Source organism: Lactuca saligna, chromosome 9 (genome assembly GCF_052625555.1).
Source record: "Lactuca saligna cultivar CGN05327 chromosome 9, ASM5262555v1, whole genome shotgun sequence".
NCBI lineage: Eukaryota > Viridiplantae > Streptophyta > Magnoliopsida > Asterales > Asteraceae > Lactuca > Lactuca saligna.
In genome coordinates, this window is record NC_136425.1 from 146621339 (window position 1) to 146693427 (window position 72089).

The 72089-nt window shown below is 37.9% G+C and overlaps 1 protein-coding gene across 1 annotated transcript; it reads left to right on the forward strand.

Annotated features, from left to right (window-relative positions):
- Positions 1–41816: 41816 nt before the first annotated feature.
- Positions 41817–50552, forward strand: LOC145014258 (ABC transporter C family member 3-like). The gene is made up of 10 exons (XM_078972636.1): positions 41817–44293; positions 47130–47216; positions 47301–47939; positions 48059–48223; positions 48317–48611; positions 48694–48908; positions 48980–49285; positions 49885–49948; positions 50044–50283; positions 50387–50552. The coding sequence occupies exons 1-10, from the start codon at positions 41921–41923 to the stop codon at positions 50509–50511; spliced, it is 4509 nt and encodes a 1502-aa protein (XP_078828762.1). The 5' UTR covers positions 41817–41920; the 3' UTR covers positions 50512–50552.
- Positions 50553–72089: the final 21537 nt, after the last annotated feature.

Sequence of the window (72089 nt, forward strand, 5' to 3'; positions counted from 1 at the left end):
GACATGGATTATAATCATTCTCTCTGTCCATTAGTTGTTTCCCGATTTCCGATTTATGACGACTGACTAATTGAACAAATCAAATCAGTCCTGGCCCGGCCGAGCACTTCCATTTGTCATCATCAAATCATCGAGGGGCCCACAGATATCGCTTTTATCCCGAAGGTAAAAGGAATGGATAAACTTCGACTCATATGGCTTGTTCTACTACTTGTTGAATCATACACAAAGACACGTTTTATAGCACCGAGTTACCAAATGCAGTTTCGTGCAATCAATGTACAACCAACTCATAGTAACAACTCATATCTCTAGGTTTGAAGAATATAAGATATTATCGTCTCATGATCACTCGTGATAAAATCCATGAAGTGATTCCAATGAGCGCGGGTTGAATCCAATACTCAGAACTTATGAGCACTCATGAGTGTTGTAGCCATTTGTCCAACAACTTAGACCTCTACAAGCCAACTCATGACAGTCTTAATTCATATCTACTTCCAACATATGACCAACTGTGGATGGTTTGAATAACTTAGTCATTCCGGAAGAATAACCTAGTTTATTCGGGAAGTCAAAACATGCAAAGTGAAACACAATAATAATTGAATCCAATATGGTCTCAGAACTTATGAATATAAATAAAACACCTTTTATTTATCACCATATGATTACACATTATTTATTGTATATTGTTTCAGCTATCAACATTATTCTTGAATTTAAAACAATAGTTGTCCCATGCTCCAAGCATGTACACTATGTTTTCTAAACAATAGTCATGCCATACACCAAGTATGCATACTATGTTTGTCTATGATCTTTACTTTGTGAAGTAGATCAATTGAACATAATCTTCAATGATTCTCTTTTCACACTCCCAAATCCTTACTGCAAATGCAAGAATTCCAAATTCATGTCATTTACTGAAATCTGTTAGATTCTAAACTTATATGCATCGATCCTCTTGTAATGATTATGCACAAAGTCAAAAAGACTTAACAACAATCATTACAGAGCATTCCAAAGGAGATCAAGTCCTTGGAACCATCCTTCTTGCATTAAGTTTCCTTGATCTTACACAGATTGAAAATTCTAACTTTGAAACATTTCCAGATTCCATTTCGACTATCATTTCTGAACAAGAGTTGCCTCCTTACAGATTATGTCAATATGGTCCTTCCAGAATTATCACTACACTTCCAACTGTCCTTGAGCAACCAATCTTTGTTAAACCTTAGATTGTCCTCGACAATTGTTTAATCCTTTTAGTCATATCCAGTTCTAAACCTTTTTCCTTCTTAATGCCCCAGACATTGGGAAATTTTTAGAAAGGATGAATATAGCACATGTAATCGATCCTATATCCGAAGCATATGGGACACGATTCATGATGTCTTACATAAAGACTAAACCAGTCTTTTGCTATAACATTTCCATTTCAATTTGCCAAGTTCTCATAATTCAGATTATGAAAAGGGATGCCGTAATCATAATCAAATTTAAGAACGCAAATAATGGACCCATATACAGAATTTCCTTATGTTGAGCCATTCCAACATGAAATTCATATATATCCTTGACTAAATGATTAAAACCTCACGATCTAAGCTTATAGATTTGAGATGAAGTATAATTTCCTCTCCCTTAATTATAGCAAAACAACTTTTTCCCAATTGAAACCTTTTGTTTTCTATAATTAACATTGCTAGCTTGCAATACTTATTGTAATTATCATGCTCCCACTAACATGATGATTATTAGCATAACACTTATGCTCCCACTAGCTTTGACATATACTCAGAAAGCTCGACTTCTAGAAATCAATACTTTATTGACTTTGTTACCAAAGTTCAGATTTCTGATACTAGATTGTTTTGATAAGACTTTATCAAAAACATACACCTTCCCTTAGATAGCTCATGGGTGTGTCAAAACAATTTTAAGAACTATGAAAAGGGATGCCGTAATCATAGTCTTGATCGTTTTGACCTTTGCCATTTCTCACAAGTCCAAGTTAGTGTGCCGGTAAACCACACACGCTCCACTAACGACTTTGAGAATGCAAAATATCACATTTGCTATCTAGCTAAATTCTACTTAGTGAAAGTGTTTCCTCACCATCATTTTCATGAATCGGAGAGAAACTTTATGACACTTAGATTTAATGGTGTATATGTTCTTATCCATGTGAATTGTCAAAACCATAGTCACAAGACAAGGTTAATGACAAATCCAAACTCATATGGACTGAACTCAATCTTAATTTCTTGCCACCTGGTAGCTCAAGGGCCTACCATTGCTTCCAAGTTGTTGTGCAACACATTGAGAACTCTAAGAACTCATATGCAAAGCCAACTTTAACTGGAATGGGCATACAATATGTCAACACGATAGGTTATAAACCTCAAGTCGTGTGCTAGTGAAGAACTTCAGGTTTCATTCTTGATTAGTTCTTGAGACTTTCAAGACCTTTAAGACTCCCACTGTCCTCTTGACCTATAAGACTCCCTTGTCAAACATCCAAGAGATAGTGTGGATTCTAATCAAGAAAAACACTTCACACAATTAGCCTAAGTTGGTCTTTGTTTTATCCAAAACATCACAACTTACCAATTTCAAATGTACAAGAGTAGAAAACTTTTACTCTTACAGTTGTCAAGTGTTTTAAACCTTCTTTAAGACATGTCACTCAAATTACAATCTTGGAGTATGACTCTAAGACTTGTATTGAAACGAAGTATGACTCATCTTCTTGATTTAACCATTTCAACAATTTCAAGATCCCTTCTTCTTAGTCATAAGAATGCACTAAGACTTCCTTAGAGAACAAATTTTTGATATGGTTTCTTAATCATTAAGATGATCACAAAGCTGATACTAAAGTACTCTCCCATCTTTTCAGATTTGAGAAACTTTTATCCTTCTGCCTAATTTGATTCTTCTTATCCGCTCTGCTATGCATTGAAACCTTTTCCAATGTCTCAGAGTTACACTTAAGCTTGTAAGTATAATCATATTTACTGAGCTTTAGTAAACTATGACGAATAGCCTTACACCTTTTGTGGTGGACTTAATCAGTGCACATGACTATGTACTCGATCCCTTAGTCCATTACTTGACTCACACATCCATGTGAATAAGTAATTAGTCTTAATTTTTCCAATACTTGAAAGTTCTCATTCATCATGCTATACAACTCGCATGATTCCAAGTTTCGGTCCAATTGAGACTTGGGTGATGAGAATCTTTCCTTGTTTGGTAAATTTAGACATTACCACAAATGAAAGAATCAATTTCATATTTCCACTCTTGTTATTAATGGAATCATATAAGCAACAATTTTTCCTCAAATGCCATTGTAAGGATATTTTAAAATAAATAAAATCAAAATTTTTTCTTTTATTTTAAAACTATGCGGAAAATCTTATCCTTACAATCCATATGAAAACTTGTTGTTATCTATTCCTAAGCAATATCTCATAACTCCTAAGAAGTAGCTCAAGAATCCGATCTTCAAACTACGCGATAGAAATCCATCTATGCGATCAGATTCAGCATATTCTTTCTTTAAGTTCCTTTACTTTTTCTTTGATTCTAAAAACATTACCATGTGACCCAGTCACATCATGCATCAAGAATCTCAGAATAGAAACTTAACAGAGTTAGAGTAGTGGACTTTACCTGAATTAGAGTCAATCTAATTGACTTTAACACCCTTAGGTAAATTTGGTAGCTTCGCAAATAATGACCCTTTCTTTGGCAATATAAACATATGGACCCTTTGATAATGGTACACGGGACTATCACAGACTTAGTTTTTCTCTTTACCATTTGTTCAACCGAGTTGACTATGGCCGATCCCTTTCCATTGGGAAGAGAATGCTTTTCCTGTATTTCCTGTGTCACATTGTCAATGTCCATCAAGTTTCAGGAAGTTGATCTTAACAATAGATAAGATCATTAAGGGTCTTGTCATAGTCTATTTCATAGGTGTCCCAAAGGAACTCACTATGTGACTTAGAAAGTGATTGAACCACCAACTTTCTCAAGACTTTGACACCCAACTCTCCCGGCTTGTCAATATGTGACTACATCTCCAAGATGTGACCACACCTAGACCTTGCCTTTCCATTAGGGCTCGAGTGACTTTAAACTTTTCAAGAACTTGTGGGTTAGGGAGAATAATTGGAGGAGGAGAAAGAAGTATGATATCCATGGGACATCATCTTCATTAGGAATGCTTGTTTCAAGAGATTTGGGAAGATCATAGATGTCTGAACCAGACATCTTTTGGGAGATATTCAAGATAGTTGATCTTTGAGTCCTTAATATGACACCCAATATGAAAATATTAAGGCTAGGACCCAACAAACTATTTTATAACTTAGAAGAGGTATGCCGTAATCCAAGCTATAAAACAATTTGAAGGTAGGTGAATGACGATTCACCAATTTCCACCAAGATAAACGAAATGTATTATTAGGTTTTAATTGGTTTTGAAACTCCTAGATCTTTTGAGATTCATTGAACTGTTCAATGGCATGTTTCAATCTCGAGTGTGCCCTTCAGATTTTGTGACTGGGATGCTGAGGATCACAAAACAAGGTGTGAAGTAACCATGCAAATTACTGGGTACCCTTAAGTGTTTATCCCTCAATCGATGTGCCGGTTAACCACACACGCTCCATCGATACTATGATAAACATTAAGTTACCCTTTGCCTACCTTGTTAAATACGAGTTAGTGTGCCGGTTAACCACACACGCTCCACTAACCGACTTAAACAAAGTGCAAAGTGTAATTTCATGGATTAGCACCTTATTCACATTTTCCTAAGTAACTAAGATTGGGAATTATTAAGAGTTTAGTTACTTAGTATTTATCATTAATACTTTTAATGAAGGGAGAATTATAGTCATGTCAAACCCGTTCGGCTAACGACCCTCTACCAGTCAAGCAAGCAGTGGGTGAGAGTGGACACCCATTAAGTTGCCATTTTATAGGCAACAACCTTATACCCACCTTATAGACCGGCTTCGTGAATGAGGCGTACTAGCGGTAAGACCGACTTTACTCTTATACATAAATATTATTAACTTATAATATTGTGAAGTATAAGGGTTGAATTTTAACTTTTAAAATTCTAAGGGCTAACTTGGAATTAAAGTATTCATAAGAGAAAACTTTATAAATTCCAAAACTTGAGGGCAAGTTTTGAAACTATTCAAAACTAATTAATTCCATAACTTATGTATTTAAAGTAGTTTTAATCCAAAAACTCTTCAAGTTCCATAACTTGTGGACAAATTATGGAAGACTTTAAACTAATAAAGAATTAACTTTTTCTTTATTTTATAACTTATGGAATTAATTAAGGTTACATTTTATTTATTTATTTATTAATGAAGTGACTCTTGAACCTCCATAACTTAAGGACAAGACTCTTCATCTTTTTTGTAACCTTTGCCAACATTATGAGTTTTATGAGTCTTTAATGTGACTCTTCATGTAACTTAAGGATAAGTTACACAAACACATTTTATACTCAACTCTTAGATTAATTTGGATTGAAAACAACTTTTTCACTCAACTTTTCTATTAATCTAAGCAACTCATAAGAACAAGATAATTCAAATCAAACTTTTTCATGTAATTAGTCTAACCTTTAAACTAATACAAAACATGAATCTATTGACAATTATCTTTGAAAATGGATTAGCATGAACATTACCACATTAAAAAACAAGTTTATAAGTTCAAAACAACTTAGGGTAATGTTCCTAGTCCATTTCTAGCCAAAAACCTCGAAGATATGCTGTCTGGGGTCCAACTCGTCGAGTGCATGAACACAACTCGGCGAGTTGGATGCATTTTGCCTTAGACTCGTCGAGTCCCTTCATGGACTCGGTGAGTCAGCTGGGCTGACAGCATCAAAACTCGATTTTTCAGCTTCTATTGCAGGTATAACAAGAAAACAAACCTGGCTTTGATACCACTGTTGTGTTATGAGCATTCTAACACTCCTAAGTGTACATGCAACCCTAAATACCTTGGATCTATGTTTTCTCTATTATACATGCAAATATGAACATCCAAGGTATTATCCTAATCTAGCATACAAAATAATGGATATAACAAGATAGAATACATACCTCTTTGATAGTGCTTGTCTTCATGAAGCTTGAGTGCCTAGTGCCCCAAGTGTGACACCTCAAATGGTTCACACAACACCATAAGCACTTGGAATAACTTAGAGAGAAATTAGAACACTTCATGAAATCGTCTAGCCCTCATACACACACATAGTGTTAGTCATAGTCACGATTTCTTGAGCCATGGGTTTCTTTTATATGGTGGCTATTAGGGTTACACCATGTAACTCATGACTTTACCCATTCCTTATGCTCCATGGATTTTAACCTCCATGGAGTATCCATGGGTCACCCCATGGACTTAGTCCAACATAAGGAATCTTGGATCACAAGCCCACATATATAAGAATGAATGATTTACACAATCAACCCATATATTTAATTAGTCTTCTTTTGATCACTTAATTAATTCTAGATTAATTCTTGATCAATACTAATTAAATAATCTCATTATTCTTATTATTAATATACTAGAACTTATAATATATTAATAACCGTAAGTGTCTTATTTCTCTCATTATAGTCTATCCAAGTGCATGATGCCATGCAACCCAAATGGACCATGCCGGGTCGGGTCAAGTCTTACCAATTATAGTTATGGACTTAGACATTAATCCAACAGTTATGGATTGGATCTCAGAAATGGAGTTGGCCTTCATGACTTGTGGCTACAGAGGCAAGTTGCAGACTATCTATGCAGTGCGTAAGTCCCGAGGTGGAGTCGTTCGATGGTGGAACACTCTAGGAAATACTTTAAGCCCTAATGAGCCACTGCAGTTGTCATGGGCAGAGTTCGTGGCACAATTCAAGCGCAAGTTCTGCTCGGCTCAAAATCTGTTGGAATTGGAGAATAAGTTTTTAGCATTGACGAAAGGCAGCATGTCAGTTGATGAATACACTAATAACTTTACAGATAAGATGGAGTTTGCTTTACGCATCGTTCCAAATGAGCTGACAAAGGTGGACCGGTATGCGAAGGGACTCCCATGGGAGTACGAGGTGCTGGTATGTCAGGCACCTACTCTAGAGGCAGCTATCTGGGCTGCCAAGTCTGTTGAGAACATGATTAAGGGGAGAACCACCAACAAGGTTGAGGTTAGTTAGAAGAGGAAGTTTGAGGGAGCATCTGGTTCCCGTAAGAAAAGCAAATTTTTGAAATCTGATTCGAAAAAGTTTGGTGGAGGAAAAGGAGGCGAAGCGAAATGGTGTGATAAGTGTAAGAAAAAGCACTTTGGGAAATGTAGTGAGGATGTAAGCTGCTACAAGTGCAGAAAAATTGGGCGTTTTGCCAATGAGTGTCCGAACAACAAAAGGATGTGTTTTGGTTGTAATGAAGAGGGGCACATTTTGAAGGACTGTCCGAAGAAGAAGGAGGCAGCAAAGCCCAACATTCCACCGAAGCCGAAGGCGAGATCCTTCCAGATGACACTTGAGGTTGCGAAAGACGAAGCTGATGTCACTTCAGGTACCTTTCTTGTTAACGAACTACCTGCTCAAATTTTGTTTGATTCTGGAGCCAACTACTCCTTTATTTCGCACGAGTTTGGTAGAAAACTAGCTTTGCCTGTTGATAGACTAGATAATGCTTTATTAGTCGAAGTTGCTAGTGGCAAGTTTGTACCTGTTAGCCATCGTATGAAAAACATCTTAATCGACCTAAATGGGAATAAATTTCACGAGGAATTATTGCCTATCGAACTTAATGGTTTCGACATCGTTTTGGGAATGGATTGGCTTAGCGCTAATGATGCCGAATTTTATGCAAGAAGAAGATAGTTAAAGTAAACCCGCCTGGGAAAGATTCGTTTATGGTGTATGCAGACAAATGCAGAGTAAATTCTGGAATCATTTCTCTAATGAAAGCCAAAAAGTGTTTGACCAAGGGATGTACATCATATTTAGCATTCGTAGTTGATGCTAATAAGGAAAAGAAGGTGATGCAGAGTATTCCGGTGGTGTGTGATTATCCAGAAGTATTTCCCGAAGATCTTCCTGGATTACCGCCTGATCGACAAGTGGAATTCCGTATTGACTTGTTACCAGGAACCACGCCAATTGCAAAAGCACCTTACCGATTAGCACCGACGGAGATGAAGGAGCTGATGACGCAACTTCAGGAGTTATTGGACAAAGGTTTCATTAGACCTAGTTCATCACCCTGGGTAGCTCCGGTGTTATTCGTGAAGAAGAAAGACGGAAGTATGAGAATGTGCATCGATTACAGAGAGTTGAACAAGGCAACAATAAAGAATAGATACCCGTTGCCAAGGATTGATGACCTGTTTGATCAATTGCAAGGTTCGAGATATTTCCCGAAAATCGATTTAAGGTCAGGATATCATCAGCTAAAACTGAGAGAGTAGGATATCGAGAAGACTGCATTCAGAACACGATATGGATACTATGAGTTCTTGGTTATGTTGTTTGGACTAACCAATGCTCCAGCAGCATTCATGGATTTAATGAATAGGGTTTATAATCCGTTCCTTGATAAATCCGTGATAGTGTTCATAGATAACATTCTGATTTACTCGAAAAGCCAAGAGGAGCATGGCAGACACTTGAGAGAAGTGTTAGAAGTTTTGAAGGAGAAACTGTATGCAAAGTTCTCCAAATGTGATTTTTGGATTCAAGAAGTCCCATTCTTGGGTCATGTGGTCAACCAAGAAGGGATAATGGTTGATCCAGCAAAGATTGAAGGTGTAATGAATTGGGAACAACCGAAAAGTCCCACGGAGATTCGAAGCTTTTTAGGATTAGACGGATACTACCGAAGGTTTATCCAGGGCTTTTCTTCGCTTGCTACTCCATTAACAGCTTTGACCCACAAAGGAGCTACTTATGCTTGGAGTGATAAGCATAAAGAAGCATTCTAGAAACTAAAGAAGAAGCTATGCGAGGCACCGATACTTTCTTTACCTGGTGGAGTTGAAGACTTCGCTGTCTATAGTGATGCATCTGGGGTTGGATTGGGTTGTGTTTTGACCCAAAGAGAAAAAGTGATAGCATATGCGTCTCGACAACTGAAGGAGCATGAAAAGAATTACCCGACTCATGATTTGGAGTTGGTAGCGGTAGTTTTCGCTCTGAAAATATGGAGGCATCACCTCTATGGCACAAAGTGCAAACTTTTCACTGATCATAAGAGTCTCCAATATCACTTTAATAAAAAAGAATTAAATATGAGGCAATGACGCTGGCTAGAGTTACTCAATCAAAAATTTGGAGCGTGAAGTGCAATTAGATCCATTTTTGGGGGGGTTCAAATTACTATTATCAATTAGAAGAATTTATGGTTGGCTTAATTGGAGGACTACGACTGTGAGATACTTTACCATCCCGGTAAAGGTAATGTTGTCGCTGATGCTCTCAGTCGGAAAGTCAATCTTGAAAGAAGGAGGCCAAGAGCGTTGAGAATAGAAGTTGTCTCGACTATTGTTGAGAGTATAAAGAAAGCTCAAGAGGAAACTTCTGAGAAAAATGACCGAAAGGAGGAACGTTTGGGCAAAACGTTGGTGTTTGGTACAAACGGTCATGGACTGAAGGTGTTCCAAGATCGTATTTGGGTACCTAAATCAGGAGGAATAAGAGATCTTTTGATGGAAGAAGCTCACAAAACCATGTACTTAATTCATCATGGCAACACTAAAATGTATAGAGACATAAAACCCAACTACTGGTGGCCGACGATGAAGCTTGATGTTGCAAAGTACGTGGCCGAGTGTGTGACTTGTGCGAGATTCAAGACACAACATTAGAAACCATATGGGAGTTTAGAACCTTTACCTGTGCCTATGGGTAAATGGGAAGACATTGCGATGGATTTTGTCACTAAACTACCCAGATTAAAGAATGGTCACGACATGATTTGGCTGGTCGTTGATCGATTCACTAAGAGTGCGCATTTCATAGCAGCCAAAGAGAAATGGTATATGGAAAAGCTCGTGAATTCTTATGTGAAGGAAATTGTGAGGCTTCACGGTGTTCCGTTAACGATTGTATCGGATGGTGATAGTCGTTCCACCTCAAGATTTTGGAAAAGTCTACAAGAGGAAATGGGTACCAATTTGTGTTTAAGTACACCTTACCATCCGTAGACTAATGGTCAGAGTGAAAGAACAATACAAACACTTGAAGATATGCAGAGAGCATGTGCCCTGGAAATTCCTAGGTAACTGGGATGAACACTTACCTTTAGTAGAATTTTCCTACAATAATAGTTTCCACCCGAGCATAAAGATGGCACCTTATCAAGCTTTGTACGGACAAAAGTGTCGTACGCCGTCGTGTTGGCTTGAGTCTGGGGAAAAGCAGTTTATGGGTCCCAAGATGGTCCATCAAACTGCTGAAAAGTTGAAAATAATTAGAGAAAGAATGCTAGCAGCTCAGGATCGTCAAAAGAGCTATGCTGACAAGAAGCGAAGGCCAATGACTTTTGAAGTTGGAGATTCGGTTTTGCTTAAAGTCTCGCCGTGGAAGGGACTTACAAGATTTGGTAAAGGGGAAAGTTAAGTCCAAGTTTATTGGACCATTTAAAGTTCTTCAGAGGATTGGGAACCAAGCTTACAAGCTAGAACTACCAGAAGAACTGAGTGCTATTCACGACACTTTTCATGTGTGTTATTTGAGGAAGTTCATGGGAGAAGTTCCTGATATAATTCCAATTTCTGAATTGAAGATTGATGAAAACAAGAGGTTAATTGAAGAACCAGAGGCAATTGTTGACCCAAAGACCAAGAAGCTTCGACGCAAGATGGTCGAATTAGTGCTTGTTCGTTGGAAACATTCGAATGGGCCAAATCTCACCTGGGAAATGGAGAATGACATGTTGAGTCGCTATCCAAATTTGTTTGTCGATGTGTGATTCCGGGGACAGAATCATCCTATGTAACGCCCGCGTTTCCAGGCTAGGCATTTTCGTTGATGTAATAGTCTAGGTTAACCTTTGTAACCCGTTTTGAAATAATAAGAGCTTATTATTTGTGTGTTATGTGTTTCGTGCTTAATTGCTTAATTATGTGATTTGATTAATTAAAAATAAAATAATCATCAAAATTTAAGTGTAAAATAAACTTCATATCTTTGCATAAAGTTATAGTGGCCGAAACGAGGTTTCCGTATATATATAGAACGCCCAAATCTGACTTCGTATGAGGAAGTTATGATTTTATGAAGTTTCGACTTAGCGGTATGCAGCCCGAATACTCGATTTGAGATCGAGCGGTTTTTAGCCGAAGCAATCTAAACGAGAATCGAAGATCTCGTTGTTGGTAGCGAAACGATGAAAAGTTAGGCGAGAACGGACGTCAGACGAAGAAGTTATGAATTTATAACGAAGTTTTCCTGTCCGGGCCTACTAAAATTAAATAATAAAAATAAATTCAAAATTAATCGACGGAGTCTAAACAAAACTTGTAGAGCGTAGTCTCACCTACGCGTGGATATAAAGAATGTCAAAAATGGAGTTCGTATGCGAAAGTTACGCAATTTAGAAGTTTGACGAGTCAAATTACGCCGAGCGTAATTTGAGTACGCCCAGCGTACTCAGGAGGATGCAAGTTGCCTGACCGATACTCGAGTGCCACTGATTGACGCATGCAGTGACGTCAAAGTACGCCCAGCGTAACCAAGTTACGCCCAACGTAATCCCAGACCCCAAGCTTATAAACTAGAAACCGAGATCAACCATTTTCGCTTGTTCAAACTCTTTCTTCCCTTCTAGTTTTTGCCTCGATTTGTGTGCCAATCATATCCCGAAGCCCCGGTATCATTCCCGAGCCCTGAAGCAAGATCCGAAGTCCCAAGGATCCCGAAGAGCATTATTCCCGAGCCGAAGCCCTGCCCGCGAGGAGCCCGGTTTTTGTGAAAATCTTCCAGATCTATGTGTATATACTTTGTTGTTATATGTGTGAATCTATATTCACTCTCTTCTATCTCATAGATCTGATTTATTCTCTATGAAATACGTGTTATGTGTGTGTGCCTCATATGTTATGTGGAATATGTATAGATTAAAGCATGATATATAGGTTTTTAAACTATGTATAAAAATGTATATTTTTATCTACTAATATGTTGGGTAGAACATGAGTAGATAGTTGGTGTGTAATAAACAGATGAGACGCCTCGATGTTGTTTTGATTCAGTCATCTAGTAGAGTTTAGATGATGACCACGGACTTTTCTAGACAATCTTGTGGAACACTAGCAGGCTCGCCACCTGTAGGTGTTGATGCACTTGGGTGTTGATTTGCTGTACTACATCCCCCCATGGTTGCCTTATTTGACATATATTGCCGGGAAACCCCCGAATGCATGTGTTGTCACCCCGATAAAATATTCTTAGACTAGGTCCCTTGTGATAGTTATTTTAGGGACATAAAGTGAGAATAACGGGAATGGGTAATTGGGTTATTGTTGGTTGATGAAAATTAATTTAATTATTTATTGCGGGTTGAAAACCCTATATGCTTACCCGGACCCCAAGCCTGACCCACTCTGTTTTATTTGTATTACAGGAAGTGGCGCAAGGGCATAAGATGGATGAATCATCAAGTTGTTTTGTTTACAAGTCTGTATATGTATATATTTGTTGAATGACTTGTAATGTTATCATTTATGCTTTATGGTCTGTATCGGAACATGACATCCCGAGCTTGATTATATAATGAAAATACATTTCTTTTATGAAATGCTTTGGTAAATATTATTTTATCACGTTTTGTTTTTGGGAACAAATTCCGCAACTCTTTCAAATCAAAAGGATTTACTCTGAAATTATTTTAAAAGCATAAATGAAAATCTGTCTTTTCTGGCCGAGATTTTGGGGATGTCACATATGAGCCTGCTAGTGTTCCTCAAGACTGTCTAGAATAGTTCGTGGTCGTCATCCATACTCTGCTGAATGACTAGAATAACACTAACAATGAGGCCTCTCATCAATTTATTTCATTGCACACCAACTGTCTACCCATGTTATACACAACATATTAGTAGATAAAAATATACATGTTTTATACATAATTTTAAAAGAAAAACTGTATAGCATGCTCTTTCAATACTCCAACCAAATAGCAAGTAACACGTAAACACATAACAAGAAATTTCAAGGAGAATCATATAAGTCTATGTGTTAGAAGGTAATAATAATAATACCCTCACACAACTCGTATTCTTAAATACATTCAACGATTACTTGTATAATATCGTGTAGTGAAAGGGACTATACACTCACTTGATCAGAAGATGATCGGGCAGCACTACGACTTACAGAAGTAGTATTATTCCGTAGATCTGGAAGATCTTTACAAAAACTGGGCTCCTCGCGGGAGGGATTCGGCTTGGGAATCTCACTTCTTGGGATCCTCGGGAGTTTGGAACATGCTTCGGGACTCGGGAATGATACCGGGGCTTCAGGATATTATTGGCACGCAAAACGATGCAAAACTTAGAGAGAAAGGAAGAAAAATCGCAAGGAAAATGGCTGATCTCGAGTTCTATTTATAGGCTGCTGGGTTTGGGATTACGCTGGGCGTAATTTGGTTACGCTGGGCATACTTTGACATCACTGCATGCGTCATTTGGTGGCACTCGAGTATTGGTCAGACAACTTTCACCCCTCTGAGTACGTTGGGCGTACTCAAATTACGCTCGTCGTAATTTGACTCGTTAAACTTCTAAATTGTGTAACTTTCGCATGCAAGCTCCATTTTCGATGTTCTTTATATCCATGCGTAGGTCAGACCATACTCTACAACTTTCATTTGGATTCTCTTGGCTATTTTGACTTTATTTTTATTATTTATTTTTAGTAGGTCGGGACAGTAAAACTTCGTTAGAAATTTATAACTTCTTCGTCTAGCGTCCGTTTTTGTCTGTCTTTTCACCAATGCACTACTATCAACGAGATCTTCGATTCTCGTATAGAAAGTTTCATCTAAAACTCGCTCGATCTTAATTCGAACTTTTGGGCTGTCTACTGCTAAGCTGAAACTTTGAAAAATCATAACTTCCTCATACGAAGTCAGATTTAGGCGTTCTTTTTATGCACGCTCTCGGTTCAACATTAGCTACATCTTTCGTGTTGATCACTAAGGCTAAATATCACTCCTTTGTAAATTCACTATTTACGTCACGCTATGCCACACCGGTTTGGTCGCAAAACTTCGACGGGTCATAACTTCTTCTTTATAACTCAGATTTCGGCATTCTTTATATTTTTGGAAACCTCGCCTCAACCACTACATCTTCGTGTAAAGATATGGAGCATATCTCACAATTTAATTTTGATGCTCATTTTATTCTTAATTCATTAAATTATAATAATTAAGAAAGTAAACACATAATTCACAAATAATACATTCTTATTATTTCAAATTTGGGTTACAAAGGTTAACCTAGACTATTACATTGCTAAAAATCACAAGCCTAGAAACACGGGCATTGCAATTCTCCCCACCTTAGGATGATCCTGTCCCCCGAATCACACATCAGCAAAAAAATGCGGATAGCGACTCAACATGTCACTCTCCGTCTCCCAGGTGAGATTTGGCTCATTCGTGTGTTTCCAACGGACAAGAACTAACTCAACCATCTTACGTCGCAACTTCTTAGTCTTTCGGTCAACGATTGCCTCTGGTTCTTCAATCAACCTTTTGTTCTCATCGATTCTTAACATCGAAAGTCGAATCATGTCGGGAAATTCTCTCGTGGACTTCTCCCATGAACTTCCTCAAATAACACACATGAAAAGTGTTATGAATTCCATTCAGTTCTTCTGGTAGTTCGAGCTTGTAAGCTTGGTTCCCAATTCTCTGAAGAACTTTAAACGGTCCAATAAACCTTGGACTTAATTTTCCCCTTTTACCAAATCTTATAAGTCCCTTCCACAGCGAGACTTTAAGCAAAACCGAATCTCCAACTTCAAAAGTCATCGATCTCCGCTTTTTGTCAACATAGCTCTTTTGACGATCCTGAGCTGCTAAAATTCTCTCCCTAATTATTTTCAACTTTTTAGCAATTTGATGGACTAGCTCTGGTCCCATAAACTACTTTTCTCCAGCCTCAAGCCAACAAGACGGCGTACGACACTTCTGTCCGTACAAAGCTTGATAAGGTTCCATCTTAATGCTCAAGCGGAAACTATTATTATAGGAAAATTCTACCAATGGTAAATGCTCAACCTAGTTACCTTGGAATTCTAAGGTACATGCTCTTAGCATATCTTCAAGTGTTTGTATCGTTCGTTCGCTCTGACCATCAGTCTGTGGATGGTAAGTCATACTTAAACATAACTTGGTACCCATTTCCTCTTGTAGACTTTTCCAAAACCTTGAGGTGAAACGGCTATCACGATCCGACACAATTGTTAGTGGAACACCGTGAAGCCTCACAATTTCCTTTACGTAAGAATTCGCAAGTTTCTCCATAGACCATTTCTCCTTGGCTACTAAGAAATGCGCACTCTTAGTGAATCAATCAACGACCACTCAAATCATGTCGTGACCATTCTTTGTCCTGGGTAGTTTAGTGACAAAATCCATCATGATATCCTCCCAATTTCCCATAGGCACAAGCAAAGGTTCTAAACTCCCGTATGGTTTCTGATGTTGTGCCTTGACTCTCGCACAGGTCACACACTCCGCCACATACTTTGCAATGTCGAGCTTCATTGTTGGCCACCAGTAATAGGGTTTTAGGTCCTTATACATCTTCGTGCTACCGGGATGAATGGAGTACATGGTTTTGTGAGCTTCTTCCATCAGAATTTCTCTGACTCCTCCTGCCTTAGGTATCCAAATCCGATCTTGGAACACCTTTAGTCAATGACTGTTTATACCGAACACTAACGTTTTGCCCAAACATTCTTCCTTTCGGTCATTCTTCTCAGAAGCTTCCTCTTGAGCTTTCTTTATACTTTCCAAAATAGTTGAGACAAATTCTATTCTCAATGCTCTTGGCCTTCTCTTTTCAAGATTGACTTTCCGACTGAGAGCATCAGCAACAACATTAGCTTTACCGGGGTGGTAAAGTATCTCACAGTCGTAGTCCTTAAGTAACTCTAGCCAGTGTCGTTGTCTCATATTCAATTCTTTATGACTAAAGAGATATTAGAGACTCTTATGATAAATGAAAAGTTTGCACTTCGTGCCATAGAGGTAATGCCTCCATATTTTTAGAGTGAAAACTACCGCTGCCAACTCCAAATCGTGAGTCGGGTAGTTCTTTTTCATGCTCTTTTAGCTGTCGAGATGCATACGCGATCACATTATCTCTTTGGGTCAAAACACAACCCAATCCAACTCCAGACGCATCGCTATAAACAGCAAAGTCTTCAACTCCATTGGGTAGAGATAGAATCGGTGCCTCACAAAGCTTCTTCTTTAGCAACTCGAAAGCTTCTCTGTGCTTATCATTCCAAGCATAAGCATCTCCTTTGTGGGTCAAAGCTGTTAATGGACTTGCGATCGAAGAAAAGCCCTGGATAAACCTTCGATAATATCCAACTAATCCCAAAAAGCTTCAGATCTCCGTGGGATTCTTCGGTTGCTCCCACTTTGTCACAGCTTCAGCCGGATCAACCATTATACCCTCTCGGTTGACCACGTGACCCATGAATTGGACTTCTCTAATCGAAAAATCACATTTAGAGAACTTAGCATATAGCTTTTCCTTCTTCAAGACTTCTAACACTTCTCGCAAGTGTCTGCCATGCTCTTCTTGGCTTTTTGAATAAATCAGAATGTCATCTATGAACACTATCACAGATTTATAGAGTAACGGATTACACACTCTATTCATCAAATCCATGAATAATGTTGGAGCATTAGTTAGTCCAAACGACATGACCAAGAACTCGTAGTGTCCATATCGCGTTCTAAATGCAGTCTTCTTTATATCCTGCTCTTTCACCTTTAGCTGATGATATCCTGACCTTAGGTCGATCATTGAAAAATAACTTGAACCTTGTAGTTGATCGAACAGGTCATCAATCCTCGGCAACATATATTTATTCTTTATTGTTTCCTTGTTCAGCTCTCTGTAATCGATGCACATTCTCATACTTCCATTTTTCTTCTTCACGAATAACACCGGAGCTTCCCAAGGTGATGAACTAGGTCTTAAGAAACCTTTGTCCAATAATTCCTGAAGTTGCATCATCAGCTCCTTCATCTCTGTCGGTGCTAGTCGGTAAGGTGCTTTTGCTATTGGCGTCATCCCTGGTAACAAGTCTCTTCTAAACTCCACTTGTCTATCAGGGGGTAATCCGGGAAGATCTTCGGGAAATACTTCCGGATAATCACATACAACAGGAATGCTATGCATCGCCTTTTTCTCCTTCTTAGCATCGATCACGAATGCTAGATACGATGTACATCCTTTGGCCAAACACATTCTGGTTTTCATTAATGAAATGATTCCAAAATTTACTCTGCGTTTATCTCCATAATCCATAAACGACTCTTTCCCTGGTGGGTTTACCTTAACTATCTTCTTTCTGCATAATATCTCGGTGTCATTGGCGCTAAGCCAATCCATTCCCAACACGATGTCGAAACCGTTAAGTTCTATAGGCAATAATTCCTCGTGGAACTTATACCCATTCAAGTCAATTAAGATGTTTTTCATGCAATGGCTAATAGGTACAAACTTGCCACTAGCACCTTCGACTAATAAAGCATTATCTAGTCTATCAACAGGCAAAGCTAGTTTTCTACCAAATTTATGCGAAATAAAGGAGTAGTTGGCTCCAGAATCAAATAAAATTTGGGCAGTCAATTTGTTTACAAGAAAGGTACTTGAAGCGACATGAGCTTCATCTTTAGCAACTTTCAGTGTCATCTTGAAGGCTCTTGCCTTTGGCTTTGGCGGGATGTTGGGTTTTGCTGCCTCCTTCTTCTTCGGATAATCTCTTGAGATGTGCCCTTCCTCACCACAACCATAACAAACTTTCTTGGTAAGGGTGCATTCATTGGCTTAATGCTCTGGCTTTCCACACTTGAAGCATGTGACCACTTCCCCGTCACATTTCCCATGATGCTTCTTCTTACACTTGTCACACCATTTCGCCTCTACCTTTCCTCTACTTCCTCTCGAACCAGATTTTGAGAATTTACTTTTCTTGCTGGACCCTGAAGATCCATCGATTTTCCTCTTTTCACCCACCTCTGATCTTTCCAGACCTTTCTCCCTGATCTGGGTCTCAACATTTCTAGCAGCCCAGATGGAAGCTTTCAATGTGGTTGCTTGCTTAACCATTGGACCATAGTCTGCTGGTAGTCTGTGGGCAAACTTGTTGACCTTAGAGAGTTGTGTTGGTACCAAATATGGGAAAAAATCATCTTTTCTATGAAACTAGAGGCATATTCAGTAACGCTCAATTTCCCCTTCTTCAAATTCTGAAACTCATTACTAATTTCCAGAAGGTCCTGCTCGGAGCAGTATTGCAGTTTTAGTTGTTCCACAAAGTCTTCCCAAGACATTTTGCTTGCTTCTCCCTTGGGCATAGAGTCAGCTAACAGCTTCCACCAACTCAACACGCCAGATTTTAGCAGAGGGATCGCAAGAGTGGCCTTCTGCCTGTTGCTGCACTCACAACTTTCAAACATAGTCTCCATTTCGGAGATCCAATTAATCACTTCCACTGGTGCAAGATTCCAGATAGACATGGTGGTTTGGATACCATGAAATCATTGTACTTGCACCCACGACCATCATTACCTCCATCTAGGTTGTTCTGCGTAACTATTGGTGGGTCGGCTTGACCGATAACCCCACTGAAATTCCCTCCTTCCGACAGTGCTCCATTTACTTTGGGATCCTCTACGTGAATTGACAGTTCTTCATGATTCTGTTGAAGCAGACGCCTTGTTTCTTCCATTTGGCGATCCAACATAGTTTGAATCATCAATTGTACCCCAACCATTGTTATTGGCTCGGGTGTTGTTGCTATTATAGGCACTCGCTCATTCGCTGGTGGTTGATTCATGTTCTCATCAGCATTTCCAACTCCACTTCTTGTTCTCACCATTTTTTATCTATACACCGAATAAGGTGAAATTAGATCCTCTTTCACGATAATATTTCAATTCATCCTTACTACTCCAAAGGATTACATTCTAGTTCTAATATCGTAGACATACGCTTAGAATCTTAAACACATACACCTTCAGATCCGGTTGGAAACAAACCGTAGATCTAAACAAATAATATCATATATGGCAACATATAACATTTAGCACATAAAGGAATTTTAGGCAACTTCCTAAAATATACTAGTGCTTGTGTCTAAACTCCAACAGACACTCAACTTAAAATTCCACTTAGCATTCTAAGTTTAAGTCTAGAAATCCTACAAATTCCAAGTACGCTTAAACTAATTCTCTGATACCAACTGTGACATATAAAATCTCGGGCAGAAAAGACCGGTTTCATTTATGCTTTTTAAACATTTTCAGAGTAAATCCTTTTGATTTTAAAAGAGATGCGGAATTTGTTCCCAAAAATAAAACATGATAAAATAGATTTTTATCAAAACATTTCATAAAGAAATATAATTTCATTTCATAATAAAAAATCAGGATGTCATGTTCCGATACAGACCATAAAGCATAAACGATAACATTACAAGTCATTCAACAAATATATACATATACAGACTTGTAAACAAAACAACTTGATGATTCATCCATCTTATGCCCTTGCGCCACTTCCTGTAATACAAATAAACTGAGTGGGTCAGGTTTGGGGGCCTGGTGAGCATATAGTGTTTTCAACCCACAATAAATAATTATATTTAATTTCAATAGTCAACAATAAACCCGAATACCCATTCCCGTTATCCTCACTTTAAGTCCCTGAAAACAACATCTATTATAAGGAACCTAATTTAGGATTTTCATCGGGATGGATATTACTGCAGAGGGGCTTCCTCAACAATAAGTGTCCTAAAGGCAACCATGTGGGGGATAGAGTACACCGGTGAACACATCGTTCACAACACCTACAAGTTATGAGTCTGCTAGCATTCCACAGGACTGTCCAGAATAGTCTATTGTCGACATCCATACTCTGCTAAATGACTAGAATAACACCAACAACGAGGCCTCTCATCAATTTATTTCATTGCACACCAACTGTCTACCCATGTTCTACCCAATATATTAGTAGATAAAAATATACATGTTTTATACATAATTTTTAAAAGAAAAAATGTATAGCATGCTCTTTCAATACTCCATCCAAATAGCAAGTAACACGTAAGCACATAACAAGAAATTTCAAAGAGAATCATATAAGTCTGTGTGTTAGAAGGTAATAATAATACCCTCACACAACCCGTATTCTTAAATACATTCAACGATTACTTGTATAATATCGTGTATTGAAAGGGACTATACACTCACTTGATCAGAAGATGATTGGGCAGCACTACGACTTGTAGAAGTAGTATTCTTCCGTAGATCCGGAAGATCTTTACAAAAACCGGGCTCCTCGCGGGAGGGATTCGGCTTGGGAATCTCACTTCTTGGGATCCTCGGGACTTCGGAACTTGCTTCGAGACTCGGAAATGATACCGAGGCTTCGGGATATTATTGGCATGCAAAACGATGCAAAACCTAGAGAGAAAGGAAGAAAAATTGCAAGGAAAATGGTTGATCTCGAGTTCTATTTCTAGGCTGTTGGGTCTGGGATTACGTTGGGCGTAATTTCTAAGTACGATGGGCGTACTCAGTACGCTGGGCGTAATTTGGTTACGTCAGGCGTACTTCGACGTCACTGCATGCGTCATTTGGTGGCACTCGATTATTGGTCAGACAACTTGCACCCCTCTGAGTACGCTGGGCGTACTCAAATTACGCTCGGCGTAATTTGACTCGTCAAAAATTTAAATTGCGTAACTTTCACATACGAGCTCTGTTTTCGACGTTCTTTATGTCTACGCATAGGTCAGACCATGCTCTACAACTTTCATTTAGACTCCGTCGGCTAATCATTTTTATTATTTATTTTTAGTAGGCCGGGAGAGAAAAACTTCGTTAGAAATCCATAACTTCATCGTATGGCGTCCGTTTTTGTCTGTCTTTTCACCAATGCACTACTATCAACGAGATCTTCGATTCTCGTTTAGAAAGTTTCGGCTAAAACTCGCTCGATCTTAATTCGAGCTTTTGGGCTATCTACTACTAAGTTGAAACTTCGAAAAATCATAACTTCCTCATACGAAATCAGATTTAGGCGTTCTTTTTATGCATGCTCTCGGTTCAACATTATCTACATCTTTCGTGTTGATCACTAAGGCTAAATATCACTCCTCCGTAAATTCACTATTTATGTCACGCTGTGCCACACCGGTTTTGTCGCGAAACTTCGACGGGTCATAACTTCTTCGTTATAACTCGGATTTCGGCATTCTTTATATTTTCGAAACCTCGCCTCAACCACTACATCTTCGTGTAAAGATATCGGGCATATCTCACACTTTAATTTTAATGCTCATTTTATTCTTAATTCATTAAATTATAATAATTAGGAAAATAAACACATAATTCGAAAATAATACATTATTATTATTTCAAATTTGGGTTACAAAGGTTAACCTAGACTATTACATTGCTAAAAATGGCAAGCCCCGAAACACGGGCGTTACACAATTGCTCTCCCACTGTCCTCTTTTATACTTGCCCATCAGGACCCTTGCCCTCTGTTAGCCAGTATCAACTCTGGACTATACCAAGCTCTCTCTCACTCTCTATCTATCTATCTATCTCTCTCTCTCTCTCTCTCTCTCTCTCTCTCTCTCTCTCTTTCTTGTTAAAAAAAAACCTCCTCGTCGACCTACAAAGACTATATTTTCAGTAGGTCTGTAGTATAAGTATCCAAAGGACTTTTGTGGGTAGCTAATGAAAATACATCTCTCATTTTTGGCTTCTAGCATGTCATGAGTCTCTCGTCTAACGAAAGCTTCACAACCCCAGACCTTGTATGTGCTAACGAGGGAACGTTCCTTCTCCACATCTTGTGAGGTGTTTTGGAAACCTTTTTAGTTGGGACAAGATTGAGGATATGGGCTGCTGTCTCTAAGGCATACCCCAGAAGGAAATTGTAAGAGTCGCTCGACTTATCATTGAACGAACCATTCCTAACACGGTCAGATTGTGCCTCTCATCCACACTGTTTTTTTTTTAAGTTGTGGTGTTCTAGAAGGAGTCAATTGTGAAACTATTCCACATTCATTGAGGTAGTCGTGAAACTTGATGCAAAGATACTCTCCTCCTCAATTAAAAATCATGACCAAAAATTTCTTTTTAAAACATTAATAAAAGCCATAATTATCAACCATTTCATTCATAAACAAAACTGTTATATCCAATCAGAGTATAGTCCAAAAACATATTCTTTTTATATCAGAGTAAAACATCCCAGGCTAAACAAATAATGGTGTGTGCCATGCGATCACTCCGAGCTCCTCCCTCCGCTACCGAAAGTACCTAAAACCAAAACTGAAAACTGTAAGCACGAGGCTTAGTGAGTTACCCAACCTACCACATACCACACACACATAACCACATACTAGGCCCCCGCCCGGCATCAGGCCCTGCCTGGCATTGAGCCCCGCTCGGTATACAGATATATTCCTCTTAGGCCCCGCCTGTATCTTGGCCCCACCCACTAAGCATATACAACATATAAGATAACACATAACAAATAAGCTAAACATACTCTACTATACTCTTTATCTAAGGTCTTGCCTAACTTGGGCCTCGCCCATGTCCTGCTATTGACAAGTCGTGGGACCTCGTCCACACCCCTGCTAGTAGTGAGATACGAGACCCCGACCACACTCACTTCCCTCTTACTCGGGCCTCGCCGCTACCCCGCTACTAATGAGATACGGAACCCCGTCCATACTCTGCTAATGGTGAGATGCGAGACCTCCCCCACACTCACCTCTCTACCAGGCACATACAAACATCACACAGACAACAAATATAATCTAACATGTAAACATTCCTCGGGAACCCACCCGGTATCGGACCTTGGTCCGGAAACATACTATCATCTAGAATACTATAGGCTTACCTCTACATCAGACCCTTGTCCTAAACCTATCATACCTACTCATGCAAGAATCACAAAGACCTCTAGCATTCTAACCTTCCTCGGGCCTCGCCCGACATCAGGTCGAAACTTGAAACATATACAATAAGTACCTAAGGCTAACCCCCCGGGTCTTCCTACTATACATAACCATAACATAATGGGTCGGCATTTGTGCCTTAGGCCCAAGGAAATAGTGAGGAGTGTAACATCCCAAGTCAGAATCAAGAGTTCAGGGGGTAAAGTGTAAGTTTGGAAAAGAGGAACTCGGCGAGTAGGAGCTGCAACTCGTCGATTCTAAGCATGTGCCGGGCACATGTTAAATGACCGAACTCGCTGAGTCGGAGGCTGGACTCGAAGAGTCCATGCTGGAATAAGAAACCCTAATTCCTAGGGTTTGCACCCTATTTAAAGAATAATATGCCTTCATTTCAGCCTCTATCTTCCCTGAGTGTTCCAAAGAAACCCTAAATCATGAGAGACTTAATTGTTGAGAAGATTGAATCTTGGAAGAAGAAATTGGTGAAGAGAAGTTGGAGGAATTTGAGGATAGCATCAAGAGAGCTTGTGGATCTGAAGTCTACATTAGTTTAGACTCATCTCTAAGGTATGAGGACCTTAACTTAAGCTATTTTTTTGTTATTTCATCCATGGTGTGTGATTTGGGGTTCTTTAGCAAGGTTAGGATCTATTCCGAGTATAGAGACTAGATCTGAGGTTTCAACTTCAGATCTAGGTTGGTTTGGATCCATGTCATCAGAAAGTGATAGCTTTGGGGCACGATTGAGGGTGCATTGCCTTAAAACTTCATTTTTAGCTTGTTGGAGCTTGTTGAGCCTTGCATACAAGTAAAGTTGGAAACTTTACATGTGAATCTAGCTTAGGAGTCTAGATCAATGTATTGGAAGCAATGGAATGGCCTGAAATGGCCTGGATGAAGATGTCACGCCTGGATTCAGTGAGTTGGAGGAACAACTCGACGAGTCTGTTGAAGATTGCCTTGGACTTGGCGAGTCTATGCTTGGACTCGGTGAGTTTGGTCGTGAAGTCCTAACCTTTTCTAGTTGAGCTGTGAATCGGTGAGTCGAGGGATGACTCGGTGAGTTGAGCAGGAAGGACTCAGAGCTTGTTGGACTCGACGAGTCTTGGGGTGACTCGGCGAGTTGAGTCGTGGCATGGGATTGTGTGAGCATAGGAACTCAATGATTCAACGGATTGACTCGACGAGTAGGGTCAACCAAGAAGGTTGACATTGACTACGGACTTTGACATGGACCAAGGGATTGACCAGTTTGACTTCCAAGGGTATTTTGGTAATGATTGGTGTTTATTGGTTTTGGTTATTTGGTAATGATCAGTGGTGGAGTTTGTGCTGGTGGTCGGAGCAGCGTGGTTATTTCTTCAAGTCGGCAGTTGCAGGTGAGTTATCCACACTATATCGATAGCGTCTAAGGCACCAAGGCCGGTCCTTTATCAGATGGGAATCCTGGTAGTTGTTTGTTATGTTATTGCTTTGCCATGTCTGCATCCTGGTAGTTAGGATGGTATATGTTAGAGACCTGGTTAAGGTCGGTATCCTGGTATATAGGATGATGCTATCTTAGTGACTGGTTAGGTCGGTATCCTGGTCAGGATGTTGCTATGTTATTTGATCTGCTAGATCGGTTGAGTAGTTGTAAATTGCTATATAATTATATGTTTATGTGCACATGGTTGTTGAACTGGGGTTGGGTTGAGGCGGGTCCTACTTTGTGTTGTAGGCTAACATACCCAGGGTCGGACCGGTTAGACCAAAGGCATGGCGAGCGGTCTGGATAGGCTGAAGGCCCCAAGAGGGCGGACCAGACGTGCCGAGGCTCAGAGAATGGACCAGGCAGACCGAAGGCCCGGTGCGGGCGGACCAGTTATACTATAGACTCAGAGAGTTGACCAGGTGGAGTGAAGGCCTAGTGCGGCCAAACTAGTCATACTGTAGACTCGGGGGGGGGAGAGAGAGAGAGAGAGAGAGAGAGAGAGAGAGAGAGGACCGGGTGGACTGAAGGCTGGTGCAGGAAGACTAGTCACACTGTAGACTCGATATGCATGGTTGTCCTATTTATGATATGATATGATATGTGTGTGGTATTGTGGTTGGTATTTTGGGGGTAACACACTAAGCTTTCGGGCTTACAATTTCAGTGTATTGTTTCAGGTACTTCAGGAGACTGTGGCAAGGCGAAGGCGTGATCGTATCGCTCCTCAGTTTTATGTTGATGTTTCTGGGATACTCTGATAATAAATGAACTGAAAACCTTTTGTAATAACTTAATGAATATTGGTTGTTTTTGAAAAGTTTAAATTGGTTGTAAATTTTCATGGTGTTACAAGTTGGTATCAGAGCCTTGGTTTGAGTGAATTTGAGGAACATTTGTGTGAATCCAGTCTCAAATCAAGGAGAGTTTTTAAAGTGAAATTGAAATGGTTTTCAAAAATAAGTAGAGGAGGATGCGAAGGTACGATCAGCCAGAGCCAGTAAGTAGACCCCAAAATACCATACAGGTTATGTGATTATGTGATATGTTAGAACAACATGCTGGTACTAAGCTAGGGATCTTCAAGAATTGCATGATAGAATTGCCTGATTATATGATGCCTGCTAGCCTAGGTTTCCCCGCTATGTGAGGTAGTTAGCAGTTCCTATAGAGGTGAGGATTGAGTGTTGCCATGTATATGTTTATCGCTAGGGTGTTGTGGTGATACTTGATATAAATATAGGTAGGTGTGGAAGGTAGTATTTGATGGGTTTTGATCCTAAGAACATCCTATGTGCTCATACAAACCCTAAAGCTTGGATCTAGGTTTCTCTATTGTACATGCAAGTTATCCAAGACTATAAACCCTAATTCTAGCATTCAAGTAATCATATTAATATGTAATTAGGTTTAAGATCATACCTTGATTGTTATGTAGCAATAACAATCCCAATTCCTCCTTGAATTGACTTTGGAAGGCTTAGAGTCACAAGTGTCACTCCTCTAATGATTCACAAACACCATAAGCAAGAGGATGAAGAGGAGAGAGGTTGGAGGCTGCCCAAAAATGTGTGAAACCCTAGAAAGATCATTAGCCACGTTTTTGGGTCATAAGGGTCTTATATACAGTAAGGCTATTAGGGTTATCTAACAAGGAAACCCTAATTTGGATGCTTAAGCCCTAAGCAACCCATGGAGCCTTTTCTTTAAGGCCTTGGACGATTTCATATGGGCTTCCCCATAGAATTCGTCCACCTTATAATTTAAGGCAATTCATGGCCCAAATTATAATTATCTTATAATTACAATTCCAGTCCCTTAAGTTTAATTAATCTCTTTTACTCACAAAACTAATTACCAATTAATTATTGACTAATATTAATTAAACAATATGATTTCTCCTTTAATATATTATTCCCATAATATATTAATAAATCATATTTAATCCTTTCTCTCCATAATTCATCCTATCAAGTTGCTTTGGTGAAGGCAACCCAAAAGGACCATGCACCATCGGATCAAGTATATACCAAAATAGTTATGGACTTAGACACTAATCCAACAGTATTGGCCCGTACTACTAAAAGCACAGGACCCATACGTGTATCAAGGAAGTCACAACCCCTAGGGTCGGGTTGGGATTTGGTTCCAGGGTTATTAGGGAAGCATCTGATTTTCTTGCAGTGTAATTTCATTATGGTGGTTACGAGGCATGTCAGGGGTGGATTCCGGTCAGGATCGGGATCAGGAGAGGGCGGTCAGGGCGAATCGGTGCCACCTGAGGTCATCGGTCAGCTGAGTACGGATGAGTTGGATGCCAGGATTCGTGAGATCATGCATGATGAGATTGCTTCTATGTTCAGGGCGGAGATGTCGGAGATGTTTGGGTCGATCAAGACCGCCATGGTTGAGTACTTTGATGAGCGTTATGCGGCTCTTCCAGAGAAGGCTGTCGCGGCAGTAGCAACGGCTCTAGCAGCGACAGGTGGAGGAGCCGGTCGGGGTTTTCAGTATTGGGACTTCGATAATATGAAGCCCGCTACTTTTATTGGAGTTCAGGATTCGATCATTGCTATGAGGTGGTTGTCGGACGTGGAGGGTTGTTTCTTCATGTGTTCATGCCCTGCGGATTAGAGGGTGAGGTGTGCTCTGAACCTTTTAAGGCTCGGGGAAAAGGATTGGTGGAGGTTGACTACAGGATCGTATTTTGATGCGCAGCGGGCTGCAGTTACATGGGATCAGTTTCGGGAGATGTTCAATACTCGATATGTTCCGAGGGTTGAAAGAGAGAGGTTGGCTCAAGAGTTCTTAGAGCTAAAGCAGGATTCAGATTTGGTGATGGAGATCACCAGGATGTTAACTGAGAGGGCGATATTTTGCCCTGGGTTTGCTTTAGAGCAGGCCCAGATGTCCCGATATCTGAGTATGCTCAAGAGGGATATTAGGCAGTTTGTGTCTACGCAGAGGTGTGAGACCTTACTGGAGTTGCAAGAGGCTGCTCGGCGGCGTGAGTTGGAGATTGAGTTGCGGTTGAGAGAGCAGAGGCACGCCTTGACGCAGTCGCAGCCGGCGCCGAAACGGTCCAAGACCGTTGATTCTAGGTTGGAAAGTCATAGCAGCCGCACTTGTGAGAAGTGTGGGAAGGGTCATACCGGAGTTTGTAGGTCTGGTGGTGCGTGTTGAATGTGCGGGAGAGAGGGGAATTATGCGAGGGATTGCCGTCAGTCAGCCCCGGTTCAGGATTTGAGGATTTGTTATCATTTCCATCAGGTTGGTCACTTAAGGTCCAATTGTCCACAACTTGTTTCCAGATCGGTGTAGGTTCCAGCACCATCTACTGTGAGGATTATTGGCGGGGGTCAGGGTGGAGCGGAGCCTCCGAGGGCTCAGGGGCACGCTTTTCAGCTCACAGCAGAGGAGGTTAGGGCAGAGCCAGATGTAGTTGCGGTATGTCTTTGTTTCGTTGTTGTTTCGTTATCTGTTTATCTATGTAGTGTTTTATTTTATTCACCATTCTGCATGTTTCATGGTTTGGTTGGGAGTGTTGGTAACTAGGAGTTGTAGGCGGTTAGCATCCAAGGAATTGATGGTCAGAATTTGATTGTATAGTCTTGTTGTCGGGTATAGCAATTGTGATTTGAGGAGTGTTCAGCGGAGAGTCGAACTCCCTTAGAGTTCATGATGTGCGATGCTGGAAAGTGATTTTGTGGACGTTGCTCGTTTCAGAGGAAATCAGTTCATGGATAAGAGGAGTATGCTGAGTAGGGATGATTAATTTATGTCGGTTGAGTCACCGGTGGTTGGTAGTCAATGTTCTAAGTGGGGAGAATTGTAAAATTCTCAGGAGAATCGACAAGCATTAGAGGTTGATTAGTTGTTTGGGATTCAGCAATGTTTAAGTCAGCCAAGAGTGTGGGCTGGTATGAGTAAGTGACAGATAAATGGTGTGGGATACAGACCAAGGTTTTCGAAAAAGGTGATTGGTTGTTGTGAGGCCTAGGATTAGGCCGGGATCTGAGTAGATGGGATGGAGTTAGAGTTCGGAACCCCTAGAGGGCTAAAACAATATGTACGGGAGAGATTCCCAGGAAGGATAGTTCGGAATGATGTATGATAGTCTAAGCGGTCTGGGGAGACTAAAGGCTGGTGGGCGTACCAGTCAGGTCGAAGACTCGGAGAACGGTCAAGACAGGCTGAAGGCTCTGGAGGGCGGTCCAGAAAGGTTCTAAGAGTGGTCCAGATTGGCTGAATGCCTGGTAAGGTGGTCCAGTCATGATGAAGACTATGTATGTGTTGATAGATCTATATGAGGAGATGGATTGAGTATGTTGCGATGCAATAGCAAACAGTAGGTCTGGCCCCGGGCATTGATCATGTTAGTGGAAGGCAGTGCATGGACCCGAGAGTCCTTGCGAGAAGATTCAGAATGTGTGTGATGCATGGAAGAGCGGTTACTCTACGAGGGAATAGTGTAGAGTGGGGTGTGAGCACCGTGGCACTTGTTGAAGTAACGAGATGTTCAAGTAGACTTCCTTGGATAAGGATAGGGAAAGGTACGTAACTCCAGGAGGGAGTGTTGGTTCACGAAGGTGAACGCAGTAGTGAAAATGGACGATTAAGAGTATTTCAATTATGGTTATTGAGCACTGTGATTGCGCCAGTAGTATGGAAGCACATCCGGATTGGGTGTCTGTTGAGGTTGCAGAAGAATTTTCGGCGATGTAGAATCGGAGGAGTTCGGAAGGGATGCAAGGATGGAGCCTTGGATTTTCATTATGGTTGTGATCAGGAGGTTATGTATGTAGCGGTAATTCATCCTGTGGATGTCTGGAGGTATCATCAGTGGGTCGGGTTTTTCCAGCCCGAGGATGTTAGAGTAGGTTCAACATGCGTATGTGATTGCAGAGGAGAGCTCATGGGAGTTACTCAAGTGCTGAAGGATGTTCCATCCTGTCATCTCAGAAAGAAACGAGTTGGATTCGGAAAGGAAAGCGGGATAAGTCCCAAAAGTGAATTCGATAAAGGATATGCCAGTCGAGGAAAGGGGTAGCAGCTTGGTACCGAGTCAGGACCCGGTAGTTTAGGGTGATATCTAGATTTGTATGAGTCAAGTGATTGTTGTGATTTGGAGTGATGAAAGTATTATCGTGTGATCATTGGTTAATAAGGGTTGTCAGAGAAAGAAGTCGGTGGCCAGCTTGAATCAATTGTCGTAATTATGGGAGGGAAGAGTTGGACTTTATAGAGGCCTGATAGCAGTGTTCGGAGGAACCTGGGTCAATTGATACCAGGAGGTGCACTGTGGGAGTATTATCTGGAATTGTGTGCTACAGCAGGCTTCGAGGACGAAGCTTAATTTAAGTGGGAGAGAATTGTAACATCCCAAGTCAGAATCAACAGTTTAGGAGGTAAAGTGTAACTTTGGAAAAGAGGGACTCGGCGGGTAGGAACTGCAACTCGTCGAGCCTAAGCGTGTTTCGGGCACATGTTAAGTGACCGGACTAACCGAGTCGGAGGATGGACTCGACGAGTCCGTACTGGAATGAGAAACCCTAATTCCTAGGGTTTGCACCCTATTTAAAGAATAATATGCCTTCATTTCAGCCTCTATCTTCCCTGAGTGTTCCAGAGAAACCCTAAATCGTGAGAGATTCCATTGTTGAGAAGATTAAAGCTTGGAAGAAGAAATTGGTGAAGAGAAGTTGGACGAATTTGAGGATAGCATCAAGAGAGCTTGTAGATCTGAAGTCTACATTAGTTTAGACTCATCTCTAAGGTAAGAGGACCTTACCTGGAGCTATTTTTTGTTATTTCATCCATGGTGTGTGATTTGGGGTTCTTTAGCAAGGTTGGGATCTATTCTGGGTATAGAGACTAGATCTGAGGTTGCAACTTCAGATCTAGGTTGGTTTGGAGCCATGTCATCAGAAAGTGATAGCTTTGGGGCATGATTGAGAGTGTCCTTGTCTTAAACCTTCATTTTTAGCTTGTTCGAGCTGGTTGAGCCTTGCATGCACGTAAAGTTGGAAACTTTACGTGTGAATCTGGCCTTAGGAGTCCAAATCAAAGTATTGGAAACAATGGAATGGCCTGGAATCTCCTGGATGAAGATGTCACGTCTGGACTCGACGAATTGGAGGAACAACTCAACGAGTCTGTTGAAGATTGCCTTGGACTCGGTGAGTCTATGCTTGGACTCGGTGAGTCTGGTCGTGAAGTCCTAACCTTTTCTAGTTGAGCTGTGAATTGGTAAGTCGAGGGATGACTCGGTGAGTTGAGCAGGAAGGGACTCAGAGCTTGTTGGACTCGACGAGTCTTGGGGAGACTCTGCGAGTTAAGTCGTGGCATAGGAGTTTCTGAGCATAGGAACTCGACGAGTCAACGGGTTGACTCGACGAGTAGGGTCAACCAGGAAGGTTGACTTTGACTACGGACTTTGACATGGACCAAGGGGTTGACCAGTTTGACTTCCAAGGGTATTTTGGTAATGATTGGTGTTTAATGGTCTTAATTATTTGGTAATGATCAGTGGTGGAGTTCGTGCTGGTGGTCGGAGCAGCGTGGTCTTATTTCTTCAAGTCCGCAGTTACAGGTGAGTTATCCTCACTATATCGACAGGGTCTAAAGCACCAAGGCCGGCCCTTTATCGAATGGGAATCTGGGTAGTTGTTTTTTATGTTATTGATTTGCTATGTCTGCATCCTGGTAGTTAGGATGGTATATGTTAGAGACCTGATTAAGTTCGGTATCCTGGTATATAGGATGATGCTCTGTTAGTGACCGGTTAGGTCGGTATCCTGGTTAGGATATTGCTATGTTATGTGATCTGCTAGATCGGTTGATTAGTTGTAAATTGCTATATGATTATATGTTTATGTGTACATGGTTGTTGAACCGGGGTTGGGTAGAGGCAGGTCCTGCTTTGTGCTGTAGGCCAACATACCCAGGGGGACCGGTTAGACCGAAGGCCCGACGAGTGGTCCGGATAGGCTGAAGGCCCCAAAAGGGCGGACCAGATGTGCCGAGGCTCGGAGAGTGGACCAGACAGACTAAAGGCCCGGTGCGGGCGGACCTATCATACTGTAGACTCAGAGCGTGGACCAGGTGGACTGAAGGCCCGGTGCGGCCAGACCAGTCATACTATAGACTCAGAACGAGAGAGTGGACCGGGTGGATTGAAGGCTGGTGCAGGTAGACCAGTCACACTGTAGACTCCATATGCATGACTGTTCTGTTTATGATATGATATGATATGTGTGTGATATTGTTTGGTATTTTGGGGGTAACTCACTAAGCTTTCGGGCTTACAATTTCAGTGTATTGTTTCATGTACTTCAGGAGACTGTGGCAAGGCGAAGGCGTGATCGTACCGCTCCTCAGTTTTATGTTGATGCTTCTGGGATACTCTAATAATAAATGAACTGAAAACCTTTTGTGATAACTTAATGAATATGGGTTGTTTTTGAAAAGTTTAAATTGGTTGTAAACTTTCATGGTGTTACAAGCAGACTCACCTTGCACTGTTGAAGACTAGCTGAACACTTCTGATTGCTATCTAGCAACTCCTGAACTGCTGATCATTCAGCTCCCCAAACTATCAATACCCAAAATAACACTTAGACGACAATACCCTCAAAAATCAAACTAGGTCAAATTTGGTCAAAGTCAACGCTCCGAGTTGACCCACCAACTCGTCGAGTCCCACAATCCACACAAAACTCTGGACTTCGATCGTACTCGTCGAGTTCTCTGTGAACTTGTCGAGTGCACCTTCAACACATCGGGACCCTCCTTCATCTGACATACTGAGTCTACCTTCATAAATTAAGGAGATTGTCTTAGACTCACCGAGTTCCTCCTTGAACACATCGAGTACGATGATCTTTGTAACGCTTGTGTTTCTGGGCTTGTCATTAATAGCAATTTATTATTCTACGTTAACCTTTGTAACCCATTTTGAAATAATAAGAATGTATTATTGGAGTATTATATGTTTTGTGCTTAATTGTGTGGCTTAAATGAATTAAGAAAAAAAATAAACGTCAAAATAAAATAGTAGATAAAGCCGATATCTTTGGATAATGTTGTAGTAGTTGAAACGAGGTTTCCGAATATATAAAGAATGCTGAAATCCGAGTTATAACGAAGAAGTTATGATCTGTCGAAGTTTCACGATAAAACTGGCACGACGTCGAATGACATAAAATACGAATTTAAGATAGAGCAATATCTAGCCTTAGTAATCTAAACAAAAGTTGAAGATTTCGTTAAACCAAGAGCGTGCACAAAAAGAACGCCCAAATCTGACTTCGTATGAGGAAGTTGTGATTTTCTGAAGTTTCGACTTAGCAGTATGCAGCCCGAATACTCAATTTGAGATCGAGCGGTTTTTAGCCGAAACAATCTAAACGAGAATCGAAGATCTCATTAATAGTAGTGAAACGATAAAAAGATAGGCGAAAACGGACGTTGAATGAAGAAGTTATGAATTTATAACAGAGTTTTCCTGTCCCGGCCTACTAAAAATAATATACAAGTAATATATTTATAATATATTAAAAATAAAGTCAAAATTAGCCAACAGAGTCTAAACGAGAGTTGTAGATCATAATCTCACCAACGCGTCGATATAAAGAACATCGAAAACGAAGTTCGTAATCGAAAGTTATGAATTTCTGAAGTTCGGGGCGCGAAACCCCAAAACTGTCAGATACCACGACGTGGCAAGCAGTGTCACGATGTGGCAAGTCTTCTAACACCTCCTGGAGTCCCCCGGATGCAAATTGCGATGACACATGCAGTGACGACCAAGCCCACAATGTGGAAAAAGGTGCCACGACGTGGCAAGGGCAAATTTTGCCCTATAAATAGATTTGAAGGGCCAGCCGTTTAGGGTTGCTATTTTCTCTCCTCTCTTTCCCGTTTTACCTCAATTTACGTGCAAGAAATACCCTGAAGCCTCAGTATCATCCCGAGACCCGAAGTGAGTCCCGAAGCCCGAAGATCCCGAGAATAAAAGAGTTTCCGAGCCGAAGCTCTACCCGCGAGGAGCCCGGTTTGTGTGAAGATCTTCCAGATCTACCGAAGAATACTACTTCTACAAGTTGTAGTGTTGTCCGATCATCTTCTGATCAAGTGAGTGTGTAGTTACTTTTTTCTAATGCATAATTATGAAGTATTTTATATGAAATACGTGTTATGTGTATAATTTGTTGCTATATGTGTGAATGTATATTCAGTTTCTTCAATTTCATAGATATGATTTATTCTCTATGAAATACGTGTTATGTGTACGTGTCTCATCTGTTGTTTGGAATATGTATTGAATGAGAATGCTATACAGGTTTTAAACTATGTATAAAAATATATATTTTTATCTACTAGTATGTTGGGTATAACATAGGTAGATAGTTGATGTGTGATAAACAGATGAGAGGCCTCAATGTTGTTTTTGATTTAGTCATCTAGCGGAGTTTAGATGACGACCATAGACTTTTCTAGACAGTCATGTGGAACGCTAGCAGGCTCGCCACCTGTAGGTGTTAATGAACTTGGGTGTTCATTCGTTGTACTCCATCCCCCTCATGGTTGCCTTATTTGATATATATTGCTGGGAAACCCCCGAAGCATGTGTTGTCGCCCGGATGAAATATTCTTAGACTAGGTCCCTTGTGTTAGTTATTTTAGGGACGTAAAGTGAGAATAACAAGAATTGGTAATTGGGTTATTGTTGGTTTATGAAAATTAATTTAATTATTTATTGTGGGTTGAAAACCCTATATGCTCACCAGGCTCCCAAGCCTGACCAACTCAGTTTATTTGTATTACAGGAAGTGGTGCAATGGCATAAGATGGATGAATCATCAAGTTGTTTTGTTTACAAGTTTGTATATGTATATATTTTTTGAATGACTTATAATGTTATCGTTTATGCTGTATGGTCTGTATCGGAACATGACATCCCGAGTTTTGATTATATAATGAAAATACATTTCTTTATGAAATGCTTTAGTAAATATTATTTTATCACGTTTTGTTTTTGGGAACAAATTCCGCAACTCTTTTAAATCAAAAGGATTTACTCTAAAATTATTCTAAAAGCATAAATGAAACCGGTCTTTTCTGGCCATGATTTTGGGGATGTCACAATCTTCATGTCCATTATGGACCCAGACTGGCTGAGTCTCTTACCAACTCAACTCATACCCTTTAACAGAAGGGTTTTGGGGCAAGAAAACGGTCTGACTCGCCGAGTCCCTCTACGTCCTAATCTAATCAGATGATTTCTGAGGATCTCAAAGCATCCAAAACATAGATCTGGACTTAACCACCTTATAACCATGCAAGTCTAATACTTTTTTCCTATATTCATGGCCTTTTGAACTAAAAAAGCCACCAAAAAAAAAAAAAAAAAAAAAAAAAACACTTTATATGCTTGCATGGGGGTTCCTATGGCATAAAGCTTGCACCTTTATGCCATAACAGCCCTTAATGGTGCTAGATCTGAAAACACAAGCCCTTGAGACGTCCATTCCTCTCATGCTAGGGTTCTAGGACCAAAACCCTCCTCCCCCTCCCCCCCCCCCCCCCCCCGGCCGCCAAAGCGACAAAGAAGAGATCTACATGCATAATGCTCAAGGTGGAAGCTTTCTTACCATAAAATGGAGGATATTGCAAGAGGTTTCTAGATCTACTAATCTCTTCTTATATCCCCAAGGCTTCACCTTCTTCTTCAAGCTTCACAACACTAAAAAATGCTCACAATGGCTCACAAACTCATGGAAGGCACTAGGATTTCGTTTTGGTCTTGAGAAAGCATCAATGAGGCTGATGAAGGGTTATAATGTTCCTTAAATAGGGTACAAGGCCCGAATTTAGAGTTTCCCGACCCAGACTAGACTCGCCGAGTCAGTCCCCCGATTCGCCAAATCAGCCACTTAATCCACGACACGGAACTCACTCTTACTCGTCGAGTTCTTCCTTGGACTCAACGAGTTGACTCCTTGACTTAGGTTTTTCCTTTCCTTTCTTGGTCTTCTGAATTCGGGGTGTTACAGCTCTCCCCCACTTGAACTAGACTTCGTCCTCGAAGTCCGCCACGGCCAACTACCTTACAACCCACTTACAACTTTACCACTAGTTACACACTTCGCCCATTCGGTTCAAACCTTGAAAATATCATCTTCAGAATAATTCGACCAATACTACCCTCGAGTACAACACTCTTACTTAACCGGTAACCCTATCGGTACTTCCCGAGCACTGACACTTGATATACAAGGGGTTCACCCTTTTTCCCTACACTGTCACTGGCCTTCCAAGGCGACTTGCCATAAGCAACAAACCTTGCCAAACTCCATCAAGGATAAATCCTCTGCGGAAACTGCAATCCCGGCCACTTCCAGTGCCGGCCAACACACCATTACCCACTGAATGATTCACTTACGATGCTTCAATACTGAAAGCTCCGCCCAACGTGTGAGTCAGATAATCCTTCGAGTAGAAAATCCCTCTCTGCAACGGTTAAGACTCAGACAAGAGCTAGCATCATAGAGCCAAATCATTCACTCTGCGATTATTTGATCCTACGGTGAGCAACTTAGCATCTCCTGATCCGCTCACCACTCTATGCACAAAATCCCTTATCATCATTCCTGTCTGAAGTCCTGCTGACTTCCATCCTCCTTCTGGATGAATCGAGACCACCCGGGTCCCAACTAATCTACCATTACCCGAAATACCGGGCCCCCACCGGTTACCAAACCAAAGAACAAATCCTCAGTCGCTCTCAATGACTTCTGAAGATACTACGACTACCTGAACTGCTCTACCAACCTAGCCACTCTGGCTCTAGAGGATTTGGGATCCTCAATCCCCTACCTTAACCCTAAGGTATTTACCAGGTCCCACCTGCTGCCATAAGTACACGTGCCTCGCCCATGGGTCTCACCCAAACTATATTTTAGAGTGGCCTCTCTCACAAGTCTCACCTATCCAGGGCTATGAAGGCCCACTCCTCCTCTAATCTCAACATGCTATCCTTTCCTGACTCTTATCATGCTAAATCAGAGATACGGGCCCCCGCCCACACTCTGCGAATTAGGAGATACGGGCCCCCGCCCGCACTCTGCTGATTAAGTTGGCAATGAAATCTATGGCTTACCCGTAGTCTCACAACACCTCCCTCACTGACTCACTACTAGGGAAAGCTGCCACTATCTCGCAGTCTTATATCTTAACTAATCTTGCACCTTTCTGGAAGCGGTGCTTGATCTTGCACCCATTCTCTATGTCTTGTTACACTTTCAATCATGACCTTCATGTCACAAACTCGCTCTTTATTAAAGACTCCTTCTTCTTAACAAACTTAAGATAAGTTTATTTGATTTTCACGATAGACCGATGGGTCACGTTCTAATGAACTCTCATCGTATGTTGCAATGCTCAGACTCAGGTCTCTTAGAGTCAAATTCCAAAATGGAATATGCTTTCCTTCATGTTCTAATGTGATATAATCACATTTTAACAATTAGCATTTCTAGCTACTAACTTCTTTAACTAGCACGATACTTCTATTAACCGCTTCGATTATCTTTCACTTCAATCTTCTGGCTTAAGTTAGATGCTACATCGAACTTGGTTCTCTAAACCATGTAACATATTCATCTTAGTCGGACATAATTTGATATGACCACTAGGGTCGAAACAACAATCATCTTCTTAATCATTACCAAAACGATGGTAATGACATACTTGAATAGAACGAAATCAATTACTAGCTTCTTGGTAACCTTGTGACTTTCCCTGATCCAAGTGTGAGTCATGTGCTTCCGGTAGTATACTACCTTTCATACCTAATCATACTCGTCCCAACTATTGTCTCGTAGTTCACCCAAGTCACCATACAAGAAAATCACATAACAACTTGACACATCAGATAACAAAACGAAGGTTTTATATTATTCCTTGAAATGATTACACAGGTGTTCAAGTTCAACCTATACTATGCCTCTAATAGGCTATACTACGTGGTACTATCTACACGACTACTTCATAGATCCTTATTCCTGATCCCTTTCATTGCCATCTGCTTCATCAAGGATCATATGGAACGCTCTTGCCTTTGGTTTTGGTGAAATGTTGGGCCTTGCTGCCTCTTTCTTCTTTGGGCAATCCTTAGCAACATGCCCTTCTTCACAACATTCATAACATACCCTTTTGCTGGTGGTTGACTCATTGGCATAATGTCTGATCTTCCCACACTTGTAGCAAGTCACTTCCTCACTACATTTCCCGAAGTGCTTCTTCTTGCACTTTTTGCACCATTTCACTTAGTTTCCTCCTCCACTAAACTCCTTTGAACTAGACTTGATCTTCTTATCGGACCTCATAGATCCCTCAAACTTCCTTTTTTCGCCACCCTTAATCTTGTTGGAAGCTCTTCCCTTAATCATATCCTCCACAGACTTGGCAGCCCAGATAGCTACCTCTAGATTAGGTGGTTGATGCACTGGCACCGCGTACTCCCATGGAATTCCCTTTGCATACTTGTCGATTTTCGTCAGCTCATCCGGAACAAGATGCAAGGCGAACTCCATCTTCTCTGTGAAGTTGTTGGTGTATTCATCAATTGACATGCTTCCTTTCTTCAAGGCCGGGAACTGTTTCTCTAGCTCGATCAGGATTTGGGCTGAGCAGTACTTGCGTTTGAACTGCACCAAAAACTCTACCCATGTCAATTGCAGGGGCTCAGAGTCTTCCCCAGGGTATTCCACCAGCACACAGCACCTCCTCGAAATTGACGAACAGCAAAGGTGGTATGTAACTTGCCTATGCAACCACAAGTCATGAAAGCTAACTCCATCTCTGAGATCTAATCCATGACTCCGATCAGATCTTCCTTTCTAGTGAAAGTCGATGGTTTGCAAGTCAGAAAATCCTTGTACTTACATCCGTTCTTCTCGACTCCATCATCTTGATTGTTCCTCCTAATTACTGGCGGATCAGCTTGACCAATGGTCCTACTGTAGTTCCCCTCCTCAGATTGTCCGTCATTCAACTCGGGTTGTTCAACTGACATGGTAGGTTCGTCCCTATTTTCGTGCAACATCTGCCTCATTTCCTCCCTTTGTTCTGCTAACATAGCCCGAATCATGGCTTGTACTCCAGCCAAGAGGATTGGCTCGGTTGCAACTTCTACAACAACAGGCATCTGCTGAAACACTGGGGGTTAATTCCTATTTCCATTCGTATTCCCATCTTCACTGCGGGTTCTTGTTATTTTGATCTATTCAGCGAATAAGGTGAATTTATATATTTATTTACGGTAGATGTTTAAATCATCCTTATCTCTCCGAAACGTTAATATGCTAGTTCTAATATCATAGTCGTACGTTTAGAATCCTAAACACATAAGGTTTCCAGATCCGGTCGGCAACAGACCATAGATCCAAACAAATAATAGCATACAACACATAAAAGCATTTTAGGCATCTTTCCTAAAATAAACTAGTACTTGTGTCTAAAATATACTAGACACTCCTCTAACAATCATCACTTAGCATTCTAAGTTTAAGTCTAGAAATCCTACAAATTCCTAGTTCACTTAAACTAATGCTCTGATACCAACTATGACATCCCCATTTTCACGGCCAGAAAAGACCGATTTTGTTTATGCTTTATAAAAATTAGAGTACCTATTTTAATAAAAATGTTGCGGAATTTGTTCCCAGTAAAACATAATAAATACGTTATCAAAGCATTTCCAAAGAAAAATATTTTTATTCATTTTAAAACATTTGGGATGTCATCGTCAATACATAAACATAAGCATAAACAGAACTTACATTCATTATCACTAGTGATTTATATCTCCTTAATCTCTCAGTGTAATGTGACTTCATATCAACACCTGTGATACAAATAAACTGAGTGGGTTAGGTTGGGAAACCTGGTGAGTACATAGGGTTTTCAACCCACAATAATATAAATATTATTTTTAATCATCAAACAATTAACCCTATTACCCATCCCCATTATCTTCTTTACTCTTAAGGATCTACCCTAAGAATTAGCTATTCCTCGTTCATTCATTCCTAAGGAATCGACACGAAATCCATCATAGCCAGGGTTTACTCAACAGACACTAAGTCGCATAGTCGTTAGGGTTTAGGCACTAAGTCTCATAGTCGCCAGGGTTTAGGCACTAAGTCTAATAGTCGCCCGGGTTTATACAACAGGCACTACGTCGCATAGTCACCAGGGTTTAGGCACTAAGTCTCATAGTCGCCAGGGTTTAGGCACTAAGTCTCATAGTCGCTAATGTTTACTTATATTCCCTTTCATCTACCAATGTTTTACCCAACATATTTGTAGATAAAAAGTACATATACGGCTTAAATCATTTAAAACATGTATAAGATTGTTCATCCAACATAGATAACAAGTATACATATAATATGCACACATAGCACGTAAGTTATATAAAATACTTCATATCTATGTGTAAGCTGAAAGTAACTATGCACTCACTTGATAAGGTGGTAACTCGGCACTCAGACAACACTTCGTTATTATTAAAACAATTTCCCTCGGGCAAAACCTAGTATCATTACCACTAGGGTTTAGTCTAACGTTAACCGCGACTAATTAATAGTCTAGCTATTATTATTATTATATAAGCGTTAAACCATACTTATATAACCCATAATAATAGCCCAAGTACTTATTATAAGCTACTAATAACGCTACTATAATTAAATAAGATGACAAAGACTTTCACGAGAGAGAGAGAGAGAGAGAGAGGGGGGGGGAGAGAGGTCTTTTATTATTTTTTAATTGTTAAAATAAATATTAAATTTTAAAATAATGAAAGAAAATGAAAAATAAATACCCAAGGGTTTATAGTCATTTCAATTTTTAGAGAGACTATTTTAACATACAAACTAGTCCAAAAGGACCACGAAACTAAAAAAAAATCGTGGTTTGGAGTAAAACCTCAAAAAAATGCATACCACAAGAACCATTTTTGCACTTTTGTCGTGGGGATATCAGATGTGTTTATTTTGTAAGCTTAATATGGAAATATCGGAATCTAGATTTGCACCATTTTCGTCTTTTCTTAAACAAACCTACATGAATACTTGATTCTATGGTGAGTTATCTAACCATTTTGCCCATTTAAGAAGCCAATCAAGTGTCGATTGCATCACAAAAGAAACACATGAAGAAGTAGAGAGACGATGGTTTGGATGTGGGTCAAAATCAAATTGTTCCAGATTTTTGGGCCAACATCGATTTTGTTCAAGATTCTCGAACACATACACGTTGAAGAAATTGATTTAGGGCTCCATATTGATAGGAAAGAATTAACTTTGTTACTTATTCTTGACCAGGAAATCACCTACAGAACCTAATGAAAATGCTTACATGATGACACAAATCAAGAGATACGGAGAATCAGAGTCGATGGCATATTTGAATGAAATTCTTAAACTAATCTAGGATGATATGAAGGAGGGGGTGAGTTATGGGAGAAAGATTTGAGCCAATGGTAGTGATGGGTCTATTTCTTCGTATGAATTTGTGTCCGGAAAGAACGAACCGAATACAAAAGCTTAGCTGATGATTTCATATGTGTGTGTGTGAGAGAGAGAGAGAGGATATGTGGGCGACTAGACCTCTTTTATTTTTTATTATTAAAATATAAAAATAAATATTAGAAAGTGTAAAAATAAAAATTAAATAGTATAATATTAGAGAAGAAACCAAAATCATAAATAATACATAATGTATAGATTATTTTTAGAGTTTTGTCTATTTAATAATAAGATGTGTATTATTATATTTTTTATAAAAAGTTATGTATTGATTAGTATTTTCTAACTAAAAGTAGAAATAATAATTCTTTTTTAATTAATGATGTTTAGTCTTTAATTAATATTATATTTTTTTTTCGAGATGATTAGTTTTGACTAGGGTATCTTTCTAATAAAAAAAGACTATATAAAATATTTATGTACCTAATGCATTGGACCCAGATCTGAACATCATTAGCACCAATACGACTATAGTAGACTTCACCAAAACTCTCTTTCCCCACCAAGGTCGATCATTTTATAAACTTAAACAAGGAAGATCATGAAGCATCACTAATATGGGTATTGCTGCTAAGTTTTCTCCGCTTTCGAGTATTTTGACAGATGATGCTACCAACATTCCCCTGACCCCTAGGCTCTTGCATGGGTATTCTGGTTCACTATACCTTGGTTTCTTCATTCTATTATTCATCGATTGGCTTGGCAGAAAATTCAGGAATAATAGCAATGGAGGTCCTAAACAAATTCTTAGGTCCAACAATAGGTCCTTGTTTTACAAGCAGACCCTCTTTTGTTGTGTGCTTCTTGTGCTTCTTAACCTATTTGTGCTTTTATTGAACCTTTTCTATTGGTATATATATGGTAGGACCAATGAAAACATTATTACCTCTCGTGATACTCTTCTGGGAACATTTGTTTGGTCATTTGTTTCTTTGTACTTGCACACCCATGTTTCTAACTCCACCGAATCCTTGTATCCCATTGTATTGAAGGTTTGGTGGTTTTCTTTTTCCCTAATCTCTTGTTTTTGCCTTGTCTTGGACTATGTTAACTACCAACAAAATCAATACTTGGCACCTCAATTCTTGGTCTTTGAAGCTTTGTCTACTTTTATCAGTCTATGTCTCTGTTATGTGGGGTTCTCTGGTAACATCAAAAATGGAACTATAAACCATTTGTATCAAGAATCGGAATCCCTCCTGAATGACAACTCAAGGGAGTCCAAAACCATTAGCACGATTATAACCCTTTCAACTACAAGGTCCACAAGTATCTTTAGTCTTTTAACTTTCTCTTGGGTTCATCCTCTGATTGCTACTGGATATAAGAAGCCATTAGACCTTGAAGACGTTCCAGAACTTGACAGTGTCAATAGCGCAAGAGGAGCCTTTTCGGTTTTAAGAAGTAAACTAGAATCGGGTCAAGGAGAAAATAGCCAAATCAGTACTTTTGTTCTCGCCAAGGCTGTGATCTTGACAATATGGAGAGAGATATTAATCACCGCACTTCTTTCTCTTGTGTATACTTTGGCTTCATATGTTGGGCCTTTCCTCATAGATTCATATGTAGAATATGTAAATGGAAAGCGAGACATAAAGAAGGGTTTTCTTCTAGTTTCTGCATTCATTCTTGCTAAGATAGTGGAGTGTTTAGCACAACGACATCAAGATTTTAAGCTACAACAGGCAGGAATCAAGGCCAGATCTTCTTTGGTTGCAACAATCTACCTTAAAGGTTTGACCCTTTCATCTCAGTCAAAGCAGGGGCAATCCAATGGCGAAATAATCAATTTAATGGCTGTTGATGCTGAAAGAATCGGTGAATTTAGCCATTACATGCACAACCCTTGGATAGTGGTTCTTCAGGTTGGTTTGGCACTAGTAATTTTGTATAAAAATCTCGGACTTTCTTCACTTGCTGCTTTTGTTGCTACCATAATTGTGGTTTCAACCAATATACCACTAGGGCGTTTCCAGAAGAAGTTTCAGGAGAAGCTAATGATGTATAAAGATAAAAGGATGAAAACAACTTTTGAAATTTTAAAAAACATGAGAATTCTCAAGCTCCATGGATGGGAGATGAAGTTCTTGTCTAGAATTCATGATATCAGGAGGGATGAGGAAAGATGGTTATACAAAAATAATTTTACTTTGGCAATGATTACTTTCGCATTCTGGGTTGCACCCACATTTGTAGCTATTTCCACTTTTGGGACATGTATTCTTGCTGGTATTCAACTTGATTCAGGGAAGGTATTATCTGCTCTTGCAACATTTAAAATTCTTCAAGAATCTGCATTTGATCTTCCGCATACAGTATCTATGATAGCACAGACTAAAGTCTCACTTGATCGAATTGCATCATTCCTTCGTCTTCAAGACTTAGATTCTGATCTAGTAGAAAAGAATCCAAGAGGTAGTTCCGACACTGCAGTTGAGATCATCAATGGGAATTTTTCATGGGACGTGACATCAGCAAATCCAACATTGATCGATATAAATTTCAGAGCTGTTCATGGAATGAGGGTTGCTGTGTGTGGGACTGTTGGCTCAGGAAAATCGAGCTTATTGTCTTGTATTCTAGGAGAAGTGCCTAAATTATCAGGAAATGTCAAACTTGGTGGCTCAAGGGCTTATGTTGGTCAAACTCCATGGATCCAGAGTGGAAAGATAGAAGAGAATATATTGTTTGGTAAGGAAATGGAGAGAGAAAGGTATGATAAGGTTCTTGAAGCATGCGCGTTGATGGAAGATCTTGCAGTTCTCTCGTTTGGTGATCAAACAGTTATAGGGGAGAGGGGAATCAATTTGAGTGGTGGCCAGAAACAGAGGATACAGATAGCACGTGCGCTTTATCATGATGCTGATATTTATCTATTTGATGATCCATTCAGTGCTGTTGATGCTCATACAGGAAGCCATATCTTTAAAGTGAGTTAATTCATTTCACTTTTCTTGATTTTCAATTCATAGTAAACTGAGTGCTTCATTAGTAGTTTTTGATAGAATGTTATTTTCCCATAAAGTGAATTTCGTTATACAAAACAATATATACGGATACAAAGTATTGGGCTGCAACAATACATGGGCTAAATATCTAAACAATTGGGCTACACAAAATATAATACATATACACTAATACACCTCCGTAGTTTGAGCGGGAGGACGAGGGAAAATGCTCAATCTGGACCTGAAATCCATGAAAAGGGATGATGGCAGTCCCTTGGTGAAGATGTGGCGTACTGAAGTGATGAAGGGACATGAAGGACGCAGATTTGACATGTGGCAACCTTGTCTCGAACAAAGTGGAAATCCATCTCTAAGCAGGTTACGTAGCCAACAAGTTTCAGCCACAGCATTGGCGACACCTTTGTATTCAGCTTCTGCACTCGAACGAGAATGAATTGGTTGACGTTTTTAGGACCAGGAGATAAGATTGTCGCCAAGAAAAATGCAATAGCCACTAGTGGAGCGTGCAGTGGAAGGGCACCCTCCCTAGTCTGTATCAGAGTACACAATAAGGCCCGTGGTGGAGGAGGGTTGTAGTTGAAGCCCATAGTGTAGGGTACCACGAACTTAACGTAGAATACGCTTCAAGGCATGAAGATGTGGTTCCCTAGGGTCGTGCATAAATATTAAAATTTATTGCACTTCATAAGATAGGTCCAGACGGGTGAACGTGAGGTACCGGAGACCACCCGCTAAGTTGCGATATGAAGATGGGTCCGAAACTGGAGGGTCCGACGGATCCAATTTAGACTGAGTGTTAGTTGGTGTGCGTGAAGAGTTACAGTTAGACACGTTGGCTCTCTCAAGAAGTTCCATGGCATATGTGCGTTGAGAGAGGAATATACCCCTGTCGTCACTAGTGGCTGCAATACCCAATAAAATAAGATAAGTCCTCTAGATCCTTCATGGCAAACTCGGAGGCTAGGATAGATATGATGCGTTGCATGAGAGCCATGGTGGAAGCGGTATCTTCCACATATAGTAGCAGGTATACAAAAAATAAAAAGAGAAGAGTCGCATTGGCTATGGGTCAAGCCGATGCTGGTGATGGAAGATGCAAAACGTTGAAACAGTGCATGATCAGATGCTTGTTTCAAGCCATAAAGAGATTTTTGAAGGTGGCAAACATAGTCTGCATGAGTGGAATCGTGAAATCCCGAAGGCTGATGGTCGTGTAAAAATGCATTCTTGACATCGAGCTGATTAATAGGCCATTGATGAGAGACAATAAGACTCGGAACAGTCCTGATGGAAGCCGGCTTGACTATTAGGCTAAAGGTCTCCTCACAGTCGATCCCGAGTTGTTAACTTTTTCCATTCACCACCAAGTGTGCTTAATAGCATTCAAGAGATCCAACCGCCTTATGTTTCATCCTGTATAACCACATAGAGTGAACAATATTGGGGCCTCGGAACAAGAGTTCACATGTTATTATCAATAAGAGCATTAAATTCTTCTTGTATGACAATAGACCAATTGGGGTCTTCAAGGGCTTGAGATAAGATTTAGGCATGGGAGATTCAGTAGTGGTGTGAAGATTAAGGCGTTGGATGGGTTTGAAAATGCCAACATGAGAGCGAGTGACCATGGGGTGGGTGAAGGGAGTTGGTATGGTGTTTTGGGTTGTGGGAGAGTCGTGAGATGGAGGAATGGTGTTGATTGTGTGTATTCGAAGGCATTATGGAAGGAGTTTCGGTTGTGGTAGAACCGAGAGGAGTGGTGGTGTCCGGTGTTGGAGTGTTAGAAAGGAACATGTCAAAAAATATGGGAGATATATCGGAAGAGGATGTGTCAAGGAAGGAGTAAGAGGGTGGATGATTTGGAGAGAAGGCTTTGAAAGGAAATAAAGTTTCTTTGAAAACTACATGGAGAGAGATAAGAATTTTTTGAGTGGCGAGATCAAAACATCTAAATCCACGGTGATTTGATGGATAGCCAAGGAAAATGCAAGGTGTGGATCTTGGAGCAAGCTTGTGAAGAGTGGGAATACAAGGATAACATAAGCACCAAAGACACGAAAATGGGAGAATTGGGGGAGGTTTATGGTATTATTTGGTGAATGGCATGTCATTATTTATGGAGGATGAGGGTGTGATGTTGAGAAGGTGGGTGGCGATGTGAAGGGCTTCAACCCAAAATGTGGGTGGAAGGTGGGCTTGGAATAGTAAGATACGGATTATGTTGTTTATAGTTTAAATCATATCTTCCGACTTTCCATTTTATTGGGAAGTTTTAGGGCATGAAAAACAAAAGGAGATTCCATGTTGGTCAAAAAGGTTATGAAAATGTTTGTTATCAAATTCACTCCCATGGTCACATTGAAATTGTTTGATTTCACTTTAAAATTTATTTTGAATGCAAGCACAAAAGTGTAAAAATTTGTCAAACACATCAGATTTATATAGTAAATGATAAACCCATAGAAAATGGGAGAAGTGATCAACAAAAATATTATAATAATTTATGCCACTGATACTTGGAATAGGAGATTCCCACAAATCAGAATGTATAATATCAAAGCAAGCAGAAACATTTTAGTATTGAGATCAAGGATTATGTGAACATAAGTCTTGATATTGAGAGCACCATACAAAGTGTTGGGCTGGAACAATACATGGGCTAAATATCTAAACAACTGGGCTACACAAAATACAATACGTATACGAATACATTAATACATGTACACTAATAGTTTTCATGTTGTTCAGTTTTACTTGTGTACTTGAGTTTAACTAAAGTGAATAAATCTATTGACAGAAATGTATGTTGGACTTCTTGGAATCAAAAACAGTGATTTATGTCACACATCAGGTGGAGTTTTTACCTGATGCAGATCTCATCCTGGTAATTGATAGAAGTAATATTTTTTCAGTTGCTTTTCATATATTCATGAAGATTCCAATCTGAATATAATACCCACATTACTAGGTCATGAAGGATGGGAGAATTACTCAAGCTGGAAAATATGATGACATTGTCAACACTGGAAGCAACTTTATAGAGCTTGTTGGCGCACACAAAGAAGCTTTATTAGAAATGGGGAAGAAGTTAACATCTGATATAAAGGATGCGAATGAAAACAAAAGAAACCAAGGCAATGTGAAGAATCAAATCCAAGAGGAGAATGTAAACAGTCAAAAGGGTAAAGAAGTTTACCCGAATGGGAAGAAAAGGCAGCTTGTGGAGGAAGAAGAAAGAGAGAAAGGTAAAGTTGGCTTGTCTTCCTATTTGAAATACCTTACAATTGCATATGGAGGAGCACTTGCTTTGTTGGTATTCTTAGCACAAATTACATTTGAGGTCCTTCAAATCTCGGGTAGTTACTGGATGACTTGGGCTTCATCTGCATCACAAAGTATCGAAGCTCGTGTTGGAAGCTCTAAACACATTATTGTTTATGTGGGTTTTGGAATTGGATGCGCTTTCTGTGTTCTAACTAGATCAATGCTTGTTATGAAAGCTGGATATGAAACAGCCAACAAGCTCTTCTACAAAATGCATTTTTGTATTTTTCGTGCCCCAATGTCTTTCTTTGATTCAAACCCATCTGGACGAATTCTAAACAGAGTAAGTTAATACTTTTGTTCTTTCATTTTTCTCAATAGATGATAGTTATGGGTTACAAATAAGATCGAGTGGACATTATGACATACAGAGTTTTACTTTTACTTGAACTCTTTTCGTAGGCATCTGCAGATCAAAGTGCAGTGGACGTAAAATTGCCAGATACAATGATCCTTTTTGTCGCTGTGGTCATACAGCTTTTTGGCATTGTTATAGTTATGTCTCTTGCTGCATGGCCAGCGTTCCTTTTTTTCATTCCCATAATTGGAATATGCGTCTGTTTACAGGTAATTACTTTCTACTTCCGTATATCTGATATTTATGATTATGTAATTACTTAATTCCCATCTTCTATTTTATTAATTTGATTGTATTTGAAGCGATATTACATACCTTCAGCACGAGAACTTGCACGATTGGTTGGAGTAAGCAAAGCCCCAGTCATACAACATTTTTCCGAAACAATATCCGGATCAACAACAATCAGAAGCTTCGATCAGAATGGAAGATTTGAAAACACGTGTTTGAATCTGATTGACAATTATTCCAGACCAAATTTACATGTAGTTGGTGCGTTGGATTGGCTAGGGTTACGTTTGGATATGCTGTCGTCTGTGATATTTTCCTTCACTCTAATTTTTCTAGTCTCCATTCCTGAAGGAACTATCAATCCAAGTAAGTAAATTTCATGACATACTTTGGATTAGTTAACCTAACAATAATTAAAATAAATAACTCATCTCCTCCAAAATCAAAGGTACTGCGGGATTAGCAGTGACGTATGGATTATATTTGAATAAAATACAAGGTTGGGCAATACAAAAACTTTGCAATGTGGAAATAAGATTTATATCGGTTGAAAGAATATTTCAATACTGTTGTATACCTAGTGAGCCTCCTCTTGAAATAGAGTCGAATAGACCTGATAGTTTTTGGCCCTCACATGGAAAAGTTGATATCATCAATCTACAGGTGATTACTTTTTTTCTTCTTAATGTTGAAAGAGAAGTTAGAGGGGCTAAAAGTGTAAAGTTTGTGAATAGGTTCGATACGCCCCACACATGCCGCTTGTGTTGAGAGGTATTACATGTAGTTTCCATGGAGGTAGAAAGACTGGAATTGTAGGGAGAACTGGAAGTGGTAAATCTACTCTTATACAGACAGTGTTTCGTATTGTTGAACCGATTTGTGGGGAAATTGTGATTGATGGGATCAACATATCTTCAATTGGACTCCATGATTTACGATCTAGATTAAGCATAATTCCTCAAGATCCAACCATGTTCAATGGAAGTGTAAGAAGCAACATGGACCCACTTGAAGAATATACAGATGATCAAATTTGGGAGGTACATGGGATAAGTTGAAAAAGAAAAAGTGGGAGGATATTTGATTTCTCTCTAGAGAAATTAAATATGTTCGTATCTTTTCTTCCTACTAGTCTTTCTACCATTTCTAGATGATAACAAGTGTAATAAAATTTTATCAATTTAATTATGACAAGTGTGACAATCTTAAATTTGTATGAGAATGGTAGGAAAAAAAGTACAAGGATATTTGATTTTTGTGCTAGAGATTTTAAACATCCTCTTACGTTTTAATTTTACCAATTCTTCTACCACTTTTAGATGATGATAAATATAATAAAGATTTATTAATTTAATTAAATATAACATTTGGTGTGTAAGAAGATGTTAGGAAGAAAAAATAGGAGGATATTTGATTTCTCGGCTAGAGAAATTAAATATATTCTACTATTTCTTTCTACCAGTTCTCCTACCACTTTTAGATGATGACAAATGTAAAAAAAATTATTAATTTAATTAAATTTGATAAGTGTCACAATTAAGTATGTAGGAAAACGATAGGAAAAAAAAAAAAAGTAAAAGGATATTTGATTTCTCTTTATGCTATTACATATTTACATACATTCAATTCATCATTTCAGGCTCTTGATAAATGCCAGATTGGAGATGAGGTTAGAAAGAAGGAAGGCCAACTTGATTCAACAGGTTATTGTTCCCTCCACCATTTTAGCACCAATTCATATTCGATTTTTCAAAAAAAAACAAACTTTTCACAAGCTAGTATAATAAAACTGCAACAGTTACTGAAAATGGAGAGAATTGGAGTATGGGTCAAAGGCAACTGGTGTGTCTTGGACGTGTGCTACTGAAGAAAAGCAAGATTCTGTTTCTTGATGAGGCGACTGCATCAGTTGATACAGCAACAGATAACATGATACAGAAGACGCTTAGGCAACACTTTTCAGACTCCACTGTCATAACAATTGCACATCGCATCACCTCTGTTGTCAACAGTGACATGGTTTTAGTTTTACATGATGGTTTGTGTGAACTTAACCTTACACATTTCACTCATGAACTTCTATCATCTTTTGTGTGCATAAAAACTTCAGATGTGATTACTGTGCTTACTTTGACATGCAGGTCTGATTGAAGAATATGATTCACCTACGAAGTTGCTAGAAGAGAAATTATCTGCTTTTTCCAAGTTAGTTGCTGAGTACAGTGTGAGGTCGAATTCTAGTCATACAATTAGTAATTGTAATTAAAACTTTGGATATTTCAGTGACATGGATTTTTGGGTTCCAAATTTGTTTATTTTTGATATTGCTGCTGCTGCTACTACTTATTTATTATTTGTAATTACAGTTTCGAATTTGTTACAACACCACAATTGGTATGAGGGAATCAATTTGATAAAATCTTGTTTTTAAAGTTTCTAGTATGCTATGTCCGTATTGTTTGGGTTTAATCACTTCGACAAGTTAGTCTATTAATAGAATCGACAATAATAATAGGTGTCATTGAAAATCGAAGGGTTTTAATGGGCTAATAAATGATTTACAGTCATGGGCCCCATAAGTTTGGATTGGGCCATGGAGGTGTCATTGAAAAACGAAGACAAATTAAATCCCCTGTATACTATATCATCTACATTTTCCTATAGCAAAAACACTCGATTGAGGTCCAATCCTCGAAATTTGAAAGCCCAATATTTTACTGTTCATTCAAGCCCAACTTTTATTTTTTGTTCGAGGTATATCTATTTTTTGTTTCAGTTCATTACCAACTTATTAATAATATTTTACCACGAAATGAATCTCGGGTTCAAATTAGTAATCTCTTTATACCAAATTATTATTTTACAACATCAATTGCAAAAATAAAAACATTATTTTGATAACTCTACTCGAATAAATAAAAGTTTTTCTTGTGACATGTCATATTCTCATTCAATTTGTTAAATATTATTTTGTGATTATTTTGAATTAATTTATTTTCCACATATTATTTTATGAGTTTTTCTATTTTAATATATTAAAATAAATATAAAAATAAATGAATATTAATTTTATTAATGGATTTACCTTTTTATTTCAAAATTCCAAAATTAAAGTCAATTAGTTTATTTTGTTTATTTATTTAGATTTAGAAGATAAAAAATCAATTTTAATAATTATTATTTTTCTTATTTTCCTATAAATGTAAAGTTTTTAAATATTACATTTATATTTAATTTTTTTTATACACATAATATATACAATTTATTTAGGTAAATAAATCACCATTCATTTCTTAAACTAAAACACATGTCGGTGAAGTATAAATTATAAAACCAAGACAGGGGAGCAGGACACGGCACATGGTGTTGTTGGGGTCTTCAACGTCACATGCTTGTCAGCTTATCACGTAACCGCTGACGTTGTTTACTTATGTTTTAATATTTGATAAATATTTATTAACCTTAAATTTAAAAAATATCTGGAGCATTCCGTTTTTTGAGGTCGTTTAAAACATACGAGTATATGGTATTAAGAATACTTTATAAATATAATAGATTTGTGGTTCCAAAAAGAAAATTCTATAAATATATTTGTAAATTTTGTTAGTAAACAATAACTTAGAATATATTTTTTATCGACAAAGATATATATATTTTTAAGGTAGCCTAAAATAGAATGTTTTATATATATTTTTAATTGATAAAAGTATATATGTACGCAAATATTCAAGGTTTTTAATCATATGTTATATCGTTGCATAAAATATTTAATTATTTTCACGTATGTATTATATTATATTTTATTGTTATCAATTTTGGAACTTAAAATCAAATTGAAAATGTCTAAGTTGAAGGATGCACAACAACATTTAACTATACAAAAGAATGTTTACAGAATAACATAACAAGCCTTAATAAAATTCAATATACCAAATGCGTGTTTATACTTGCATGTCTTGCACTCTTGTTCCATGTTCGATAAAAAAGAAATTTACATAATGCATGGTTGAGCCTTGAAGGTCACATGTATACAGATAGACTCGAACCCCGCTTTGACTTTACACATGTTAAAACCAGTTGACTAAAAATAAAATCCATATATTATAAAACTAGATTACAAATCTGTGTATGATACGTTTTGATTAAAAAAAATATCAAATGGAAAGAGTAAACATTAAAGATTTTAAAAAATAAGGGGCGTTTTAGCTTCAATAAAAATCGAAAGCATTTGGGGATTGAACAAGAAAACTCTATAATTGAAAACAATGAATATGACGATTATCTCTAAAGTTACATATTTATTATATTGAAGATCGTATATCAATACCAATCATATTATAAGGATAAAAGTAGAAAATGATTTTTGTAGTTTGCTGTTTTCTGAATAGTGTTCTGACTAGTCCCTAAAATTACCAAGCCATTTGTAATAAGCATGTGCAATGCACTGGTCAACGCAGAAGTTTACCGTAATAGTGGCCAGTGACGGAGCTTTGAAGGTTTGATTTGGAGCTGAAAGTATAATGTGTAAAAAGAAAACTGTAAAACAAGAGAGGACAAAGTCAACTTTTATAGTTTGACTTTTAATAGTTGTTGACTAGTTAAAAAAAAAGGGGGGGGGGGGGGGGGGGGGGGGGGGGTGTGCATAGTCCTCCTAGCCATAAAGAAGCTGCAGTCAATGGTAGTGACATTTTTTTTCAATTAATATATATATATATATATATATATATATATATATATATATATATATATATATATATATATATATATATATATATATATATATATATATATCTGCTAAGAAATTTTTTTTTCTACATTATTTTTTGACGAACAAAATAAATGAATCATTAGATGATTCACAAGAAAAAATTCCCAAAAAAACATATTTATGATTCATTTTTAAGTAAATTAAGAAAAAAAAATCATTTTTATGACAATTTTAGTGAATAACAACAAAAATCATTGTATAAATGAATCATCGAGATGTTTTTTTGAGAATTTTTTCTTGTGAATCATTTTATAAATGAATCATCTAATGATTCATTTTGTTTGTTCGCGAAAAAAATATGTAGAAAAAAAAACTTCTTACCTTCCTACCAAAAAATTTCTTCTTATTTGATCTTGACTCTTTCTCTCTCTCTCTCTCTCTCTCTCTCTCTCTATATATATATATATATATATATATATATATATATATATATATATATATATATATATTAGTTGCACCTTACTAGAATCATGAGATACATAGGTTTAGACTTGACAAGATCACTTTGAAGCATACTTTTTAAATATTTCATAATGTCTTCAACAATTCATAAAACATTTAATACGATGGATTAGAGATTACCCGTACATATGAGGAGTTCATGCCCCTGGTTGTTCACAATTAACTCGTTACTAGCCACATGTGAGATAATCTTATTGGGCTGTTGGGAGTTTATACCCCTCAACTACTACTTCATGATGGAAAGTATCATCCCAGTAATGTCTCATTCGCCCAGTACGAGGACATGTACAAATATTTTTTAACCATGAATGTGCTCATAAAAAAAACATAGACTCATCATCATTCAATAAACATTGGGTATGCTAAAACTTTCATATTAAACTATGAAATTCCCTTAAATCATTTCATATAAGAACATGAAACTTCAAGTATCAAATACTTGACATGGAACATATTCATATAAAAATATTTGTTTTGCTATGTACTCTTTACATTAAGATCCATGACTACCTCATATAAAGGTCTTAAATCATCAAGATATATGATCAATTTTCATTAACTCTATTATCACCCTATTAGGGTTTGATCATAACACTCACTGTAACATTATACTAATGATTTTTCGTCATATGAAGCAAGTTCTAAAAAAAGTCTTCTATGTTCTACCATTGTTGAACTAAAGAGCTTGTGAAGAAGGAGAATGAGGATACCTTGATTCACTATCTAGATGTTAAAGCCCTTTATAACCCTCATTGGTGGAAGCTTCAACCATGGATTCTTACCTAAAAATCACTTGTTGGTTAAAACATTAATCGAAAATTTTTGAAGATTTGATCGTACTAAATGTTTATCGTTTTTGGACTAAAAGCACTTTTTTCCTTTAGCTAAATGATCATGGCTTTATAAAATATTAAAGTTCGAAGAATTTTTATAAAGAAGCTGCAGTCAATGGTAGTGACATTTTTTTCAATTAATATATATATATATATATATATATATATATATATATATATATATATATATATATATATATATATATATATGATATAAATCTGCTAAGAAATTTTTTTTCTACATATTTTTTTGACGAACAAAATAAATGAATCATTAGATGATTCACAAGAAAAAATTCCCAAAAAAACATATTTATGATTCATTTTTAAGTAAATTAAGAAAAAAATTCATTTTTATGACAATTTTAGTGAATAACAACAAAAATCATTGTATAAATGAATCATCGAGATGTTTTTTTGAGAATTTTTTCTTGTGAATCATTTTACAAATGAATCATCTAATGATTCATTTTGTTTGTTCGCGAAAAAAATATGTAGAAAAAAAAAAACTTCTTACCTTCCTACCAAAAAATTTCTTCTTATTTGATCTTGACTCTTTCTCTCTCTCTCTCTCTCTCTCTCTATATATATATATATATATATATATATATATATATATATATATATATATATATATTAGTTGCACCTTACTAGAATCATGAGATACATAGGTTTAGACTTGACAAGATCACTTTGAAGCATACTTTTTAAATATTTCATAATGTCTTCAACAATTCATAAAACATTTAATACGATGGATTAGAGATTACCCGTACATATGAGGAGTTCATGCCCCTGGTTGTTCACAATTAACTCGTTACTAGCCACATGTGAGATAATCTTATTGGGCTGTTGGGAGTTTATACCCCTCAACTACTACTTCATGATGGAAAGTATCATCCCAGTAATGTCTCATTCGCCCAGTACGAGGACATGTACAAATATTTTTTAACCATGAATGTGCTCATAAAAAAAACATAGACTCATCATCATTCAATAAACATTGGGTATGCTAAAACTTTCATATTAAACTATGAAATTCCCTTAAATCATTTCATATAAGAACATGAAACTTCAAGTATCAAATACTTGACATGGAACATATTCATATAAAAATATTTGTTTTGCTATGTACTCTTTACATTAAGATCCATGACTACCTCATATAAAGGTCTTAAATCATCAAGATATATGATCAATTTTCATTAACTCTATTATCACCCTATTAGGGTTTGATCATAACACTCACTGTAACATTATACTAATGATTTTTCGTCATATGAAGCAAGTTCTAAAAAAGTCTTCTATGTTCTACCATTGTTGAACTAAAGAGCTTGTGAAGAAGGAGAATGAGGATACCTTGATTCACTATCTAGATGTTAAAGCCCTTTATAACCCTCATTGGTGGAAGCTTCAACCATGGATTCTTACCTAAAAATCACTTGTTGGTTAAAACATTAATCGAAAATTTTTGAAGATTTGATCGTACTAAATGTTTATCGTTTTTGGACTAAAAGCACTTTTTTCCTTTAGCTAAATGATCATGGCTTTATAAAATATTAAAGTTCGAAGAATTTTTATAAAATCCTTCTCTCTTTTATATATAAAACATGGGTAGTGAATGAAGGGACATGAAATGGTTTTTTGTTTATTTTATAAAGAAGGACATACTTTTGAAACATGTCTTGACATAATGATTACAGTATGGGTCTTAAATTGTTAAGACCTCAAGGATAAGAACTTAATCATGAGAAATTAAAGGATTACGCTTCTCTTCTTTCTTGATCAAACCCATGGGTTTCTCTACATCTCTTTCTCTCTCTGTCTCTCTTTCTCTCTCTCTCTCTCTCTCTCTCTCTGTCTCTCTTTCTCACTCTCTCTCTCTCTCTCTCATTCTTAAAGTGTTAAGACACTAGTTAAAAAACTCATATTTTAAACTCTCCTATAAGACAAAACATTATTTCTTTCTTATAGGCTTAAGAGTCTTACGTGGTTTCTGTAACACCCGTAGATCAGGGCTAGTCAATTTAAAGATAATAGAGGTCGAAAACGAATTTTTTACAAAAGACTATTTAGAATAAATAATCTTAACCAAGTTTTAAAATATGTCTCAAGGGTTCCGTACATATAAAGAACGTTGAAATCAGAGTTATAATGAAGAAGTTATGGTCTGTTGAAGTTTTACGGCAAAACCGGCACAACGCCGGGAAACGTAAAGAATGAATTTATGAAGGATGACTTTTAGCCTTAGAAATCTAAGCAAAAGTTGTAGAATACAATAAACCGAGAATATACAAAAAAAGAACACCCAAATCTGACTTCGTATGACGAAGTTATGATTTTTCTAAGATTTGGCTTAGCAGGGCACAACCCGAAACTCGAATTTTAGATCGAACGGTTTTTGGCCTATGTGACCTAAATGAGAATTGAATATCTCATTAATAGGAACTCAATGGTAAAAAGACAGACAAAAACAGAGTCCGTAGGTAGAAGGTATGAATTTTACGCGGACATTTAACAGTATAATCTCATCGTACTGTTAAATTTAAGATCGGTCGAGAATTAGCCGACGGAGTCAAAATAAAAGTTGTAGATCTTATTTTTACCTACGCATTGATATAAAGAACGTCAAAAACAGAGATCGTATATGAAAGTTACGGATTTTAGAAGTCGGAAGTGTGTTGTGCGAAAATGGGTGATGTGGCATAATCTTGGTCATTGCTTTCTCTCAAAGTCTTGCCACTAGATGGTGACATGTGGCACCAAGTTCAGCCATTTTTCACCCTATAAATTGAACCTCTCCCATCCTTATTTTCTTCACACCTTTCCCATTCTTTCTTCTCTTTACTCTCTCTCTCTAGAACCTCTCTCTAGCCCCGAAACCCCGCGAAAAGCCTAGGGAACCTCCTTGGCACGAGGCGGAAGCCCCGGAGTGCTCGAAACTCAGAGAAGAAGAGCTTTTCAGCTCGGGAACGCCGCTCCAGGCAAAGCCAGGTTTTCTATAAAACCTGCTGTAAGTGAGTTACGCAAACGCTATTTTTAATATATCGTTTATTTAATTATAGTAACGTTATTAGGAACTTATAATAAGTATTTGGGCTATTATTATGGGTTATACAAGTATTGTTTAACACTTATATAATAGTAATAATAACTAGACTATTAATTAGTCGCGGCAAATAATAGACTAAACTCTAGTGGTAATAATACTAGGTTTCGTCGAAGGATATTATTTTTAAGAAGCGAAATGTTGTCTGAGTTCAGATTCACCACCTTTTCAAGCTAGTGCATGGTCCCTTTCATCTTACACATAGATATGAAGTATTTAATATAAATTACGTGCTATGTGTTTATATTGTCTGAATACTTGTTGTCTATACTGGGTGAAATATTTTTATACACGTTTTAAATGATTTAAATTGTATATGTATTTTATATCTATAAAACGTGTTGGGTAAAACATGGGTAGATGTAATAGTTGTTGTGTGACCAAATAAAATAATGAGAGGCCCTGATATAGATGTTATTGATGATCCTGTCATCTAGCGAAGTATAGACGACGACCACAGACTATTCTAGACAGTGCAGTGGAACGCTAGCAAGCTCGCAACTTATAAGTGTTTATTTGAACTTTGTGCTCACCAGCAGTACTCCATCCCCCACATGGTTCCCTTATGTAAGATGAATTGTTGAGGAACCCCTGAAGCATGTGTTGTCACCCTGATGAAAGTCCTTAGACTAGTTCCCTTGTGTTAGATCTTTTAGGGATGTAAAGTGAGGATAACAGGAACGGGTAATCGGGTTTGTTTGGTTTGATTAACTTAATAAACTTATTTATTGTGGGTTGAAAAATCTATGTACTCACCAGGTTTCCCAACCTGACCCACTCAGTTTATTTATATCAGAAGTGTTGATATGAAGTCACATTACACTAAGAGATTAAGGAGATATAAATCACTAGTGATAATGAATGTAAATTTTGTTTAAGCTTATGTATATGTATTGACGATGACATCCCAAATGTTTTAAAATGAATAAAAATACCCTTCTTCGGAAATGCTTTGATAACATATTTATCATGTTTTACAGGGAATAAATTCCGCTACATTTTTATTAAAAGAGGTACTCTGGTTTTTATAAAGAATAAACAAAATCGCTCTTTTCTGGCCGTGAAAATGGGGATGTCACAGTTGGTATCAGAGGATTAGTTTAAGCAAACTAGGAATAAGGACTTATTTCTAGACTTAAACTTAGAATGCTAAGCGATGATCGTGAGGAGTGTCTCTAATATATTTTAGGAAGTACACCTGAATAGACACAAACACTAGCTTAATTAGGAAAGATGCTTAAAATGCTTTTATGTTGTAAATGATTTGTGATGCTTTATGTTATCGTTTGATCGAATCTATGGTCTGTTGCCAACCAAATCTGGGAATTTTATGTGCTCAGGTTTCTAAACGTTTAATTACGATATTAGAACTGGCATGTAACTTTTTGGAGTAATACGGAGGAATATGTGTCTAAATCTTCCTCTAACTATACTCTCGTCTCGATACACCGAACGCCTGCTTTTTTATAAGGTCTCATAGCAGACTGAGCAAATGGAGGAAACGAGAAGGCTTACGATAGTGAATGATACCTATCAAAAGATATTTTAAGAGTGATATCTTGCCTTTAGAATGCGTCTAATAAATAATACGTCTAGTACGGAAGAAGTTCACTTTCAATTAGAAGAAAGAAAGATTTTTGGTAGAATCTATGAAGTTATCCCATCGTCTGACATTTCCACCATCAACCGAGTTGAAGCAGAATTGATGATTGAAGATACGCGTGGAAGAAGTCCTAGTAGAGTATAGAGAAAATTATATGATTGTTTGGATACATTTGTATGTTTTAAAATTGTTTTTTTATAATAACTTGGAGAACTGCGAGACAATACTTGAGACAAGTATGAGTACGTGTGAATGGTAGTAGAGGCCTATACTACCGGAAGCACATGACTCACGCTTGGATCAGGGAAAGTCACAAGGTTACCAAGAAGCTAGTAATTGATACCATTTTATTCAAATATGTCGTTACCATCATTTCGGTAATGACTAAGAGGATAATTGTTATTCCGACCCTAGTGGTCATATCGAATTGAGTCCGACGACGATAAGCATTTTACGTGGTTCAGAGAACCAAGTTTGATGTAGCATCTGACTTAAGTCGGAAGATTGAAATAAAAGATAATCAAAGCGATCGGTAGAGGTATCGCGATAGTTGCTTGTAGCTAGAAATGCTACCTTTTAAGATGTGATTAAAACATGAAGAAATGTATAGTCTGTTCTTGAAGACTCTAAGAGACCTTAGTCTAAGCGTGGGAATATACGATGATAAGTCATTAGAATATGACACATCGGTCCATTTTAGTAATAAAATAATTTATCTTAAGTTTGTTAAGAAGAAGAAGCAGTCTCCAGTAAGGATCGAGATTGTGACTTGAAGGTCATAATTTGGAGTCTAACTTGAGATATTGAGCAAGTTCAAGATTGAGCACCACCTACAATCATGAAGTCTTAGAGTTAGATATTCATTCGAAGAAACATCAAAGTTACAGTTATTACTTAGGATGAATAGATAACGTATGGAGTCATCATGTGAGCCTTGTTTCGTCGACGATTCCGAGACATAATCATCCTAAGGGGAGATAATTGTAATGCCTGTAGATCCGGGATAGTCAAATATAGAGATAATAGGGGTCGAAAATGAATTTTTGATAAAAGATTATTTAGAATAAATAATCTTAACCAAGTTTTAGAATAATCTTAACCAAGTTTGAGAATACGGCAAAATCGGCACGACATCGTGAGACGTAATTAGTGAATTTATGATGGAGGACTTTTTAGCCTTAGAAATATAAACAAAAGTTTTAGAATACATTAAACCGAGAATATACAACAAAGGAATGCCCAAATCTGACTTCGTATGAGGAAGTTATGAATTTTCTAAGATTTGGCTTAGCAGTGCAAAGCCCGAAACTAGAATTTTATATCGAGCGGTTTTTGGTCTATGCGACCTAAATGAGAATTGAAGATCTCTCTAATAGGAACTCAACGGTAAAAATACAGACGAAAATAGAGTCCGTATGTAGAAGTTGTCAATTTTACGCGGACATCTTAATACCATTATCTCCTCGTACTGTTAAATTTAAGATTGGTCAAGAATTAGCTGACAGAGTGAAAAAGAAAGTCGTAGATCTTATTTTTACCTATGCGTGGATATAAAGAACGTCAAAAACGGAGGTCGTATATGAAAGTTACGGATTTTAGAAGTCGGAAGTGTGCTGTGCGAAAATGGGTGATGTGGCACAATCTTGGCCATCGCTCTCTCCCCAAGTCTTGCCACTAGATGGTGACATGTGGCACCAAGTTCAGCCATTTTTCACCCTGTAAATAGAACCTCTCCCACCCTCATTTTCTTCTCACCTTTCCCATTCTTTCTTCTCTTTACTCTCTCTCTAGAACCTCCCTTTAACCCCGAAACCCCCCGAAAAGCCTAAGGAACATCCCTAGCACGAGGCGGAATCCCCGGAGTGCTCGACGGCTCCGAGAAGAAGAGCTTTTCGGCTCGAGAACGATGCTCCAAGCAAATCCTAGGTTTCTATAAAACCTGTTGTAAGTGAGCTACACCTACGGTATTTTTAATATATCGTTTATTTAATTATAATAATGTTATTAGGAACTTATAATAAGTACTTGAGCTATTATTATGGGTTATATAAGTATTGTTTAACACTTATATAATAGTAATAATAGCTAGACTATTAATTAGTATCGGAAAATAATAGACTAAACTCTAGTCGTAATTATACTAGGTTTCATCGATGGAAATTATTTTTAAGAAGCAAAACGCTGTCTGAGTTCGGATTTACTACCTTTTCAAGTGAGTGCATGGTGCCTTTTATCTTACACATAGATATGAAGTATTTAATATAAATTACGTGCTATGTGTTCATATTGTCTAAATACTTGCTGTCTACGCTAGGTGAAATATTTTTATATACGTTTTAAATGATTTAAATTGTATATGTATTTTATATCTATAAAACGTGTTGGGTAAAACATGGGTAGATGTAATAGTTGCTGTGTAACCAAATAAAATAATGAGAGGCCTCAATATAGATGTTATTGATGATCCAGTCATCTAACGGAGTATAGACAACGACCATAGACTATTCTAGACAGTCCAGTAGAACACTAGCAGGCTCGCAACCTGTAGGTGCTTATTTGAACTCTTTACTCATCAGAAGTAATCCATCCCCCACATGGTTGCCTTATTTGATATGAATTGACGAGGAACCCCCGAAGCATGTGTTGTCACCCCGATGAAAGTCCTTAGACTAGGTCCCTTGTGTTAGATGTTTTAGGGACGTAAAGTGAGGATAACGGGAACGGGTAATCGGGTTTGTTTGGTTTGATAAAGTTAATAAACTCATTTATTGTGGGTTGAAAACCCTATGTACTCACCAGGTTTCCCAACCTGACCCACTCAGTTTATTTATATGACAGGTGTTGGTATGAAGTCACATTACACTGAGAGATTAAGAAGATATAAATCACTAGTGATAATCAATGTAAGTTCTGTTTATGCTTATGTTTCTATATTGACGATGACATCCCAAATATTTTAAAATGAATAAAAATACTTTTCTTTGGAAATGCTTTGATAACGTATTTATCATGTTTTAGTGGGAATAAATTCCGCAACATTTTTAATAAAAGAGGTATTCTGATTTTTATAAAGCATAAACAAAATCGGTCTTTTCTGGCTGTGAACATAGGGATGTCACAGTTGGTATCAGAGCATTAGTTTAAGCGAACTAGGAATAAAGATTTATTTCTAGACATCAACCTAGAATGCTAAGCGATGATCGTTAGGAGTGTCTAATATATTTTAGGAAGTACACCTGAATAGACACAAGCACTAGCTTAATTAGGAAAAATGCTTAAAATGTTTTTATGTGCTAAATGATTTGTGATGCTTTATGTTATCGTTTGATTGGATCTATTGTATGTTGCCAACAACTTTTGGAAATTTTATGTGCTCAGGTTTCTAAAGGTTTAATTACGATATTAGAAATGGTATGTAACTTTTTGGAGTAATACGGAGGAATACGCGTCAAAATATTCCTCTATCTATATTCTCGTCTCGATACACCGGACGCTTGCTTTTGTGTATAGAATTTCATGATCAGGACACATGGCAGACTGGAAAAATGGAGGAAACGAGAAGGCTTACGATAGTGAATGATACCTATCAGAAGATATTTTAAGAGTGATATCTTTCCTTTAGAATGCGTCTAATAAATAATACGTCTAGTACGGAAGAATTTCACTTTCGATTAGAAGAAAGAAAGATTTTTGGTAGAATCTATGAAGTTATCCCATCGTCTGACATTTCCACCATCAACCGAGTTGAAGCAGAATTACTGATTGAAGATACGCGTGGTAGTAGTCCTAGTAGAGTCTAGAGAAAATTATATGATTGTTTAGACACATTTGTATGTGTTAAAATTGTTTTTTTTATAATAACTTGGAGAACTGCGAGACAATACTTGAGACAAGTAGGAATAGGTGTGAATGGTAGTAGAGGCTTATACTACCGGAAGCACATGACTTACGCTTGGATCAGGGAAAGTCAAAAGGTTACCAACAAGCTAGTAATTGATACCGTTTTATTCAAATATGTCGTTACCATCGTTTCGGTAATGACTAAGAGGATGATTGTTATTCCGACCCTAGTGGTCATATCGAATTAAGTCCGACTACGATAAGCATGTTACGTGGTTAAGAGAACCAAGTTTGATGTAGCATCTGAATTAAGTCGGAAGATTGAAATAAAAGATAATAAAAGCAATTGGTAGAGGTATCGGGATAGTTGCTTGTAGCTAGAAATGATACCTTTTAAGATGTGATTAGAACATGAAGACATGTATAGTCTGTTCTTGAAGACTCTAATAGACCTAAGTCTAAGCGTAGGAACATACGATGATAAGTCATTAGAATATGACACATCGGTCCATTTTAGTAATAAAATAACTTATCGTAAGTTTGTTAAGAAGAAGAAGCAGTCTCCAGTAAGGATTGAGATTGTGACTTGAAGGTCATAATTTGGAGTCTAACGTGAGATACTAAGCAAGTGCAAGCTCGAGCACCGCCTGCAATCAGGAAGTCTTAGAGTTTGATACCCGTTCGAAGAAACATCAAATTCACGGTTATCACTTAGGATGGAGAGATAACATTTGGAGTCATCATGTGAGCCCTGTTTCGTTGATGATTTCGGGACGTAATCATCCTAAGGGGGAGATAAGTGTAACGCCCGTATATCAGGGCTAGTCAATTTAGAGATAATAGGGGTTGAAAATGACTTTTTGACAAAAGATTATCTAGAATAAATAATCTTAACCAAGTTTTAGAATATGTCTCAAGGGTTCCGTACATATAAAGAACGTTGAAATCCGATTTATAACGAAGAAGTTATGGTCCGTCAAAGTTTTATGGCAAAACCGACACGATACCGGGAGACGTAAATAGTGAATTTACGATGGATGACTTTTTAGCCTTAGAAATCTAAACAAAAGTTGTAGAATACATTAAATCGAAAATATAGAAAATAAGAACCCCCAAATCTGAATTCGTATGATGAAGTTATGAATTTTATAAGATTTGGCTTAGCAATACACAGCCCGAAACTCGAATTTTAGATCGAGTGGTGTTTGGCCTACGCAACCTAAATGAGAATTGAAGATCTCATTAATAGGAACTCAACGGTAAATAGACAGATGAAAACAGAGTCCGTATGTAGAAGTTATGAATTTTACGCGGACATTTAACAGTATAATCTCATCGTACTGTTAAATTTAAGATCGGTCGAGAATTAGCCAATGGATTCAAAATGAAAGTTGTAGATCTTATTTTTACCTACGTGTGGATATGAAAGTTACGGATTTTAGTAGTCGGAAGTGTGCTGTGCAAAAATGGGTGATGTGGCACAATCTTGGCCATCGCTCTCTCCCCAAGTCTTGCCACTAGATGGTGATATGTGGCACCAAGTTCAGTTATTTTTCACCCTATAAATAAAACCTCTCCCACCCTCATTTTCATCACACCTTTCCCATTCCTTCTTTTCTTTACTCTCTCTCTAGAACCTCCCTTTAGCCCCGAAAAGCCTAAGAAACCTCCCTAGCACGAGGCGGAAGCCCCGGAGTGCTCGACGGCTCTGAGAAGAAGAGCTTTTCGGCTCGGGAACGATGCTCCAAGCAAAGCCTAGGTTTCTATAAAACCTGCTGTAAGTGAGCTACGCCTACGCTATTTTTAATATATCGTTTATTTAATTATAGTAATGTTATTAGGAACTTATAATAAGTACTTGGGATATTATTATGGGTTATAAGTATTGTTTAACGCTTATATAGTAGTAATAATAGACAGAGTATTAATTAGTATCGACAAATAATAGACTAAACTCTAGTGGTAATAATAGTAGGTTTCGTCCAAGGAAATTATTTTTAAGAAGCGAAACGCTGTCTGAGTTCGGATTCACCACCTTTTCAAGTGAGTGCATGACCCCTTTCATCTTACACATAGATATGAAGTATTTAGTATAAATTACGTGGTGGGTAAAACATGGGTAGATGTAATAGTTGTTGTGTGAGCAATTAAAATAACGAGAGGCCTCGATATAGATGTTATTTATGATCCAGTCATCTAGTGGAGTATAGACGACGACCACAGACTATTCTAGATAGTCCAGTGGAACGCTAGCAGGCTCGCAATCTGTAAGTGTTTATTTGAAATGTGTGCTCACTAGCAGTACTCCATCCCCCACACGGTTGCCTTATTTGACATGAATTGTTGAGGAACCCCCAAAGCATGTGTTTTCACCTCGATAAAAGTCCTTAGACTAGGTCCCTTGTGTTAGATGTTTTAGGGACGTAAAGTGAGGATAACGGGAACGGGTAATCGGGTTTGTTTGGTTTGATTAACTTAATAAACTTATTTATTGTGGGTTGAAAACCCTACGTACTCACCAGGTTTCCGAACCTGACCCACTCAGTTTATTTATATCACAGGTGTTGATATGAAGTCACATTACACTGAGAGATTAAGGAGATATAAATAACTAGTGATAAAGAATGTAAGTTCTGTTTAAGCTTATGTTTCTTTATTAACGATGACATCCCAAATGTTTTAAAATGAATAAAAATACTTTTCTTCGGAAATACTTTGATAACGTATTTATCATGTTTTACTGGGAATAAATTCCGCAACAGTTTTATTAAAAGAGGTTATCTGATTTTTATAAAGCATAAACAAAATCGGTCTTTTATGGCCGTGAAAATGGGGATGTCACACTTGGTATCATAGCATTAGTTTAAGTGAACTAGGAATAAGGATTTTTTTCTAGACTTAAACTTAGTATGCTAAGCGATGATCGTAAGGAGTGTGCCTAATATATATTAGGAAGTACACCTGAATAGACACAATCACTAGCTTAATTAGGAAAGATGCTTAAAATGATTTGATGTACTAAATGATTTGTGATGCTTTATGTTATCGTTTGATCGGATCTATGGTCTGTTGCCAACCACTTTTGTAATTTTATGTGCTTAGGTTTCTAAACGTTTAATTACGATATTAGAACTGATATGTAACTTTTTGGAGTAATATGGAGGAATACGCGTCTAAATCTTCCTCTATCTATATTCTCGTCTCGATACACCGAACGCCTGATTTTGTGTATAGAATGTCATGATAAGGACTCATAGCAGACTAAGCAAATGGAGGAAACAATAAGGCTTACGACTGTGAATGATACCTATCGGAAGATATTTTAAGAGTGATATCTTGCCTTTAGAATGCGTCTAATAAATAATACATCTAGTACGGAAGAAGTTCACTTTCGATTAAAGAAAGAAAGATTTTTGGTAGAATCTATGAAGTTATCCCATCGTCTGACATTTCCACCATCAACCGAGTTGAAGTAGAATTGATGATTGAAGATACGCGTGGAAGAAGTCCTAATAGAGTCTAGAGAAAATTATATGATTGTTTGGACACATTTGTATGTTTTAAAATTGTTTTTTTTATAATAACTTGGAGAACTGCGAGACAATACTTGAGACAAGTATGAGTAGGTGTGAATGGTAGTAGAGGTTTATACTACCGGAAGCACGTGACTCACGCTTGGATCAGGGAAAGTCACAAGTTTATTAAGAAGCTAGTAATAGATACCGTTTTATTCAAATATGTCGTTACCATCGTTTCGGTAATGACTAAGAGGATAATTGTTATTCCAACCCTAGTGGTCATATCGAATTGAGTCCGATGATGATAACCATTTTACGTGGTTCAGAGAACCAAGTTTGATGTAGCATCTGACTTAAGTCGGAAGATTGAAATAAATGATAATCAAAGCGATCGGTAGAGGTATTGCGATAGTTACTTGTAACTACAAATGCTACCTTTTAAGATGCGATTAGAAAAATGAAGAAATGTATAGTTTGTTCTTGAAGACTCTAAGAGACCTAAGTCTAAGCGTGGGAACATACGATGATAAGTCACTAGAATATGACACATCGGTCCATTTTAGTAATAAAATAACTTATCTTAAGCTTGTTAAGAAGAAGAAGCAGTCTCCAGTAAGGATCGAGATTGTGACTTGAAGGTCATAATTTGGAGTCTAACGTGAGATACTAAGCAAGTGCAAGATCGAGCACCACTTGCAATCAGGAAATCTTAGAGTTACGTATTCATTCGAAGAAATATCAAAGTTACAGTTATTACTTAGGATGAAGAGATAACATATGTAGTCATCATGTGATCCCTGTTTCGTTGATGATTCCGGGACGTAATCATCCTAAGGGGAGATAATTGTAACGCCTGTAGATCCGGACTAATCAATTTAGAGATAATAGAGGTCAAAAATGACTTTTTGACAAAAGACTATTTAGAATAAATAATGTTAACCAAGTTTTATAATATGTCTCAAGGGTTCCGTATATATAAATAACGTTGAAATCCGAGTTATAACGAAGAAGTTATGGTCCGTCGAAGTTTTACGGCAAAACCGCCACGTCTCCGGGAGACGTACATAGTGGATTTATGATAGATGAATTTTTAGCCATAGAAATCTAAACAAAATTTGTAGAATACATTAAACCGAGAATATACAAAAAAAAAAAAAAAAAAGAACGCCCAAATCTGACTTCGTATGAGGAAGTTATGAATTTTCTAAGATTTGGTTTAGCAGTGCACAACCCGAAACTCAAATTTTAGATCAAGCGGTTTTTGGCCTATGCGACCTAAATGAGAATTGAATATCTCATTAATAGGAACTCAACGGTAAAAAGACAGACGAAAACAGAGTCCGTATGTAGAAGTTACGAATTTTACACGGACATTTAAAAGTATAATCTCCTCGTACTGTTAACTTTAAAATCGGTCGAGGATTAGCCGACGGAGTCAAAAAGAAAGTTATATATCTTAATTTTATCTACGCGTGGATATAAAGAACATCCAAAACAGAGGTCGTATGTGAAACTTACGGATTTTAGAAGTCAGAAGTGTGTTGTGCAAAAATGGGTGATGTGGCACAATCTTAGTCATTGCTTTCTCCCTAAGTCTTGCCACTAGATGGTGATATGTGGCACCAAGTTCAGCCATTTTTCACGCTATAAATAGTATCTCTCCCACCCTCATTGTCTTCACACATTTCCCATTCTTTCTTCTCTTTACTCTCTCTCTAGAACCTCTCTCTAGCCCTGAAACCCCCTGAAAATCCTAGGGAACCTCCCTAGCACAAGGCGGAAGCCCAGAGTGCTCGAAGGCTCCAAGAAGAAGAGCTTTTCGGCTCGGGAACGATGCTCCAAGCAAAGCCTGGTTTTCTATAAAATCTACTGTAAGTGAGCTACGCCTACACTATTTTTAATATATCGTTTATTTAATTATAGTAACGTTATTAGGAACTTATAATACGTACTTGGGCTATTATTATGGGTGATATAAGTATTGTTTAACGCTTATATAATAGTAATAATAGCTAGACTATTAATTAGTCCCGACAAATAATAGACTAAACTCTAGTGGTAACAATACTAGGTTTCGTTGAAGGAAATTATTTTTAAGAGGCGAAACGCTGTCTGAGTACGGATTCACCACCTTTTCAAGTGAGAGCATGGTCCCTTTCATCTTACACATAGCTATGAAGTATTTAATATAAATTACGTGCTATGTGTTTATATTGTCTGAATACTTGTTGTCTATGCTGGGTGAAATTTTTTTTTTACACGTTTTAAATGATTTAAATTGTATATGTATTTTATGTCTACAAAACATGTGGGGTAAAACATGGGTAGATGTAATAGTTGTTATGTGACCAAATAAAACAATGAGAGGCCTTGATATAGATGTTATTGATGATCCAGTCATCTAGCGGTGTATAAACGATGACCATAGACTATTCTAGACAGTCTAGTGGAACGCTAGCAGACTCGCAACCTATATGTGTTTATTTGAACTTTGTGCTCACCAGCAGTACTCCATCCCCCACATGGTTGCCTTATTTGACATGAATTGCTAAGGAACCCCCGAAGCATGTGTTGTCACCCCGATGACAATCCTTAGACTAGGTCCCTTGTTTTAGATGTTTTAGGGACGTAAAGTGAGGATAAAAGGAATGGGTAATCGGATTTGTTTGGTTTGATTAACTTAATAAAATTATTTATTGTGGGTTGAAAACCCTATGTACTCGCCAGGTTTCCCAACCTGACCCACTCAGTTTATTTATATCACAGGTGTTGATATGAAGTCACATTACACTGAGATATTAAAGAGATATAAATCACTAGTGATAATGAATGTAAGTTCTGTTTATACTTATGTTTCTATATTGAAGATGACATCTCAATTGTTTTAAAATGAATAAAAATACTTTTCTTTTGAAATACTTTGATAACGTATTTACCATGTTTTACTGGGAATAAATTCCGCAACATTTTTTATTAAAAGAGGTACTCTGATTTTTATAAAGCATAAATAAAATTGGTCTTTTCTGGCCATGAAAGTGGGGATGTCATAGTTATCGTTCCACATTTATTATTTATCACCTCTTCCAAGGCTTTTGCGACCTCATTTTCTTCCAAAATTTCATCAGTGTTTTCCACTATTAACTTTCTTGATTTTCTTATAGGCTTAAGAGTCTTACGTGGTTTCCGTTTCTACATCTATTAACTTTCTTGATTTCCTTACTTAATCATGGATTTAAACCAAAGCCTCCACAATATTTGTAGACAAATTTTGTTTGGTATGGATTTAATATTTGCTCATTTATACTAAAAGTTGATGGATTAGATGTCTAAGCCAATGACTAAATTGATATATACTTTGATTAAAAGCAAAGTTGTTTTGGGGTTGCCCTCAAGACTAGTAATTGACAGAATGACTTTTGGAGAGAGAGGTTAATTTGGTGATTTATTATATGATTAATAAACAATTTATTAATATATTATGTAATTAATATATTAATTGGAAATATTATTATTTAATTAACAATTAATCAGAAACCGATTGAAATTAATTTTGGGTTAATTAAATTAATTAAAAGTGCAAGGACGTAAAATATAATTGTTCAATAGTTGAACGAAAAAAGAATTCTGGAATGCTCCTAGGGTTGGCCAAAATTTTCTTGGTCATATAGGTTTCTAGAATACTCCATGTTGATAATATGGATAATTAGAAAACTAGATAATTACATATTTGAAATATTATTATTTTAATTTCAAATTAGGGTTTCAATGGTTTTCCTATCACCTACAAATAGGGCCCTTAGCCTATGATTTTCAGCCACTCCTTTTCTTAGAAGAATAGCCAAAATTTCCATCCTCTCTCATATCTTCTCTCATGTAACATCCCCCTCTAGCACGTATCACAATCTTATCCGCTTTGGACCACTCGACACGAGGACTTCCCAGGGGGTCACCCATCCCGATACTACTCTCGCCCGAGCACGCTTAACTGCAGAGTTCTTATGGGATCTACTACCCTCACGGCTTTAAAACACGTTGTGACAGAAAAGGTATCCACACCCCTTTTAAGGAATGCTTAGTTCTCCTTCCCAGCCGATGTGGGATCTGGTGCAGCTACCCTGCCTGCCTTTACCCCCCATTATAGGGTTCGACGTCCCCATCGAACACATCGAACCGTGCCCCAGCTTTGATACCATTTGTAATGTCCCCTTCTAGTACGTATCACAATATTGTCCACTTTGGGCCACTCGAAACGAGGATTTCCGAGGGGGTCACCCATCCCAGTACTACTCCCGCCCGAGCATGCTTAACTGCAGAGTTCTTATGGGATCTGCTGCCCTCACGGCTTTAAAACGCGTTGTGACAGGAAATGTATCCACACCCCTTTTAAGGAATGCTTAGTTCTCCTTCCCAGCCGATGTGGGATCCGGTGCAACTACCTTAACTGCCTTCCTGACTTGAAGATTAGGGATTCTCCCTGCATACGATACTGTAGAATCGTGTTGGCTTGAAGCTGGGGAAAATTAGTTTATGGCACCTGAAATAGTCCATCAAACTGCTGAAAAGTTGAAAGTGATTAGGGAGAGGATGTTAGTAGCTCAAGATCATCAAACGAGCTATGCTGACAAGAAAAGACAACCGATAACATTTGAAGTTGGTTATTCGGTTTTACTTAAAGTCTCACCGTGAAAGGGACTTATAAGATTTGGTAAAAGAGGAAAGTTGAGTCCAAGGTTTATTGGACCGTTTAAAGTTCTTCAGAATATTGGGAATCAAGCTTACAAGCTAGAACTACCAGAAGAATTAGATGGTATTCGTTACACTTTCCATGTGTGTTATTTAAGGAAATTCACAGGAGAAGTTCCTGACATTATTCCAATTTCTGAATTAAGGTTGGATGAAAGCAAGAGGTTAGTTGAATAACCAGAGGCAATCGTTGACTGTAAGACTAAGAAGTTGCGACACAAGATGGTCGAATTAGTGCTTGTGCGATGGAAACATGCGAATGGGTCAAATCTCACCTGGGAAACGGAGAGTGACATGATGAGTCGCTATCCACATTTTTTTTGCTGATGTATGATTCCGATGACGAAATCATCTTAAAGGGGAGAGAATTGTACCGCCAATGTTTCTAGGCTAGGCGTTAATAATGATGTAACACTCTAGGCCAACCTTTGTAATTTATTTTGAAATAATAAAGATGTATTATTTGTTTATTATTTTTTTATTGATTAATTATTATGACTCAATAAGTTAAGAATAAAAATAAGTGTTGAAAATAAATGTTAGATAAACTCGATATATATGAAGAAAGTTGTAGTGGTTGAAATAAGGATTCCATAGATATAAAGAATACCGAAATCTAAGTTATAATGAAAAAGTTATGACCTGTCGAGGTTTTGTGACAGAACCGACACGACACTGTGTGACGTAAAAAGTGAATTTACGATGAAGTGCTTTTTAGCCTTAGCGATCCAAATGAAAGTCGTAGTATACATTAAACCGAGAGCGTACATAAAAAGAATGTCCAAATCTGACTTCGTATGAGGAAGTTATGAATTTTCTAATATTTGGCATGGTAGTATGCATCCCATAACTCGAATTTTAGATCGAGTGATTTTTAGCCGAAACAATCTAAACGAGAATTGAAGATCTTGTTAATTATAATCCAACGGTAAAAAAAACAGATAAAAATGGACGTCAGATGAAGAAGT

Bases quoted from the DNA above. Each gene is read 5' to 3' on its own strand.
- LOC145014258 (XM_078972636.1), top strand. From the start codon at position 41,921: ATGGGTATTGCTGCTAAGTTTTCTCCGCTTTCGAGTATTTTGACAGAT. The intron at 48,224-48,316 runs GTAATTACTTTC...TTGTATTTGAAG, and splicing joins GAATATGCGTCTGTTTACAG to CGATATTACATACCTTCAGC. The intron at 48,909-48,979 runs GTGATTACTTTT...GTTTGTGAATAG, and splicing joins TTGATATCATCAATCTACAG to GTTCGATACGCCCCACACAT.